Source organism: Phocoena phocoena, chromosome 12 (assembly GCF_963924675.1).
Source record: "Phocoena phocoena chromosome 12, mPhoPho1.1, whole genome shotgun sequence".
NCBI lineage: Eukaryota > Metazoa > Chordata > Mammalia > Artiodactyla > Phocoenidae > Phocoena > Phocoena phocoena.
Window position 1 is genome coordinate 82622316 of NC_089230.1, and position 72089 is coordinate 82694404.

Below are 72089 nucleotides of genomic sequence, written 5' to 3' on the forward strand. Positions count from 1 at the left end.
CGATCATAAATACTAACTCCTTAGCTGTATTTCTTTTCCCGTTGAAGGCAATAGTTATTTTAAGAATATAGAATGACTATGGGTTGGACACTGGGATCGCTTGCTTTTAAGAGCAAGCACAAGTTAGGGGAGACAGTTTCAGGAGAGCAGGGAGATTTAGCTGTGAGCCCTGGTGGTGGTGGGGTGTGTGTGTGACGGTGCTTCGCGGGGATAACGGGATGACCTAGAAGGAAACTGTGATGGGATGACTCCTTCTTCTGTGCCATTAAATCACTTGAACTCGTGTTAAGTAAAATTAAAATATCCGAAGGAAATAAAAGTGATACAGATTTGAGATGGCCACAAAGGAGTGAAAGAAAACTCACCTATTGGGTCAACTGTAGATTTTGTTATAATTCAGCAGACAAAATCCTTGCAAATCTTTCTTTGGTTGGCTCTCACCACCAACAGGTCTCCATCTGCCTACTCCAAAAATTTCACAGATCATCGTTCTAACTGCTTTCCTAGTTGATAGATTAATCACTGATCATTTACTAACCCATTATTACAATAGGTTCTACTTTTATTTGACTATCACATCATTTGGGGGACTTTTTATTTAAGTGCAATACTCATACAAAAAGCACATGTATCCTAAATGTACTACTTGATGGATTTTCACACAACGAACACAGCTGGGTAAGTAGAGCCCAGACAAAGATTCAGAACATTGCCAGCACCCCCAGAAGCCTTCTGTAGAGGAGGGTTAACAGTTATCCTGACTTCTAACAGCCCATATTAGTTTTGCCACTTGTTACATTTTATAGAAATGCAGTCATACGGTGTGTATTCTTTTGTGTGTCTGACTTTTTTCACTTGATATAACATTTGTGAGGTTCATCCATACCACGGCAAGTAGGGGTAGGTCTTTTGCTTTCATTGCCAAATGGCATGATATTAGGTGAATGTACCACAGTTTGTTTTTCCATTCTAACGTTAAGGCCATTTGAGTGCTTTCCATTTTGGAGCTACTAGGATAAGTACTACTATAAACACTCTAGTGCTGTAAAACCACAGTGAGGTACCACATAAAGCAATGTTTCTCGGGAAACAATATGTTTACATTTTCAATCTACTGATGCTTACTTGTTATTTGCTACACACTAGCCCATGTTCTCAGTACTGTATAAGTATTTATTTATTTTATGATGCTCTTGACCATCTTTTGAGGTTGCTACGATTATTATTCCAATTTAACTTCTGAGGAATTAAGATAGCGCAAGATTCTGGAAAACCAGAATTTGGATTCAGGCAGCCTGGCACTGAAGTCTGAGATGGACTTTTTAAAATACATCTAGTAAACATTAATAGATATTGAATAATGATTAGTTGCCCTCGTTTCTTGGCACCTGGGGAGACAATGGGGGTTAGACAATTAGAGTCCAGGGCATCTACCTTGAGTGAAACTCTGGGATATTTCCTAGTCATAGGAACTTTTTATCTTTCTTTCCTTGGCTCCTGTGTATTGGCCGAACTTTTTTCCTTTCCACAGAAACTGAGCTTCTAAGGAGGTTCTCTCTGCTACCCACCCAATGGTTTCACAGTTTCTCCCTGCATTCTCATAGGCGTTGGGAGATTCTGTGCCAGCAGAATTGGGAGGTCTACACGTTCTTCCTTCTTAGGACAGCCTACCCACAACTGTTTTCCCATCTCACGGCAAGATAAGAAGCGTAAATGTATATTCTCCCAGTATTTATAACTCTCTTATTCATATCACAAATTTACTTAGCACTTACTACGGGCCCAGAAAGTGCTAGGCCTTATGGTAAATATAAAATGGAATAAGACAGAATCAATGATCTTAAGAAGCATACAGTCTAAGAGAAGAAATAGGATTTCATTTTGAAAAGTATGGTATATGAAACATATGTGAAAAAGGGGTGATATTAGAAAGGTTTAACACCTATGAAGGTATGAACACTGGTCAATTAGGATGCATTTCAGGTGCAGACGAGGGCATGGCTGACCAGTTGGGTAGCCCCTGAATAGCTGCCTGACGTGTCTGAGGGATGGGACTGGACAGGAGGCTGTGGCCAGAGCAGGGAACACCTCGGATGCCAAGTGACGTGACTTGACTTTTTCTCTAAGCCCCATGGAGCCACAGAGCAGCCCTGCCCGCGCTTAAGCTACAACAGGGCTATGTTTAGGGCCTGTTTCTCAGCCCTTTAGCCTACTGGAGACCCAAAGCCACAGAATAAAGAGGATTGTTCTTTCCTATTCTTGTGACTTTATTTCTCAACAACCCATGACCTTAGAATTTTTCCACTCACTACAGCTTGCTCGAAGTCCACACAGAGCAGATCTGGTGAGCTGTGTTTGGACATTTGGAATATTGCAGAGTTGTCATCCCTCGAGAAGCCAACAGCCAGCTGAGTCTTTGACTTGTGTGTGCCAAAGAATAACAGGAATGAAAACAGCACAAACGGATGCACAAAGCAACTGGAATGTCCCTCAGCCAGCTTGCAGCTCTGACACTTGTTCTCCTTTTCACAATGTTTCCCACTTTTGAATCTGCTAAGTAAGCCAAGGAAGCAAAGGTTAAGCTGGGGGCTGGGCCAGTCCCAGTGGAGTGAAACAAGCAAAGGAATGGGGAGAGAGATCTCAAAGAGACACTTCTTTTGAATTAACCTCCGTAAGCATGTCCCCTTTAGCACTCTTATTTTTTCTTGAATGTGTCCTTTTGGGAAATGGTTTGCTAATTCTTCCCATATGAACTGAGCGCTGTTTCGTCCACCAAGGATTAGTTGCCTAAGCGCATCGGCTTGGTTTATAAAACAGGGTTGAAAATCTCTTGGATCTCTCTGCAGGAAGGATGGCATGGGAGGGACAAGTGTGACCACCGGTCTGAGACTCCTTTGGGTGTGACTTTGGGCTACACAATACGCCTGCTCTAAGGTCTTGGGAGGGTTTCTTACTGTCATTTTTCTCATCTGTAAAATGAAGATGATGATGTTAACTGCCTCGTGTGGAGTACTGAAGATTAGATGAGTTATAATATGTGTAGAAAAGAACTCGACATATAGTACGCACACAAAATGTGAGTTGTTTCTATTATAAGTATTAATATTCTGTGTTTTCCTATGTGTCTTTCTATTCCACAGTAAGAAAGTATAGCTACCCCTTCGTTAATGAAGCCTAGCTATCTATTACCACAAACTCCTAAAGATGCATGTATCTCTCCAAACCACAAATCACTAAAAGAAATACTAAAACTTTTAGAAATATAATAGAAACTCAGAGGTTTTTGCATACATTTTCCTCTGAAATGGTAGGTCTCTATAAAGCCCTCTTTCCAATTATCTGGACAAGCCAGGGTTCTCTGAATGAAAACAACTAATCAAAGATAAGATCATTAAAATACCTGCTAGCTTACTGGATGAAGATGTTTAATCGATATTATTGATTATTCGTAAAAGAGTAATTGTGAGGGTGTGTCATCCGGCTGAACAAGTAACCCTTTCCTCCTCACCACTCCTCAAAGTGTGCTTGCAAAGATGTGCTTTGCAGACAGAACCTTCCCAGAGGGAGCAGCAATGGTTAGGGACAGACTTTACAGTTATAAACACCCATTAAAGATGGGAAGTTCACACAGATGCTGGGAAATGGGAGAAACCATCTATCCAGAAATCATGTGACTTGGATTGCACTATCGATTTGGGGAGTGCCCTTCTGTTCAACTACAGCACAATTTCCTTGTTTTTTGCTTCAAGGTGGTCATCTGTAAGATATTACGTTTTCCTTACAGTGACTCTGAGACATTTAACCAGATGAAAAGCAAAATAAAACTGTGAAGTGCTTTGAGTTCCACAAAGCAATCAAGGACAGATACTAGAGAGTATCACCCATATCGACAGATGGCACTCTGTTAGTTTCAGTAAGATATTCAGGACCAGCTAATTGTTATTTTATGAGGAAGTAGGTCAGCAGGAAGCACTAAGCTACAAAAAAAAAAAAACAAACCACAACACCAACAAGAACAGCAAAAAATACTAGCATGTGTGTGATGGACAATTCTTTGAATTATTCGTTTTCATCACTGATTGCTTAATTGAGTCGTATAGGTTACAAAACTCCAAAGCACCCTCTGGAACTCAAGATATAGCAAGTCTTTCCAGCTTGGAAGAGTCTGTCTGAAATAGACAAAGGGCTCTGTTTTAAAGGGGAACCTGGCTAGGAGGACATAAGGAAGCTCTTCGCAGCTTCTCACCCAAATTTGTTTAAAATTAAAGAAAACAGTTGAAAATACAATGCAAGGAAATTAAGACTCTTGGGCAAACCTGTGCCAGGATCTGGGCGGGATTTCCAGGAACGTCAGACTACTGGGCAGAGAGAAGAGCCCTGAGAGCAGGGTGTGCTCGGTGTTTTAGTTGCTCACAGACAACAACTTTCCAGATGGGCAGAAAGTCAGGAATGGAGATTCAGGAAAAAAAGACTCCATCATAAGCCAATGGAATTGTCAGGTAGAACATAACAGTAATAATGGGGCTAAAAGGTGGTAATTAGCTTGTCTAACAGTAGAAAAATAGTGGTGCTAAGGTCTACTGACATACCATTTGCATAGAAAAAGTAGGCTATTTATTTAAGTGAGGGTAGAGACAAAAACTTCAAAACCTACAATAAATCGAAAATGGTGCAATTAAAGGAAAGGGGGAAAGGAACATAATTCTTAACTCCTATATTAAAAACAGACCCGTTGACGTTACTTAAACTACTTTAGAATGATGTTTGTCATCCTCTAAAGGATGTGAGAAAATATTTCCTGTGTGAAATAAGAGAGAAGGTTATGAAGAGAATGAAAGAAAAGAAAGTCAGATAAGATTATGAGACATGAGTGATAACCAAAAGACATACAATAAAACTAAAAATGCAGTTGTAACTCAGAAATTCCACTCCTGGGTGGGCACCTAAACCTGGAAACATTCTTACACAGGTGTGTGAGGGGTTGTAAATAGGGATGTTTATCATGTGGTAATTTATCATAGCAAAATCTCACAAAAACCCTAATGTCCATCAGGAAAATAAAGAATAAATAAATAATTTTTAAATATTTTAAATATTTAATAGTTGAATTAAATCCACAACAAAAGCAATAAGCCCCAGAATTTGCACCTTGTTAAATCAAATCAGAGATCTTAAGGACAAACTTGAGTAGTTTTCTCAGAAAGCGGAGGAAAATGAAGAAAAGATGAAAATTCTAAGAAATAAGTCTATAGTCATGGAAGACAGAGAACCAAAATGCAACCCAAGAGTTATAGGTAATCTCAAGAAAAAGAAAACTACTGGAATAGATGTGATCATAAAAATATTCCAGAGGGGGGAAAGAATCAATGAATAACTGCACTAAATGGTCTGAGTATTAAGATCAAAAGTGTTCACCATATTCAAGGCAAAAATTCATGAAAAACAAGAAATAGAACCACACTAAATTACGTTCTGGAAAAAAAAAACTTTGAATCAGTGATTAAGAAAGTTTATTTTAAGCATTCAGGAAGGAAAAGAATTAATGACTTCTAATAAAATTGAACCACATGCTACTTATAAGACTTGATTTTCCACAAACAAAATTATGGAAATCAATGCAGCAACATCTCTTAAGGGAAAAATTGTGAGAATAAAAGTTTCAAAAATTGTGTTCCCAGAGAATTTGACCTTCAGGTAGGAAGGAAACAGAGCTCAGAAACTGAATTATCCATGTGAAAAGGTTAAAGTTGTACTTCTATCAACCAAGAGATAAATCCTAACAAAGACCTCAAACAAAGGAAGTTAGGGCATCCATCAGACCCATTCAACAGAAAGGTAATCTCAAGAACTGTTGCTAATATTGTTACAGAACAGAAGGCAAACATATCAAGTATTTAGTGTAATTATCTAGGTCTATAATTACACATTATTGTAAGGGAAACACAAAAGTGAGGAAAGGTCAAAGATGAGAAGGAAAATGAGTGAAATTCCTCATTGTGTATGAAGGTAGTCAAAATCTATCTTGTCTTTTATTATCCTGATAATTAAAAATATGAGTAAAAGTACAATTTTGAAAAATCCAAAGGTAATCTTTATACAGAACAAATACTAGAGAATGTAAAAGCTTAGGACATAGCAATATTACTAAGAAAACATGAGAAAAGTCACCAATCAAGATAAAAGAAATGAGTAAACATATCAGTTACCATAATAATTTGAGTAGCTGAGAACTCTGTAATAGAAGGCAAAAACAATTCAGATCTAGTTTCAAAACCATGAATCACATGATACTTAAGAGAGAAACTCTGAAACAAACTGGCACAGACAAGTTAAAAGAATGTGCAAGTATACATCAGGCTTTCACAAAAGAAAACAGGAGACAATAATTTCAGAAAAGGCAAATGATATTAATGGTGACCAAAGGGTCATCACATATTAATAGAGATACGTATCTCAAGAAAACAATAATCATTCAATTTTATAAGTGGAATGAGATAATATCTCTACAGAGAGAGCAAGTATTTGAAATGTGGAAAGGAAACCGTGTCCTTATTTATGGGAGACTTCAACACATCTGTCTTAGCCCTTGATAAATAAATAAATATGCCATGTATATATATGTATATGTATGTGTGTATGTATAAACAGAACCCTTTTACTATCTCAGATTTATTATCTCACTGCTTTTGTGGGTCAGGATTCCAGGCCCATCTTAGCTGGGTCCTCTGCTCAGGGTCTCACAGGCTACATCCAAGGTGTTATTACTGGGGCTGGGGTCTCACTGGGGGCTCAGGGTCCTGTCCCCAGCTCATGTCTTTGTTGGCAGAATTCATTATCTTGCAACTGTAGAACTCATGGCAGCTTGCTTTTTTCAGGACAACAAAAGTGTGCTGTTGCTATCAATCTCAACTTCATTCATCTCTGATCTCTAGACCCTCTTTTAAAAGACTCACCTGATTAGGTCAGGTCTACTCAGGATAATCTCCTTTAAAAAAAAAAAATCTGGGGGCTTCCCTGGTGGCGCAGTGGTTGAGAGTCCGCCTGCCAATGCAGGGGACACGGGTTCATGCCCCGGGTCCGGGAAGATCCTACATGCCGCAGAGCGGCTAGGCCCGTGAGCCATGGCCGCTGAGCCTGCGCGTCCGGAGCCTGTGCTCCGCAACGGGAGAGGCCGCAACAGTGAGAGGCCCGCGTACCGCAAAAAAAAAAAAAAAAAAAAAAAAATCTACTTGTTTAAACTGAAAACAGAAACAAAAATAGTTCACCCATTTCTCCCACCTCCCACCCCTCACCTCTGGCAATCACCAATCTGTTCTTTGTATCTATGAGCCTGGTTTTATTTTAACATATATATTTTTTTTAGATTCCACATCCACATGTAGGATAAATCAACTGGTATTTGTCTTTCTCTGTCTGACATATTTCACTTAGCATAATGCCCTCGAGTTCCATCATGCTGTAGCAAAAGGCAAGATTTCATTCCTTTTTTATGACTGAATAATATTTCATTGTACAATGTATATATAGCTGTCCTTCAGTATTACCAGGGGACTGGTTCCAGGACACCCCACACCAAAATCCCCTGGATGCTCAAGTCGCATGTAAAGTGGCACAGTACAATAAATACAGTTGGCCCTCCATATCGTTGGATGCCCCTCAGACCCAACCAACCACGGATTGAAATTGGTTGAATCCAAGATGTCAGACTAATGGAATTGAGGGCAGACCTTATCCTACAATTTCTTTATTCATTTATCTACTGACGGACACTTAGGTTGTTTCCACATCTTGGCTATTGTAAATAATGCTGCAATGTACATAGGGGTGCATTTATCTTTTCAAATTAATGTTTTCATTTCCTTCAGATAAATACCCAGAAGTGGAATTGCTGGATCATTTGGATCATATGGTAGTTCTATTTTTCATTTTTTTGAGGAAACTCCATATGGTTTTCCATAGTGGCTACACCAATTTACGTTCCCACCAACAGTGAAGGAGTGTGCTTTTTCCTCCACATCCTCACCTACATTTTTATTTCTAGTCTTTTTGATAATAGCCATTGTAACAGGTGTGTGCTGATATCTCATAGTGGTTTCTATGTGCATTTCCCTGATGATTAGTGATGAGCATCTTTTCATGCACCTGTGGCCATCTGCATGTATTCCTCAGAAAACTGTCTATTCAGATCTTCTGTCCATTTTTTAACAATCAGGTTTATTTCTTGCTAAAAAAAGAAGAGAGAGAGAGAGAGAGACTCCTTTCCCCATTTTATATTCCTGACTTCTTTGTAATAAATTAATCGACTATATATGTGGGTTTATTTCTGGGTTATTTGTTCAGTTCCATTGATCTATGTGTCTGTTTTATGCCAATACCATACTGACTTAATTACTATAGCTTTGTAGTATAATTTGAAATCAGGGCACATAATGCCTCCAGCTTTTTCTTCTTCCTCAAGATTGGTTTGGCTATTTGGGGTCTTTTATGATTCCACGCAAATATTAGAATTGCTTGTTCTATTTCTGTAAAAAATGCCATTGGTATTTTGACAGGGATTTCACTGAATCTGTAGATTGCTTGGATAGTATAGACATTTTAAAAATATTAATTCTTCTTATCCATGAGCACAAAAAAATCTTTCCATTTCCTTATGTCTTCTTCAGTTTCTTTCATTAATGTCTTGTAGCTTTCAATGTACATGTCTTTCACCTCCTTGGTTAAATTTATTCCTATTTTCTTCTTTTTGATGAAATTCTAAATGGGACTGTTTACTTACTTTCTCTTTGTGATAGTTCATTATTCATGTATAATAATGCAAGAGATTTTTGCATATCGATTATGTATCCTGCAACTTTGCTGAATTCATATTAGTTCTAACAGTTTTTTAATGTAGTCTTTAAGGTTTTCTGTATATAATATCATGTCATCTGCATATAATTTGGATGTCTTTTATTTCTTTTTTGTACCTTTCTAATTTGGATGTCTTTTATTTCTTTTTTGTGCCTAATTGCTCTGGCTAAGACTTACAATACTATGGTGAATAAAAGTGGCAAGAGTGGACATCCTTCTCTTGTTCCTGATCTTAGTGGAAAATCTTTCACTTTTTCACTGTTGAATATAAGGTTAGCTGTGGGTTTCTCAACTATGGTCTTTATTACATAGAAGTACATTCCTCTTATATACGCTTTGTTGAGAGATTTTATCATAAATGGATGTTGGCTTTTGTCAAATGTTTTTCTGCATCTATTGAGATGATCATATTATTTTTATCCTTCATTTTGTTAATTGTTGTATCACACTGACTGATTTTCAGATGTTGAACCATCCTTGCATCCCTGGGATAAATCCCACTTGATTATGGTGTTTATCACAGTGTATGATACTGTTAAGGTATTGTTGAATTCCATTTATTAATAATTTGTTGAGGATTTTTGCATCTATGTTCATCAGGTATATTGGCCTGCAACTTTCTTTTCTTGTGTCTTCCTTGTCTATATTGGTATCAAGGTAATGCTGGCCTTGTAAAATGAGTTTGGAAGAGATCTCTCCTTTTTTATTTTTTGGAAGAACTTGAGAAGGACTGGTATTAATTCTTCTTGGAATGTTGATAGAATTCACCAGTAAAGCCATCTGGCCCTGGATTTTTGTTTGTTGGGAGGTGTTTGATAACTGATTCAATCTTCTTAGTAGTAACTGTCCTGTTCATATTTTCTATTTCATCATGATTCAGTCTTGGTAGGTTGTATGATTCTAGAAATTTATCCTAGAAACATAAGTAGGTTGTCCAATTTGTTAATATAATTGTTCATATTAGTCTCTTTTGATCCTTTGTGTTTCTGTGGTATCAGTTGTAATACCTCCTCTTTGATTTTTGATTGTATTAATTTCAGTTTTCTCTCTTATTTTCTCAGTGAGTCTAGATAAAGATTTGTCAATTTTATTTATCTTTCAAAGAACCAGCTTTAGTTTCATTGATCTTTTCTATTGTCTTTTTAGTCACATGTCATTTATTTCTGCTTTAATACTTGTTATTTCCTTCCTTCTCCTGACTTTGGGTTTTGTTTGTTCTTCTTTTCCTAGTTTTTTGAGGTGTAAAGTTAAGTTGTTTTTTAGAGAATCCTAAGAAGAGAAAAATATAAATATACATGTATATTATTTTCAAGACTAATATAACTTTAATAAAAATACAACAAATACTGCCACAAAGAAAATGTTCAATAGCCAGACAGATCAGAAATTATGGAGGCTACATTCTCTAACCACAATGCAATAAAACAATATATTTTTTAAAATATAAACATCAAAAACTCAAACACTTTGCAAGTTTCAAATGCCTTCCTAAAGTGCTATTTAGGAAAGAAAAACTAAAGGTAAATTTACAAACTGTTTAAAATAGTGAAAATATAACTATGCCTTATCAAACATTATAGAACGTGTCCAAAAGCAAATATGTGGTCTGAAGTACTTTATGTTCTAACTAAAACAAAAACAAATTAATAAACTTGAATGTAACTTCAATTCAAGAAATTAAAACAAAATGGTGTAAGAGATTAAACAAATGTATAAATTAATGCATGAGAAAATAGAAAAACAGTATATCTGTCATATAAACTACAGTACTGAACTCCTAAAGAACAAGAACGAACAACAATCTGAAAGTGATAACAAACCTAATCAAGAATAAAAGAATGTACAAATAAATAAAATCAGAAGGAAGAATATATAATATTTAAAGAACTTAAAACAGATCCAAGGATAATTTTAAAACATGATTTTAAAAGTATTAGCATAAATGAATTAGCTTAGTAAAGCTGAAAATCTTAATGATGAGAATTCAAAGGTAATGAAGGAAAATGGTTGTGAGCTGAACCTAAAAATACCACTATCTATTAAAGAATTGAAATTGAAAACGTGTTCAGCAACTACCTTCAAGGCAGCTGCAGAGTCAAGAGTTTTATCAATGGTTACTTTTCAACATTAGAAATAAATTACTCCTGCGATGTATAGTCTTCTTGTCCATACTAAAAAAAAAAGTAGGAGTAATGTTCTAACTCATTTTACAAAGCCAGGATGACCTTTATAGCAAAACCTAAAATGCTTAGTATAGATGCAAAAGTTTGATAAAAGATTAGCATACTTAATTCAGATTATATTTAAAAACTCTGAATATTTGAGGATTGTCCTAGGAATGTATGAATATAATTCCGAATGAATAGATCACATCAATAGGTTGCAAAATAAACATCGCAATAGATCTGGAAAATAATTTGATAAAATTTAATGAACTCCTTTGGGTTTTGAAACTTGCTTAATAAGGTCAGAATAAAGTGATAATTCATGGACATAATAAAGAATAATTATCTTTAACATACAGCCAACACCATATTTTATAACAACACACAGGTGGAATCATAAACAAGTCAAGAATATCTATTATTACCACCATCTTTCCAACTGTTCTAGAAATGATAGCCAAAACAAACAAAAAGCATAAACATAAGGCGTATTTGTCAATTTTAAAAAACTGGGGAACAGATACATTTATTTACAGGTAATATGATTACCTAAGTAATCTAAGGGAATCAGCTGAAAAAAGTATTGGCTCTAATAACATACTTCAGTAAAGTGATTAAATGCAAAATAAATATACAAGATCAATCATATTTCTCGTGTTAATAACATACAATCAAAATATAAAGAAAAATATCTTGTTCACAATAATAACCAAATATCATAATACACAACTACAAAAAATAATCTTAAAAAAAGAATTGTATAGGACCTGTAAAGTGAAAATTACAAGAGGGTATAAAAAGAATAAAAAGACTTTCATAATAGAAGAGCACACCTTGTGACTGAATGGGGAGAAAATAGGTTTAATGTAATCCATCAATATTCCAATAAACATTCTTGGAGTACCAGTTAGAAAGAGTATCTTTTCAAAGTAGTTCCAAAGTTTATCAGAAATGAGAGGGAGAAACTAAGAAAAAAGTTTAATGGAGAAAGTTTGTCCCACTAGATTGTAGTGGGATGTGAAAATAAGTATAACAATGGAATTAAGTATCAATAGACAGACAACCAGCCAACTCCAGTAGATTAAAAAAATAAAATAATGACAAGAATAAAAAAATCCTGTGTGAGATAAGGGTGACATCATAAGTTCGTGAAGAGGATTCACTGAGTGCGACAATTATTTAACAAACTGAAATAAAGTTAGGTTCTCACTTTGAACCATAAAACAAAATAAACTGTAGACTGATTAAATATTTTAATGTTAAAAACTGAAGACACACACAAATCTGGAAGAAAATGTGGGCACTTACCGGATCTCAGGATGGGGAAGTGTTTTCTAACTAGTAAAAGCACTGAAAAAAATCATATAAAAAGTAGTATACATTTGATTATGGAGACTAAAATTAGAAATTTCCCTACAATAAGAAAGATCGTCAAAAACTGAAATGAAGCCTCCATCATCATGAAAAAACTAAACATAATTTTAAAAGCACACAACTGGGAAAAATACTTGACACAAATGTATATCCAGAAGTTTAATATAGTTAATGTAGAAAGAGCTCATGTTAACCTTAAAAACTTAAAAAAATTGGCAAAGACTGTAAAGTATCTACTCCAGGAAAGAAAACAAAGAAGGAAGAGAGGGAGAGGGGAAGAAAAAGGGGGAAGGAAGAAAGGAAATATTAAACATGAGTGAAAAGATTACTCAATTTCAGATACTTTTATTTTAAAGGCTATTTTTTAGTTATCAAATAAGTGAAGGTTAATTGTAAAGTCTAGTATTGTTGAATGTGAGAATAGACATTGGAACAACTTTTCTGGAAAGTAATTTTGATGATCTAAATCAAGAAATAATGTCCTTAGATTTAATAGCTCTACTTTTAGCCATTTGTGTTACAAAAATAATTAGGGGGCTTCCCGGGTGGCGCAGTGGTTGAGAGTCTGCCTGCCGATGCGGGGGACATGGGTTCGTTCCCCAGTCCGGGAAGATCCCACATGCCGTGGAGCGGCTGGGCCCGTGAGCCATGGCCGCTGAGCCTGCGCGTCCGGAGCCTGTGCTCCGCAACTGGAGAGGCCACAGCAGTGAGAAGCCCGCGTACAGCAAAAAAGGAAAATAAATAACTAATTAATTAGGGAACTTTTGAGGGCCTTCATTGCTGAATTAACTTGTCTTTAGTTGAATTTGGTGTTAATCACGTGAGATGTCATAAAATATCCAACATCAGCTGTGAAGTGTGTCACAATTTGTTACTACTAGTATTGGAAGTACCAAAATGTAAACAGTAACTGATGAATTAGAGTCCAGTCATTATCTCTGCAATGTTTCTCTTGCTGGTATCACAATACACTGTATGAGTGGGAATTAAAGACAGAGCAATGCCAAATGCCTGGGAAATTGGTATAAACCAGAGCCTTTCTTAGTTATGGGCACATCAGAACTCACCTGTTTGTGTCATGGAGGAGAAAAAAGCAGAACCACTTACAGAATTGTGTTAGATGTGACCATTTAAAACACACAATAGAGGGCTTCCCAGGTGGTGCAGTGGTTAAGAATCCTCCTGCCAATGCAGGGGGCACAGGTTCGAGCCCTGTCCGGGAAGATCCCACATGCCACAGAGCAACTAAGCCCGTGCGCCACAACTACTGAGCCTGCACTCTAGAGCCCGTATGCCGCAACTACAGAAGCCTGCGAGCCACAACTACTGAGCCTATGCTCTAGAGCTCACGAGCCACAACTACTGAGCCCACGTACCACAGCTACTGAAGCCCACGCGCCTAGAGCCCGTGCTCCACAAGAGAAGCCACCGCAATGAGAGGCCCACGCACTGCAACGAAGAGTAGCCCCCACTTGCTGCAACTAGAGAAAGCCCACATGCAGCAACAAAGGCCCAACGCAGCCAAAAATTAATTAAATTTATTTTTAAAAAATAACTTAATTTAAAAAATAAAATACACGGTAGAGACACCATAACCTTGTCTGGAAAAAGTTTGGTGAGGTGTGTAACTGGTCAGTCTATGTTGGAAGCAGAGGCAGCCTTGGGCACAGTGACCTCCGTTTCACGGAAGAACCAGAAGGAAGTTGTCCTGTGTTAGAAGTGGTGCCTTCTGGGATATCTTTTCTTTTTACACTTTCCTGAATCCTCCAAATTTGAAATAGTGAGCAGGTATTATTTTTATGAGCAGGAAGAAATTATTGTTAACAAACAATATTATAAAATAAAGAAGTACGTTTACAAAGTAATCCTGTAATCCTCTTTCCCTCTGGATCCCTACACCAATTAAAATGTATAACACATATTTACAGAACAGGATTTATGCCTTTCTAATTAACCTCCTGGAATCAATTCTATCCCATACTAGAAAGAGAGCCTCTGACAGCATGAAGTAACTTGATCTTCAACATGTCTTCATCTAACCTGCCAAAGACAATTTTGTGGCTCTTGAAGCATAAACATTTAATTAAAAACTAAACCAAAATATAATCATGACATATCACTTCACTCTGTGTGAAAACATACCCTGTTCTTTGAGGAAAGGTGTAAGTAGTAAAGAACAGATGGGTACACTTTAGCTAACACTCTTCATTCTTATTTACAGGGAACCAAGTTAATGCCCTCTCTAGGGAGAAAAATAAAAAGCACACAGTGACCTTCACTGGACGTCATGCTCTAACCAGCTAAAAGCATATTTTTAAATGCCCTAAAAAAATGTTTCAGGGTTGTGGGGTTAGCACAGTACAAAGTGTGGCCACATTTCCTGTTATTGTTGTTGTTTTCTTAACCCAAGAATCTTCCTAGGAAAACACAAATCTCGCGTTGGGATGGCGGGGAGGAAGGCTTCTGCCCTGCATCCACGGATCTGGTCCCAGAACTGCCTTCCTAATAACTCATGGTTCTGAAGGGCACATAAAACATCGTCAGAAGTGCATTTTGTGTTTTCGTTTATTTCTTGGGAGAAGAGCGATCATTATTAATGTATGTTCTTGACATATCACTGGATTCCCATTCCCAACTGTTTTGAATTACTACCTAAAATATTCTTTTGAGGAATGTTTAAAAAAAAGAAAAAAAGAAAAAAAAAAAGTCTTTCTCAGCTAACTTGCTGGAACACATTTGTTTTCCCTGAGCTAGATCATTTCCATTCTGCTTTCTCAAACCCTGTAAAAAGCTACCTTAGGATCCTTAATTTTTAAATATTATATTATAACACAAAAATGAACTGGAAATATTTCTACTTTTGACTTTTAGGGAAGGAAAATATCACTTCTATTTTCCATTGCTTGAAAGAAAACATATAAACAAGGATTGTTTTCTTTTTTAACCTTTTTAAGTTGATGGTGCCATTTTGTTCCCATGTAAATAAAAAGGAGTCCAAAGCAGGATTTCTCAGTCTGTGCACTGGTGACATTTTGGGCTGATCTTTTATGGGGGGCGAGGGGGGTGTCCCGTGGGTACACTGTAGCAAGTAGAGCAGCATCCCGGACATTTAACCAGTAGATGGCAGTAACACATCCCCGAGTTGTAACCACTATAAATGTCTGCAGACATCGCCAAAGTCCCTTGGGGGGCAAAGTCTTCCCTGGTTGAGAATTCTGCTCTAAATTATATCACCCACAGAGAGCTGTATTACCTATCTTCTTTATATACCACAAAATCTTCAAAAAGTGAAAATTCCTGTCTTTCAAATGTTGGGACTACTTGCTACTCTGTATTTTGTTATCCTTAAATATTCTACCTAAAGTGAATAAGTAAGATTTTCCATATCCTTCAAAGCAAAGCAGCTGACCAGAAAACTGAAATTTAGATTTTAGAGGTAACTGTCACACTGAAAATTCATTTCACTTCTCTTTATATTATTTCCTTGTTTTGACTTGGTCATAAAAGTCATCTAAATAATGAATATTCAAACGGTTGATTCAAAAGTCCAAATAAAGAGATTTTTCAATAAGAAGATGATAATTTAAGAGAATTCATATAATCCATACTTTTTTATTCATAAACTTTATAACTAATGTAGCAGTGAAGTGAGTTTCTGTATCAGTGACATACCTTTTAAAGAGATTTTTAGGATTTTAATTGAAACATGTTTATTGGAAAGTTTTCAGAAAATACAGAGAAGTATGTATATCACTATAATCCTCCATAACAGGATCATGTAAGTGTTGATCATTCTAGATTGTATTTTATGCATATAAATATATCCTATACTGTATCCTTAACAGATTGCAATTTATATCCCCCTCTGTAAATTAAACACGATGTTTACTTGATGTTAAGGGCAAAATTTGCAATGATAAATATACTCAGCTTTCAAAGCACACAACGCTGGATTACCTGCTTTCAGCAATAATCTCGACGTGCTACAATTTTCCTTTTTGTTTCTCTACCCCATAGGCTTTAACAGTAGTAAGTCGGAAGTGGGCCCTCAAATACAATTAGAGCTTGTCTCTTTCTTTTTCATTCTATTCTATGTGTCATCTAGATACAGATGTCCAAAGCCCTGCCAATTTTTCTGAAAATTCTGGGGGAAGAAAAAGAGGGTCTCACATTTTCATGGTCACCTCTTATTTTCCTTTGCTCTACCGGGATCCATTGAAACAAAACAAACAAGTTATAACAAAGCTGTTTATGTGTTTAGAAGATGTCACAGAACATTTGCCCTTTAACCTTAGAAATCCCGTCCCTGGAAGACAGAAGGGACCTGGGTCCCCCAGTCTTGAAATCTTCAGGAACTCTTTCATCTTTTGTGGTCCCCAGTTCACACCATCTCCCTGGTTCTCTGCACCCTTTCTTTTCCCCCAGGAGCAAGGAAAATTCCCCTGTTTTCTACACAGGGCTCTTTACCCACAGCCCTGGCTTCCTGTGACCCTCCAGGTCTTGTGAGTGCTTGTGATTAATTAGGAGGCCTGGGCACTGGGGCCATGGACCCAACCTTATCTGTCTCTCCTCTCCATTCTCCATAAAGTGGGAGATGCCAAGAAGAACATTAGTGACTCTGATGGTATTGGACCCTTAAGGATTCGCTCTTTCATGGTCCCTCACATTAAAATTCTTTTGAATTAAAAATAAAAGAACATTGGTGACCCACATAATGGGCTGCATAGCATGTTCAAACAAATTGGCCTCTTCCACTCTCAAAACAATACAGGGAGAGAGATACAGCATCTATTGCTATTATCATCCTCTGTATAGGTCCAGAGGAATTAGTGGCCTCGTTGAGACCCATGGAAATAGCAGAGCTCAAAAAAATGTCTTTGAACCCAAGTACTACACCAAGCTGTCTTCTCCTCATCTGGAGGGAAAGTTATGAGGATTTAATGACATTACATATGTGAAGCTTCTTTCCAAATGGAAAAAAAAAATGAAAATTCAACCTTTACTTTCAGACAATTTTGTATTTCTTTTTAGACAACTTTGGAAAGTTGCCACCGACAAGACAATGCTTTGGTTAGAGTTCAGGTAGTTTCCACAAATATTCTCTCCAAATGACACAGCACATTATAAAATAAATGTTTACATATTAGAATTAAAAAGCATTACACTCTGACAGTAATTTTTACTCCCATCTTGATTCTTTAATGTTTTCTGAACTTGCTTTTTAGATTTATCCTGCTCGTTACCAACAGGCAGATGACCCAAATATTTGGTGATCCAAACATTTATCCAGCTTAGTCCCTCACACACACACACACATATTTTCTTCCTCTATGGTTTCTGGTAATGATTTTTTTTCTTGCCTTTGAATATGATTTACAATGCAGACTGCCAGTCCAGCAGATTGATTTCCTCTTATCCAAGATGAACTGATTCTAAGAGACCCCCCCTGGAGCATCTCACAATGGCTCTGATATCCTCCTTCACTGGCACAGAAAATTAGCAATGAATTATATCTGAAAACTCTGGAACCCCCCCCAAACTCAGAAACGTCAATTCCTCAATTATTCTATGTTCCAGATTTCGAATTCCTTCTGTAACTTTCCACGGAATCTTCTGCATAATTTTCATTCATTTCTCAAGCTACGGAGCTCACAATTGAACACATTTTCTATTGAGTCTTCCTGTGTGCTGAGTCAAATGGTTTCAAACGATGCAATTACTTCATCAAAAAACAAACAGGCATTTAACAAACTCCCTCCCGTACCCAGTCTGTGGGCTCTAGAGGCACAGTTGTTCTCAAACACACAAAAAGATAATCTGTTACATTATGAATCGCTTGTGAAGAAAACGTAGTATGATTTCATGATGTATCCATTATATTTGCTTTCTTAAAACTACCATATATTAATACATTCCTGATTAATGCTTGTATTTAAGCACCCTGGGGTCCTAAACCTGGTATTTATCCTACCCTAAGTACTTTACAACTGCGGTTTCCCAACATATATTGATTCCCTCCATTTATTTTTTAATAAATTTCATGCTAAGCTTTTTCTGCAACATTGAAAATTTTTATCAAAAGAAATGGTACAAATGAACTTATTTAGGAAACAGAAATAGAGTCACAGATGTAGAAAACAAACTTATGGGTACCAAAAGGGAGAGGGAGGGATAAATTAGGAGTTTGGGATAAACATATACACACTACTATGTATAAAATAATCAACCAGGGCCTGCTATTCAGCACAGGGAACTCTACTCAATACTCTGTAATGACCTATATAGGAAAAGAATCTAAAAAAGAGGGGATATATGTGTATGTATAACTGATTCATTTTGTTGTACACCTGGAACTAACACAATAGTGTAAATCAACTCTACTCGAATAAAAATTATTTTTTTAAAAAAGAAACACTATTCACACTTTAAAAAAAAAGATCAAATAAGATAATATTCCTCCTCACACCCAACCGCAACACCGCCCAAAAGAAGAAGTCTTTCAAGCATGTCTGCTTTTGGTAAATGGAATAATAACCTTATTTGAAAAAAATATGAAATTTAAAGAATGAAATAATGTATGTATTATTTGTCTTTTATGTCTTTCTATGTGTTTGACCCTTGGTTGTGTAAAATGAGATTTTAGTTCCTTTACTCTAGTCCTTTCCTCAATATCTGGATAATTCCATTCTTATTTTAAGTTTTGTTTCTTGTAATTTAGAAATATCTACTGACACTGCTGTTTCTCGTCCAGTAAATTTTAGTCAGTTTCTTGATACCCATCTGGGGAAAATAAGGCTGTTAAAGCATCTACCCATCTCCCCATCTCCCCACTTTTCTTCCCTTCTCTCATCTTCCATCTCCTGTCAGCGAGCTGTACGTTTATTTTGTCACGGTTGTAAAGTACACTTAATTATGCAAGTTAATAAAAGTGTTTTTATATTTAAGTCAGGCTGAGTTGAGTTTTCTTCACTGAGCGCCTCCTACGTGTCGACCTGCTGGCCATGAAAGAGGGTGCTACCATCGACTTTGTGTAAATCAGTCGATTTCAAAAGGATGTGTGTCCTTTAACCTGCAAGTTAGAGTTAATTAAAATATAGCTCATGAAACAAAACAAAGTGATAAGATGAAGTTCTGCAATGGTTGAATATTTTTGGAAAACAAGGGGCTGCCTTGTTTATTTTCTAAAAGAAACTACAAAAATTGAAGGAAATAGGTGTATACTAATCCTAGTGGAAAGGTTTGTTGCATTTGAAACGTATTCTAAGGGTTATTGTCTTAAGCATAAAGGCTACTGATGGGTAACACGGGAAGTGACCACGATTTGAGCATAATTTATAATATGCGTTTCAGTTTATATTTAAGTCAAATATTCTATTTTTTAATTAAACCCCTGATTTTGCAGAAAACATCCATAAATGTGTGCATCCTATAACTTTAACTTTTAAAACTAAGTGTAACAAATTTTTCCCGTCTTGTCCCGCTATATTTTTCTGCCTCTCTGAAAAAGGTTTTGAGATGTGATACCTGGTGAATCAGATTCTGCTTCCTCTGTGAAGGGACCACAGAACCTCTTTCTTGTCCTCACCACACGTTCTGCTTAAGTGAGGTCAGCTCATGAGACCCAGGGTTTATGTGTGGCTCAAAACATGTTATAATGCATTTATACTTCACCTCATTTCAGAAAGTAGTTTAGATAGCTTAAATAAAACACATACATATAAATATAAGCTATTAATGTATAGGGTGAAAAATAATAAACCAAGGCAAGGTAAATATTATGTTTATAAAAGAAAACCCACAATGAAGTAGGCCATAATACTTTCCTAAATTGAGCTGTAAATTTAGTTCAGAGCATCCTGATGGCTCAAATAAGAAGGAGGAGAAGTTAAAAAGATTTAATTCAGAGGAAAAAAAATCTCACCTAATACTAAACTCTAAAAAAAAATTTCCTTAGGGACTGCGGCCCAAGATAAAACGGGGAGGGAAGTCTAGTGTGCCCATCACCAGTGTTTTCTGGAATTTTCTCTCTGTTCCTCCATATGTTTATAAAAGATTCTTGCCGTAAATGTATCCCACAACAAGGAAACTTACCAGGGTCAGGTTCAAGAAATAAGAAAAATGGAAGTTTTGTAAAAAGGGAGTTAAAGGCATCTGATGTTGTGGTTCACAAAAGGATGGTGGTCCCCCCATCCGTGTCCAAAATAGAAAGGAAAATGAGCAAATTATTTTTCTATTCTCTCTCTATAGATGTTATTTCACCATTCCTAATAACAATATTTTCAAACCAGTTAATGGGATTCAGTGCATTGAAGAGAAGTCACGTGGGAATCTGATTTGTCCAAGACACACAGAAATTCAGAGGCAAATCAATGATCAGGATCCAGAAGACGGGAATCTGGTTATTTGTTATACTCATTGATGGAACGATATTAAGATGACAGTATCTTAAATGTGAAAATCCAGAGAAAATAATATTGTCATTGGTCATATTACCACTGATCATGAGATGCAATTTATAAAAGACCTAATGTCTGTGTATTAAAAAAATTATCTTTACAAATGTTACATGACCCCCCAAAGTCACAGCTTCTCTAGTAAACATTTAAATATGTTTTAAAACAGCTGTCTAAATCAGTGACAGCTCTCCTGTTCTATATTGGACAACTGACTGAGGAAAGTCTTCTAAACATTAGTGAATGAAATAATACCGTGGTAGAGTCATGAATATTATGTAGAGAATTGATAAAATACTCATCCCCTGTAATAGATTGCTATTACCAAATACTGGTTTTGAGTTACACTTACGATGTCAAGCCTATTGGATTCATATTCATCAATTCTTCCATGATTTTCAATCAGAAAATTAAATCTGTGCAGTTAATTCGTTGAAAATAACAACTGCTGGTTCAATTAAATTTAGCAAATTTCACATTGTAGTGTTACCATATGTACATTTGTTTGAAGTAATAATTAAACTTCTGTACTAGACTGCATATTTTGGAACAAAGTAAACAAATTACATTATGACACATGGAAATATCTCTAAAAATACACATTTGATTTCCTCTTTGAAAATTTAGCATTAAGTGAATCCCTAATAAATGCCTGAAAAGTTATTTGATTATATGGGTATAAATTTGACCCAGCCATTAACAACTTCCATGTATTGAATAAAATTATGCAAACTGGCAGTCATAGGATACATTAAAATTTTCTCCTAACACCTTCTCCATGAAAACAGAGAGAAGAAAGAAAGAAAGAATGAAAGAAAGAAAGAAAGGAAGGAAGGAAGGAAGGAAGGAAGGAAAGGAGGGAGGAAAAACCCTGGAAGTACTACTTTGCTCTACAATCAAGAGGCAGGAATTTCATTCACATCCAGTTTGAAGGAAAACTGATGGGTTTAAAAGAATAGATATATGTATAACTAACAGAATCACTTTGTTGTACACCCGAAACTAGCACAACATTTTTAATCGACTACACCCCAATATAAAATAAAAAGTTAAAAAACAACCTGTTGGGATCAAAAAATATTTCGGATTGAAAAAAATGTGTAAGAGGAAATATTAATAGACTGCTATTGGGCAAGTACCTTGACACTTGCTTGTAGAAAAGTAGAGAAGGAGACTAGCACATTTAAGGCTGCCATGCACTTGGTACAACATCCTACAGAAAACACACTGTTGACAAAATGCTACCTTGGTTGGATCTTGCAGCCTCTCCATGAGGCAGGCAGAGTCCAGAATATTGACCTTTCATAACAGAGTTAGTCATTAAGAGATTTGCTCAGGGTCAATCCAGAAGCTGAATCATCTGACAAATCTTAGCCTTGGGTCCATGCTATCCCTCGAAGCTAATAAGGTGTGGTAAGATACAATCATAAAAGCAAGATGGTAACATAAGCCATTCTTTACCGGTTTGATCCACCGCCCCCCCCCCCCTCTCTCTCTCTCTCTCTCTCTCTCTCGTCAACTATCTCTTTCTTCTTTTGGTTCATCGCACAGATCATCATTAAAAAAAGAAATGTGGTCACCAAAATAATTTATGCAGAAGGAACAGGTCACATCTGTACAAAAATGTTTAGATGCAAAGTTTATTGCCAGAAGAAATAAACTGAACATGACAGCTATTTGAAGTACAAATAAATGTGATTAGATTTTAACATTTGCAAATATGTGTTACCAGCACCGTTTTCATCATGTGTAGTACACTTTTAGTAAAGAGCTCAATAAAGTTTACAAACATTATATGACCAACAACAAATGGGCAATCTTATTCATAGCAAATAAACAACAGTACAGTGCCTATTATTTGCAAGGTTTTATGATTACCAGCTCCAGTCTTTTGTAACCCGTGGTTTACTCAGGTCCTCTTTCTCTGTGTTAATATTATATATATACACACATATAATATTCTACTCAGCCATATCATTTAACCTCCATTGAAGAGTGTGTGACTTTCGTACAGAAATAAAGCTCACAGTAAAGACGACTTGCATACAAAACTCCTATATTATTTTTCATTACAATTTTCTTTTAGAAAGGAAAAAGAGCTGGCAGTGCCATGAGCGCCTGCGTTTTGGAGCAGGATGGAAACTGACGCCCCGCTGCAGATCCCTGGCGTCCTGGCGATTTTATATTTTTATTTTTTAATTTTTTTAACATCTTTATTGGGGTATAATTGCTTTACAATGGTGTGTTAGTTTCTGCTTTATAACAAAGTGAATCAGTTATACATATACTTATGTTCCCATATCTCTTCCCGCTTGCGTCTCCCTCCCTCCCACCCTCCCTATCCCACCCCTCCAGGCGGTTAAGGACACAAACAAGAGCTCAGGACTGCGATGCAGCACCTCGAGCGCTGCCCAGAGGGCCCCTTAGAGCAAAGCCCTAAAGGGAAGGAAAGGCCTGAACTTGGACAGTCACCGGCTGCAGCGTGTTTGTGCAGCTTTCTCTCCTGCGTAAACTTTCGCCAGAAAATGAGTGTAAGTTCGGGGTGGGGAGTCAGATGACCTACAAGGAGGGGCGTCTAGCGTCCCCACTTTCGTCTACACCTTATATTACAGTACAGTCCTGTAGTCCCCCAACAGATCCGCGCTCGGCTGCTCCGCCTGACCAGACCCACTCGCTCCGGACGCGGTCCGATCCCGCAGCTGCGCTCGGAGCGCTAGGCTCCCGGGGATCAGGGCGGGTGTGTTGCCGGAGTCGCCTTCTATTGGCTCCCCTCCAGGGACGGGCCGCGCTTCCCGGCACCCGATTGGGCAAAACCGCCCACTCCAGGCCGCGCTCATTGGAGGGAACGGGATGGGGGCGGGGTAGGGGAGGGGTAGGGGCGGGGCGGGCCCGGGTCCTGACGGAGCGCGCCGGCGGCGGAGCCGAGCGGATCGGGCGCCCGACCCGGGCTGCTGCCGGCGCGGGCGGCGCGGGCTGCGCGGGCGGCTGAGGGCCGAGCGCCGCGGGGCCTGAGCGGGGCCGTGCCGGCGGGTCGGCGGCCGCCCTCGGGCAGTGCCGGCTCCCCCGGGGCGGCCGCTCCGGGACGGCGTCTGTCAGCGCTCCTCGTCCTCCTCGGCGGGGCCGCGCGCCCGGGCCCCGCGGCCCGTCAGCTGTCAGGGGGCGGCGGGCTGCGCGGGACACAAAGAGCGCGCGGGCTGCCGTTGCGGGACGACTGCGCCTCCCAGCCGCGCCCGCCCGCCAACCGGTCCCGACCCGACGGCCCCGCGGCCCCGCGCCCGCCCGGGAGCTCATCGTCCGCGGCCGCGGGGCCGGGAAAAGTTTGCGGCGCGTCCGCGGGGCCCCGACCAGCGGGGACTCCGGGGCGCGTCGTCGGCGGGAGCGCGGTGAGTTGGCTTCGGGCCGCCGGGGCCGGGAGGGGGCGAGGAGGGGGTGGGGGACGGGGGCCGCGCCCAGGGGATCGCGGGGCGGGGGTCCGGGGCCCGGGCGGAGTGGAAGGTGGCGCCCCCGCCCGGGAAGGACAGGCCCGACCCGGGACGAGCGACTTCGCACCCGCATCCCCCGCAGGGGCTGCAGCTGCGCGACCATCGCGCCCTCCCGATTACGAACCGGGCTCGGTTCGCGAGTCTGCCTGGGCCTCAGCGCGCGGGGCCAGATCACGAAGCGCCGGGCGGGGACCTTGAGGTGCGCCCGGAGCCACCCTTCAGCCCCCCGAGAAGGAACTTGTCAGCCGCATGTTTTCAGACGTCCATATGTGAAGGTCGCTCTCAGTGAAAAATCCATTACCCATCACTTCTATTTAAAGCGCCTTACGACTGGCCAGCTTGGCGGCACCACTAGAAGTTGTAGGGCCAGGCTGGGTACAGAGCCAGGCTCAAGATGAAGTGGCAGGTGCCCCAGCAGCCCCTTCATGCCCTCCGGACTCAGTTTAGGGGGAAACCAGGGCTTCGGTTATGCATGGGAGAGAGTAAACAGGACAGCTGCTTTTTGTTGTTTTCGTGTATTGCTTCTTCTTTCTGCTGAAAACTTCCTTGTGGGGTCCCAGGGGGAGCGAATTCTAGTTTCTGACATAGAAGGAAAAGAAATTGTCACTTACAACCAAAGTAAATCTTAAACTAATGTAAATCTTCCTTACAGGAACAGTAACACACAATGCAAGTACATCTTGATCTAATTTTAATGAAGGAGTGAAAATAGCTGCTGTGTTCAGTAGCACTGACGCCAAAACGGCTCACTTACATAATCGTCTTTGTTGGGATGTGTTAGTGGCATGTATAATTTTGATAAATGATTAATGTTAAAGGTTTGGTCTGGCAACGGTATTGAAATAACGTCTTGACCGGTTGTGTTGCAATACGGTGCAGTGTGAACTTTCGGTTATCTTGATAACCTGCATTTTTTCCATACAAAGTGAAATCAAACATTTTCCCTAACCAGAATTCTTTCCACTATGAAATGTAGACTTATCAGTACTGAATACAGGAGAAATTATTTTGTACTCTCAGTGATAAATCCCCCCAGTTTTCTTACCCTTCAAGCAGTGCCTTCTAGAGGCCAGGTGCTCTGCTGGGCATTTTTTCTGCTCATGGAGTTTATAATAACAAAAGTTGATTTTTTAAAAAATGTGAATGTATAAATGCCGATACTCAACAAATATTTGCTGAATAAAATACCAGGCACTCAGATAAAAGCAATTAAAAATTCTTCTTGCCCATCCTTAAAGAAAAGTATTACCGTGCTTTAGGGGAAAGAAAGAAGGTATCAAAGAAAGATCTGGCAGAAAGACTGAGCTTAATTCCGGTATGTAGCCCGAAAGTGTAGAGCTTAAAACAAGGATACAGATTTGGAAAGAGACAAAGAACATCGATAGGGTTTCTAGGAGAAAGATAGCAATATTGATGTAACATAATACATTTTATGACGTAGCTGTCTTTGAAGAACACAAACCTGTGAAAAAGTATGTTTCTTAAATAATCAGTAGCTGTTTGCCTTGTGACTGAATGTCTAAATGCCCTAATCGTGTCCTTAATATTTCACTTGAGTGCTGTTTGCTTTTTAAACTCATTTTTTAAATAGCATGAAGTAAACCTTTCAGGGCAGTTCAGTTGCATGAAGAAAAGTGTACCTTTTGAAATCACCTAAATCTGCAGTGAGAAAGTCATCTCCAGTCTTACACCAAATAGAAAGTAAGCACTGGCGATAGCATCTTGCTGAGAGGGTCTTCACTCCAGACAGGTGCCGTGTGTGTGTGTGTGTGTGTGTGTGTGTGTGTGTGTGTGTGTGTGTGTTGAGGTCCTTTGGGGACTGAATTGTGTGTGAGATACTCTGTTTTTCCTAAAGGGCCTGTGTGATAGTTTATTTGGTGACATTAGGAAAATAAGTCCCCAACATTTGTGAGTGTGGAAACTTCTGGAAAGCCTAGTGACCTTATTTAAAAGTGACCACTCCACCCAGAACCTCGCATTGCTATGTGAACAAGCTGTCTTTGTAGAACGTGTGTCCTCCTGAGAGCAGGTCTGTTGGTTGGGCAGCCCTGTAGGGGGTCAGGGCTGTGTATCAGAGATTGAGATCCTTAGACCCCCGTATCAGGACCTTCTGTAGTTCTAGCAAAACTTCAGACTCCCAGGCACCTTTCAACCCTTGAAGAGCCAGAATGTCTGTGAGCAGAACCTGGAATCTGTATTCTCAACTGGAACCTCCCAGAGAGAGTTTATCACACTAAATTTGAGGATTAGTGTTAGTTTTCTTGTCAGTGTTTAGTGGCAACTGTTGCTTTTCCCTAGGAACATTGAACCAGCCTCCCGGCTTGCTCCCTGCTCATCACTTCCCCTCCGGCCCTAGGCACGTTGGCTTCATCTCTCAGCGGGGCCCCGGGGCCACAGAGCCCCCAGGAACTGCTCCTGCGAGCAAACGCACTGCAAGCAGACTTAAGGGTGCCTTGGGACACAAGGCCCTAGACACCCCTCCCGCTGTGGGACCTCCCGCTCCTCCAGCCTGTGTGAGATCTGCGGGGGTCCCAGTCCCAGCTGCCTCTTCTTCAACTGTCCAGATAAGGTTTCAAGCAGATAATTGGGAAAGGACCCCAAGGGACAGGAGGCCTGGGAGAGATCAGCGCAAGAATGCCGAGTGGAAAGTGGTCCCCTGGACACAATGCCGCACTCACTGGGGAGACTTTAGTCCGGAGGCTGACACCCGGCAGGCACGGGTGTGCCTGAGCCCAGGCCCTTTGCCCTCTGTTGTCAAAACTTTTGTCTACAAGCCTGTATCATGGCTCCTGTAACTTCTGTATCCCTAAAATCCCTGGCACGGAAGCCAGGATTTTCACGTTTATTGAAGGAAAAGGGGAAGAGTTTAGGAGGAAGGTTCAAAGTGTAGGCGGAGTCCGGCACACCCGATTCAAATCCTGGCTTTGCCGTTTGCGACCTAGGTGACCCCGTGAGCTTCGGTTTCCTTACTTGAAAAATGAGGATAATGGTACTTGCCTCCTGGGAGTTGTTTGGGGAATTAGGTAAGATTATAAATTATGTAAGGCGCAAATTAGTGACAGTAATAACTGTCACTCAGTATCTACGCCACATGCGCACCTTTTAATTTATTATGGTAACTTTTCAGAACTCCTTTTTTTAGCCCTGGGGCGTCGCTGTAGGTGAGAGAGGAAGTCGGCACAGAGGAGTGGACACGGAAGGTCACCTGCTGGGTAGTCAGAGTGGGACCCAGGGTGGGACCAGGGAGGGTGATGTGCAGGCCCTGACGCCCGCTCACAGCCTGGCTGCTCCGGTGCTGTCTCTTCTCCTGCCCCCTTTTTGTACCACTTTACTGGGCACTTTATATGCTGCTTTGACTCAGTGAGGGAAAACATGGATCACGCGGCGGTCTGCCTCAAAATTGTAACCCTAGCCTCAGATTTTAGTATCAGGGATCCGCAGCCTACAGGGACGTCAGGGTGGAGGCTGTCCCCCACCTTGGGATCCAGCTTTTGGAATTATTGAAGGAAAAGATTTCTATCTCTGATCCCATAGGAGAAGATCCAGAACACAGCTCCAAGTTTGCCTTTGCAGAGAAGCGTATGCTGTCAAGCCACGGGGCCGTGATTAGAGAGGCTCTTGTCCCCTGACTTTTCAAAACATCTTTGCTTTCTAGAGCTTTTCGACTTTTCAAAGTGCTTTTTCTCACATCAGCTCACTAGTTCCTAACAACAGCCCTGTAAAATATTATGAATATTACTAGACCCGTAAGAGGCACTTCAGATCTTTCTCTCTTTCCACCTCCATTCCCTCTTGCAAACCTGTTGCTAGGTTAGCCTTTGCTGTCTTCGTGTCAGTTTTCTAACGTCGAAATCCTTTCATCACTTTGTCTGTCCCTCCTCCGCCTGTTCCTAAAACAAGGGTCTCCATCCTACTCTACATAGTGGCCTCGCTCACCAGGGTGCCTTAGCTCACCCTGCTTCCCTCCTTAGTGATGCCTCCTCTCCAACCCTCTGCATCCTACCCATCTTCAGGTCCCAGCTCCCCTGGGAGCCTTCCCAGATCATTAACATCTTAAACATTCCATCTTCCTCTGAATTCCGATGGTAGCCACAGCTGTTTGGTCAGTTATAACCTGATCTCAAAGTCCTAATGGAGAACAAGTCTATGATAGATCTGATACAGACAAGAAACACTGGACTAAAAGTAAGACTGGACTTGCAGTCTGGTAAGGAACCCTGGGAGCTTTATGGCTGCACGTTTCCTGAGCTGTGAATGTGGAGAGGTTTGGGCCGGATGATGTTGACGATCCCTGCTCATTCTGAGGTTCTGTGACAACTTGGCCTTCCTTACTACGGGCGTGGGATGGGGGCTCTTACTGAGTTCCTGGATGAAAATGTCAGGAATGGGCGCTGGATGCCTTCAGGCCTTGTTGTGTCCCACAGATGCTGAAGTGGGCAATTTTTGAATGCCAGGTAGCTTTTGGGGTAAGCTTTTTAACCACAAGCACTCAGGGAAGGTTAGCGGGCGAAGAATTCGCAGGATGGTATATTAGGGACGATAAAGGGTGACCTCGTGAATGACTTCCTCTGATGGAATAGATAGGATAAGCTGTTGGATATGCCTTAGTCTTAACATTTATTATTTACTTTGCGTTTCATCTTCATCGGATAGTGCTGTATAACAAACAGAGTTCGGTTTTCTTTTTAATCGTTTCGTAACTTGAAAAACATTAACATAGTCAAACTCTAGGATAGATGCTGGATGACTTTCTGTAGTACTCTGGCTGGTGACTTGTAAGTCTGCATGTATGTGCATATATGGCATGCACATTACCCTTAAATTAAGAAGGGTACCCCTAAGTTGTGAGGTCCTGTTATACACTGACCAGACTTAATCTTAGAGTATCTTTTTAAAGTGTGTTGACATTTAATTGACCTTTGAAAGTTCATTCTGTTAATCATACTCAAAGTGCTAAAGCTATGGTTGACTGCTCTGGTGTTTTTACGTTCAGTCGTGCTTAGCATATAAATTCTTCAGCATAATTGCCACTTATTTAGCAAGAGTTTCCTTTCTTCCCTGAGAATGTGAGTTGTGTTTTATTTTTGTATTTTTTTTTAATTTTGCTTCAGGCTTGAGAGTGTCAGAGGTTTGAATTGAAATGTTTTCCTGTCATTGGTTGTATGGGGTGTGACTTCGTAAGGTAGGAGTAATGGAAATTTCTTGCTTAGTCGGGGCATACTTTTCCTTCTGGCAGAAGTTAGAACTCTTCGAGGTAGAATGCTAAAATTTAGACATGCTTAACACTGCTACACTACATATTTTTAGCATAATAAACTGAAAATCTTTCAAGTCCATTTCTGTAGATTAAAACTATCAGTGCTAATACTTTTTATTAAACAAGGATTCAAAGGATTTATTTTTATAGCAAACTCTAATTATATTCCTCGAATTGCTCTGATTAGTATTTTGTTTTATTATAGATGATGTATTTGTTTAAAAAAAGTCAAATATATTTCTTTGCTAAAGCTTAATGTTTTATTACTATCACCAAGAGAACGTCAGCTGAAATGTTTAAACATTTCTGAGTATTAAATTTATGAAATCAATCTATGGAAATTTTTAATATTGTTAGCTGCCTTACAGGTTTCTAAATTAATATTTCTAATGATCATGGAAAGGTAGCTACACCTTTTGCTAAGTGTTGATAGAAAAATTAAATCATGGAATTGCCAATTTGGGGTAACTTACCTTTGAGACTGCAGACCATTTTTTCAAATATTTCTGTCTTAAAAGCAATTTTTAAATAGGGAAGATCAAATTAAAACCAGAGCTTTTATGTTCATGAGGTAATTATATACTTTTCAAATATGGAGCTCCATATTTGGAATGCATTTTGTTCCCTGTTTATAATAAGCTTTGGAGTCATTATAACATTTATTCAGTCACACATTACGAGCATGGGAGATACCCTGTTCCATGAAGCTGACCTTATTTCTCATCACTGTCTCCCCTTCCTTCCATGTTGCCCTATCTTTTTTTTTTTTCTGCCCTTTTCTGTCCTTAGTTTTACAACCTGCAGCTGTCCTTTTCATATCATTATAGCCCCATCTCCAAAAGAAAAAAGTCCTTTTCCCAGAAGCATTTAACTTCAAACTCTGTCATTTTCAAGAATATACAATGAAGCCTCTTAAACAATATTATCTAAATAATACATAAAGAGTGCAAATGACTGCAGTGCTGAGTGGTCAGATACGGGATATCCCAGGCTAAGTGTGAACTCTCACACTTCCGTTTTGGAATGTGTGGTTTCAACAGATTCAGTCCCTTCCTCGCTATCGGAGTGTCTCAGGGCCAGGCTGGCAGTGCTTTTACACAGAACATGAAGATAACGCCTGGTTCCTTGGGCCATCCCTCCTGGTAATCCTCCTGGCCTGGTGACCCATGGTGGCAAAATCAATATATTTGCTCTTCTTTTCTGTTTGAAGTCCGTTTTGTCATCGTGAAGAGCTTTCTGTCCTTTGAATCCAGATATATGTGTTCACGGATAATTTATTTTATTTTCATCTTATTTAACCATTCTTATGTCATACTTTGATGTGCCAAACCCTCTTCTAAATACTTTACAAGTACGAGTTTGTGTGGAGGCCTCTTAACCCTGCGCTTATTATGTGCAGTTACAGTCATTATCCTTTTACCCTTGAGAAAGCCAAGGCACAGAGTTTTGTTGTAGGGCCAGGCCTTGAGTTCAGGGTGACCCGTAAGTGTAGGCAGAGTGGATAACTTGACAGCAGTGCTAAGAATCAGCAGAAAGCTGTGGCAGAGTTGGGGGAAGATGAGTGTCCGTGGAAAGATCGGGCACTCAGCTGGGCCCGGCCTCACCGAGGAGCACGGCTTCCTTCCTCGACGTCCGTGTCTGCCTTGGGCTGTGGGCACAAAGGCCAGGCAGAGAGAGAAGCCACCCCAGGCCTGGGAAGGGGGAGTCCTGTCCAAACCATCCTCGCCGTGGGCCTTAGCCCGACCTCAGCCTGGGGGAGGCCAGGCTAGCTCCCGGGGATGCTCGCACGCTGTAGCACCTCTCTGCCCCACTCCTCCTAGCATTTCTGGGCCTCCAGCTTCTTTTCCCCCAGAGGCCTCAGCCACTTTCTCAGCTGGAAGTTTGGGTGTTACAGATACTGGTGGAGACGTTTTTTCCCCAGTCTTAACCCCGGCCCACTTCGTTCTCGCTCTTTGCCCTACTGTGTGTAGTACTTTGAAAACGTTATTCAGTGATGTGTGCGGGGGGGGGGGGGGGGGGGGGCGGGGGGGGGTCATATGACGTCCAGGGACTGGTGGTGAGCAAGGAAACTGCAGGACAAAGCTGTCTTTTCTGTAGGAACTGGGGATGGAAGAAGAGGAGAGAACAGCTAAAAGTGGGGAATGCAGAGGCAGGAGAGAGACAGGGAAAAGAACAGATGCATTGAGGGGAAAAAAGAGGGCGAAGAAACGAAGAAAAAGAATCACTGCTTTGCTTCATACCCACATCCCCCCTCCCCACCTTCACCAAAACAGAGGCAATTTCACTCCCTTTTGCCTGACCTGAGTTTTGCCAGGGAGTTAATCACAGTGGGAGTGGAAAATTTCTCCTTTTGCATTTAGAGACTTGGGTGTGCTGCTTTGAGATGCCACTGGGATCTAAGTAATATTTGTTTATACTGGATATTTTTTTCTGTAGCCTCTGTGGATGGGGCTTAGAATACAAACAATACTGTTAGCAGAACTGCAGGTACTCAATTGCTGTGTTTATTTTATTAGTTAAAAAACTGCTGGAGCCCTAAGAGTTCCGAGCATATTTTTAAAATACCAGAGGCAATTTTAAGAAGTGCTTTAGAAAGAAAAAGTAAGAAAAGTTAGGACTTTCAGGCTCTGGAATGCCAACCAATGTGGTAGTTTTTTTAAAAAATTCATGTTTTCAAAGACTAAATCAGCCTCATCAGTTATTTTTTTTTAAGTGGCTGTAAAGTACTCTTCTTGTATATAAATCCTCTTAATAGTTTAGGTAAAATCAAAGTGTGGCTCTTTTGTTCCATAGTATGTAAAACCGAGGTTAATTCTTTTGGGAATCTAGGATTTTTTGGATGCTGTTTAAATCATCTCTATTAACTTTACTTGGTCAGATCATAGGTCTGAAGGTATTTCCTATGGACTTCTGATTGTATTGGGACAGAATCATTGTAATTGTGACGCTTCCAGAAAATCCAAAGTGTATGGTTAATTTTACCCTTAAACTTTCTGATGCTTCGTTTCTGATACGTCCCCTGAAGTCTCTCTTTATCCTGCTCCTTGTAGAAAGGTACACTATTCAGTAGCATTTATGAAAAACACCTGGTTTAAATAAAAAATGTTGAGCTAATCTAAATGATAAAAGTATTGATTTGAAGAAATTATTTTTAAATAGTTATTCATTTCCCGGATAGAGGGTCCTGGTCTTAACAGGTTTAATTAGATCCCTCTCAGTAAGACAAACTAATTTTTGTTTTTGATCATTGCATGGCAGTAGCATAAATTCTTGAAATAACAAACATTGCAAGAATCACTAATGAATTACCCTTAGGAAGTAGAAGGGGGAGAAGGGAGCTTTTCTCTCTCATTTTTTCTTGTTTCATTTATCCATTTTTCCCCCACTTGTCCATCTTTCCTATAATCATGGAAATTTTTATCTTTCTCCACAGTTCATCAAATGTTCTCCATTTGTAAGTCCTAGATTACGGCCACACCAGGTTTTCTTAGAATTAGGAACCTGAGTCTCCGGAAGGTAATGGAAACCGTCGCACGCTTTCTCAGACTCTCTCTCCTCCCTAGAAGCAAGAGGGGCAAAGCAGTAGTTAGTGGTTAGTCACTGTTGCTTCTCTGGCTGTTTGGTTGACCTAAGCATTTGCACCTCCATACTTAATACTTACACCCACAAATGGAATTAGGGCCAGTCGCACTGTGTTTCCATCATCTGCTATCCCTTGTGGTTCAAATTTAGCACAAACCTGCTGTGAGTACGTATTAATTAGGTGAATGTAATAGGATGAAATTATAACATGAGCTTTTTAATAACTCTTCTTCTTTGAATTCAAGTGTGGTTTTTATCTTAGGAGTTTACAGCTATTTTGTTGAAAATCTAGAAAATCCTTCCATGAGCAGCTAAGCTGCTGTTAGCCCAGAACAGTGTAAGTCAAACATTAACTTGCAGTAAAACCCTGATGAAAGTGTCTTTGATTTTGAGATGCAGTGAGCTATGTCAGGTGAAGCTGCCCGTTCTCCATATGGAATGGTGAGGAGGCTGGACCCTGAATAGACATTTTTTGTCACTGTGTGCCACAGGTATAAGGTATATGAGCCTCTTTTCTTTTGTGACTTACAGCCCAGTTCTCAGGCCAGATAGTGTTGGAGACAATTAAGACCTTCCGTAGAAAGCTTCCTAAGTCAGCTGCTAACTGCTGTGTCTGTCAGTGTACTCTCGTCCATTTTGTAGTCTGCTATTTTAGCGTGTGGGGGTGTGGGAAGTGATGGTGGGTGAAGTCAGGGTTATTGGTGCTCATTTGTACTAAGAAAACTCACACTAGTTAAGGGAAGTCAGCTTCCATGATTTGTGTATGTTCAGTTTTTAAAACATCCTTCCGAGCCTCTCCAACTCCAGTCCCCACCCCTACCTCATAAATTCAAGCAATGAAGGAATTAGAGGCATAGGGTGTTAGAGCTAGAAGAGTTTTAGGGTCTGACTTACCCTCTCATTACAGTTGAGAAAATGAATATCCAGTGAGGTAAAACGCCATCGCGCAACTAATTTAAAGGCCCAGGTGGCGTTAGAGGTTTACCTCCGTTAATAACCACCGTTCTGATGAATCTGCCCTAACATGTTCACAATCAGAAGGCAGTAAGAAGGAAACCAACTAACATGTGGCTGGTACTCTCTCATACAGCTCTCAGTCACTTCTCAGAAGAGCTCTGCAAGCTGGAGAGCTAAACTACCATTAGTCTCCATCCACAGAGAAAATAGGCTGTGTGATGGGCAGAGGCCTGTCCAGGGCGGTCATCCAGCAAAAGGGCCCAGGGATCCCCGTCTTCCCACCTCGGCAAAAGCATCAGCTGGTCTCAAGACAGGTCCCCTAGACCACAGGACGGGGGATCCCATCTTCATTTTATTGCGGGCGCTAAACTTGGATCAGTCATTAACTTTTGTCTATTTCATCACTTTTAAAGGTGGAAAAGACACATTTTAAAGAGCTGGGAGCTCATAAACTTTTCAAAAGAGAGATCCTGGATCATTATGAATAAGGTGTGTTTTGAGAATCTCCTAATCAACATTTCAAACATTTAGCCAGAATATATTGATCACCTACCGTGTGTAAGGCACCCACAGGCCACTCCAGTAGCCTTAGCAGTGACTGACAGAGAATGACAGCCTTCAGGGCAGAGATGTACGCAATCTTCTCTCCCTTCAAAGATTTATCTAGACAGAAAACCGTTTTTGAAAAGCGTCTGGTACTGTCTACATTACTCTTGAGATGCAGGAGATACTAATTCCTATGTCTGAAATGGATCAATATTTTCTAAATATTTGTATTAAAAGTATTCACATTAAAGAAAACTTGTAAAATACAGAAAAGCAGAAGGAACAAAATCGTATGTGTGTATTCTGAATTTTTAACATGATAACATTTATATCATACGTATAGTTCTTTCTTGGCTTTTCCTTACCTTGCCGGGATAGCCAATGTTCTATATCATTGCATAGCTTTATAAATAAGTTTTAATGATTACGTAATCTAGTAGGTTTGATTTTTTAAAAAAAAACAAGGACTGGTTGGAATTCTGAATTCTGCCATGGGGTTATTACAGTGAGATTCATCTTAAATTCACCAAATGACCCTTTAGAAATAGATCTTCTGTTTCAGCAGGAATGGGACGGTGTTCCCAGGTGAGAGCTGCTCTTTGTGGGGTGTCTAAGGAGCAGGGGCCCCTGAAGGGGGGGCAGCTGGGCCAGCAGGCAGCCTGAGGGCTGCGGCCTGGGAACTGCTGACAGTGACCAGGGATGGGAGGAGTGGGACGGAAAGTCCCTGATGAGCCTGGAGGCTGGGATTCCCTGGGTCTCTGGAATCCCCCTCCCTAGTGAGGACGCAGCCCAAGTAGGAGAGGAGGGGCTCAGGCAGATGGGGGGCAGCGGGGTGCAGGGGAAGAACAGCCCAAAACTCTCTGATAAGCCTGGAGAGCCCCTGTCTGGGGAACCCTGGCCTGGACTGTAAATCACTATCATTTTTAAAGGAGAGTTTGGCAACACAACATTTTAAGTCAACTATACTCCAATAAAAATTAAAAAGAAAGAAAGAAGTGCCTTTTGAAAAAAAAAAAAAAAAACATTGTAAATCAACTATACTTCAATAAAAAATTAAAGAAAATTTTTTAATTTTTAAAAGAAAAAAATATCTGGAAAATAGATGCGCTCATTATTACTGGGGCCATAGATTTTAGGCCCTCTTAACTGACAGAAAATATATATATATATATGTGTATATATCGACCCATGAGTGTACACATTATCTATCGACCTAATAATATGTGTGTGTATCTCCACCTGTATTGATATTAAACTAAACATGGATTCATAAAAAAATGAATAAATAAAAGAGATTCTGGCAAATGCATAAATATATGATGAACAAATTAGTGACTAAACGAATTGTTTTCTCCTAAAGGATCTAGATATTTGTTTCTACTCTTAGACGTTTTCTTCATTTATTAATTTTTTGCACCCAATTTACAATGAAAACAATTTTTATTGAATAATAATTAACTAGCTCATATTTATTCCAACCCACACCCTCCCCGACTCCACAAATGATTCAGAAGAGCTTACAATAAGCAAAACATCAGAATGGGAGAATGAGTGATAGATGTGATTCCAGCTCTCCAAGCCTGGTGTCCCTGCGTGTGTAATGATGATGACAGTAAATGCTTCATCACACCAGGGCAGGGTTAAAACGAGGTTGTGCGTAGACATTGCTCGCAATACAACAAAAAGGTTGTGTTAAAGTTAAGGGTGTGGGAATTCCCTGGTGGTCCAGTGGTTAGGACTCCATGCTTTCACTGCTGAGGGTTCAGATTCGATCCCTGGTCAGGGAACTAAGGTCCTGCAAGCCATGCAGCCAAAAAAAAAAAAAATTAAGGCTATAAACTTGAGAACGCGTGGTTTATCTAGCTTAATTCTTAGAGAATGTTAACTGAACAAAAAATATTTATATTAATTTCTGGAGTAGAAGAGACTTTACTCTTTATAACTCTATAAGCTCTCTACTATTCCAGGCAATGCTTTTCTTCCTAGAATTTGAGTTTCTTAATTTTCCATGTGGGTACAATCCATGGGAAATTGTTCCCAGTCGATTCCTACAGCCTTCAGCCATTTTCAAGAGGCAAGAACCTGGCAGGTCTGTGTTCCTATTAATTACAAAAAGAAAATAGCAAGGGAAAGTTCATCATTGCAGTTTATTAGCAAGAAATATAATGAGCATTAGAAGCCTTTGAATTAGCCTAGAAACAGTGTGGACTACTAAATATAAAGTATAAATAGAAGATGAAGATGAATTTTAAAGGGCAGAATTTTGTTGGTACATTTATTTTACTTCCATTTCAGATTAGTTCTATGTATGCTTTCTACAAAAGGAAGCGGAGACCACTTGTGTTTCTTGTCTTTAGATGGGTTTTCTGAAGGAAGGGATGGGGCCAATGCCAGTACTGTTGATGCTGTTGTCTGGGCCCCTGGCCCCCAGAGAGATGGTGGGTGAAAGGATGCAGTGCAGAGCCTGGACGCTGGGTTCTGTGCTGACATGGAATGCTCCTTTTTCCGAGAGTACCACTGCAAACTCTCAGGGACCAGACTGGTGGAGGTGGACAGACCTGGGGAGAAAGGGGAAGCCAGGGGAGAAGCATCATTCTACAATGGAGTAGGCCACCCACATTGCACCTCTGCATTTCCATGGCCAAAGGAGAGTCCTAGTATCAAGCAGTCAGTCAACAAATAAAGCAATGATAACATCTGCCACCTGCTGATAAGTGCCTGAAATCTCACCATCGAGGTTGGGCCGTTTAATTTAAATACTCTTCGGGATATATGTATATGTAGAGCTGACTCACTTTGTTATAAAGCAGAAACGAACACACCATTGTAAAGCAATTATACTCCAATAAAGATGTTAAATAAATAAATAAATACTCTGATTCAAAATCCAGAGAATTAGGTTTAGGAGGTGAGGGAGCTTGAGTGGCTGTACCATTTTAAGCTGTTCTTATTTATGCATAGCTTAAGAAAATCATGATGGTAGAGTCAATAAGAGGATTTAAGACTGAATGGTATAGGGTAGCTAAGAAAAAACTGTAAATTTTATCTGGGGCCAGTGCTGTACTGTCCACCATCGGAAGAAATTAATGCTTCAAGTAGATAAAACTAATGTGAAGAGATTATAAAATGTGACCAAGGTATAGACACCCAGAGCTGCACGTTTGGGTGGGGAAACTTTTAGGAGCTTTGTCTTCCTGATTCCAATGGTTTTGAATTAAGTAGTTTTCTGTGAGTATTTCCAGGTTATAGAAGACAAATGAGGGTCTGTCGTACTGGATGCAATTGAATCTTACTCCACCATATTTGTTATTAATTCATGATTTTTGGGTGGATTTATCGGTCACAGTTCTCAGGTAGTGGCAAGATATTTTAGTCTTGAGTAAATTTACTTAGTTCCGTCCTTCTAGATCAGTGGTTCTCTGCCAGGAAGGTACAGCAGAATCACTTTATAGCTTTTGCCAAATGCACTCAGCGACCTCCCCACCTGAATAAGAACTGCAGAGTGTTTGGGGCAAGAAGCAGGCCCGGTACATGGGGTTAGAAGAATCTGTCCTGATAAGCCTGTTACCACCCTCTCATTTTAAGAACTGTTGTTCCAAGTGGAACCGATGTTGCTTAATACCAGAAAACAAGGAAATAGTTTAAACTAAATAACTTTGAGTCTCACTTAAACTGGCAAAATTGTTCAGCACTTTGTTGGGATAAATCTGCTTTACCTTTCACATAGATTTCCTCGAGCTGGTACCTCGCTAAAAAGGAAGCCTGTATATACAGGCAGTGAAGTGCTCTATCAATGCCTGTTAAATGCCCTTCCATTTACAACTCCTTGTAACTAAGATCTTGTGATCTTTCGTGCTTTATTTGGAGGATTTTTTTTAATGTTTATTCGTAGAGCTCTGAGCAAAGGCTGGATTTTCACAGCCGTGTCAAGGTTTACTATCTCTTTCATCGTTCACTGAATTGTTACGTGAGGTGGTTTGCCTAGTTTGTGCTGGTCATTCTTAATTTACAGCCATTATTGAAAAGTGGTAAGATTCCAAGGCAAGTAGGGGCTCTGTCACTTGGAGAAAAATTTATGGGAGTAAAAATATTCTTTTTGTAAACAGTTACTGCTCTACAATGTCTTCACAGGGTGTAAGGCTTGGTATTCATCTGTTTTAATTAAAGAGTATCCTGCCTGTCTATTTGTGACCAGCTCATAAGAAGGGGGTGTCTTGGTGAGAAGTTCACAAGGTTGGAAGCTGTAGCTGCGTTTGCTGAACCGACTCAAGCCCTAGTCAGCAGTGGTATATGAATGCCAAGTACTAAGAATTTCTGGAATGTAGAATCGCACAGCACTGATAAAGTTTGCTTTGTTCCCCTATGTGACTTGACCCATTGAGAAAATGTGGTTCCCTAGGAAGTTTTAATAGTTCAAAGTCCTTAGTTAATAAAGCAAAAGGCCACAACATAATTCAGCTTGTTTTCACCTGCTGCCTCAAAGATTAACTTTCTTAACCTTAATGGGATAGAGTTACCCTTTGCTTTGAAGAAGTCGTTTATGGAGCTCTTCACGTTTGTTCGTTTCAGTAAACATGACACTGTTTGTGTGGATTTTGTTTTTGTTTGGGGTTTGGTATCACAAACTAAGACTTCTGCAACTTAAGAACCTTCTGGTAACATCATCTAAAAACAAATCTCGGGGAAAGGCACACCCACTTCTTTGTATCAACTTAATGTTTCACTAAGCGCGGAAGGGTTTTGAATTACTTCAGGAAAGCAGTGACTGATAGAGCTTACCCTTCAGTTTTCCTCATTTATTTTCATAAGAGAATGGGAGTGGAATTCAAAACATTCAGATCTGGAGTTAATGTACGTCACCCTGTCAGCAAGTGATAGGTTCTGTGTTTTTCCAGTGGGAAACTTTGACCCACAAACTGATATATGCCTGTTACAGACCTTGCTATTCCTTCTATTTCTCTCCTGATGCTTACTCTTTCAAAAACCAGCCGACTGTACAAGTTGTCTCTGGGAGCAGATTTCAGAGCAAAAGTGATATATGAAAGCAGGGTGTAAGTCTTTTTTTTTTTTTTTGGTCAGAAGTTATAGTGTTTGAAATAAACCTTTTATATTTTCATTGAGAGTCTAAGGTCACTTAAATGTAGTATTTAATGTTAAAGGTGCACCTTATCTTGTTAGCATAATTTAACTTGTATGTTTGGTCACTTCACTCAAAGAAGGATTTTAATTACATCACGCATGTCAAATAACCCTGCTATCGCCTGTGTGTTCCTTGTCTCTAACAGTGACGGATGAACGCCATTGGCATATGTTGTCCTAGATTATCACAGGATTTTATAGGAATCTGGAAGCTGAATAACAGACATGCATGAAGCTTTTTTGGGCTTTGAACTGGAGACATTCCCTAGAATGTTTCTGGTTTGGGGTGATAACTTTAGTGATGTGCAGAACTGTGTCCCGTCCGTCTTAGGAACCCTCCAGGTAACCGGACAGCCAGAAGGAGTGTCCCTGTGACAGTGAGCGGCTGTAAACATCCTCGACTGGAAGCTGTGAGTCTGCAGACGGGCTTTCAGTCGGATGTTTGCAGCCGCTGACTGCCCTCTTGCGTCTGGAGCCGCCTGGCCGCCTTAGGGGCAGAGGCCGCCTTGACTCCACTGGACACCTTGCTCTCCCTGGGATGCATGGTCCAAAGCTTGCGTGAGAAGGGAGTTCACATTCCCTAGCACCTCCCCTGTTAGTTCACATTCCACCCTCCCCCGCTTGCCTCAGTAACTTTTAAACCATCTCTGCATTTTCGGCAGGGCAGGAGGAGAGGTGTTCTGTGTGGGTAGAGATTTTGCAATATCAAAAGAAAAAAAATAGAAAGAAAAAGTCAAAGTATTCCCGAGAGAAGTGAGGGAATGTATTATAGTATTTTTGTTCTTAGAAAAAAAAGTGTACCAGGGCAGTATTTCCACAGATCATTCTCAAAAGGGATTTGCTTTGTCCTGCTGTTTATATGTACCTCTAATTTCAAATTAAGTGTTTTTTACAGACATTTGCATATATTTCTATCAATAAATCTAAGTTACTTGAAAAGAAAAAAAGTAAAGGCCAGAGTGAAGTGTTAATTCACTTTCACATTATTTGGATTAAACCTCTTTTATATTTCATAGGTTCAGCCTTTAAGCAATAAAGTAGTTTTCATTTTAACCAAGTACCTAAAATAAACTAACATTAACTGAACTAACTCTTGAGAAATCTGTTTGTTCTTGTTTTAACTGATGAGAATAGTATTTTAGGCATTTGTTGATGCTGTCTCCGTTCAATTGAACTGTTAACTTTGCTTTATGTAATAGCATACATCTCTTAAAACTAATACATGAATCAAATTCTATCCTAAATATAGGAAGGCAGCCTAAGATGTTTACAAGATTCCTGTTGTGGATCTCTGTGAAGGACCTAATTTCTAACTTGTCCTTTTTGTAAACCTGTATTTGTCTCATGGCAGATTTGTTTAATATGAGACATTTAAATTGTAGAAAGGAGACACTTTAAGCGGAGATGAAGGTGGCATACTTTGCCATCTAGAATGTAGTATCTTCCCCACACACAGTATTGTCGTCCATGTAGAAGTTATAGTTTCTGTTCCCTGTTCAGCACCTGCTGATGTTGTCGATAAGAGTTGTTATTGAAACAGTGGGACTGTACCACTACTTAAAATGTGGCCAAACTACAGTTGAACATTCTGATTAACTGGGATGGAGAGAGATCTATATAGAAATGCCTTAAATTTTCCACATACGTAAAGCCTTTAAGAGAAAAAACCCCATCAGTCACACTGGCCACGAGAGGTCAGAAGATTAGATGGCCGCTGAGCTGGGGCAGGAGGGTGGGGCTTCTGTCTGCTGGGCCCTGGGGTGTGGAATTGAGAATGTGACCTGTTCTTTAATAGGTAAACTTGCAACACTTCGGGCAAATACCTCAGCCCTGTCTCAGGGAGCTATTCCCCAGGGAGCTGACCGCAGGTCTGGAGGAGGGGTGAACCCTCCCCTGGCTCTTTGACCTTCACTCCCTTTAGGCTCCCCTCCCACGTTAGTTCACATTCCACCCTCCCCCCCTTGCCTCACTGCCCTCTATAAATTTTCCATTTCCCACTTCTATTTGGTTATTTTCTTCATTTAAGTAATTACTTGTTTGAATATTTTACTGTGTAAAAATTACAACCTTCTTACATACTCTTAAACCAACTACAGACCTCCAGAAAACCTTCTGGGTAACTCTGAAATTAGTGCCCATTATTCATTATGTCATGTGCTCCCGATTTCCATAGTAACAATCTGAAATACTATGTTAAGATAGTATAAAAAGTGTGCTATTTATATTTGGAGTAAGATCTAGATACAATTTGTTTTAATTTCACAAAAATATCCAACTTTAAAAATTTACAGTATTACACACTACTATGTGTAAAATAGATAACTAATGAGAACCCACTGTATAGCACAGGGAACTCCAACTCAGTGCTCTGCGGTGACCTAAATGGGAAGGAAATCCAAAAAAGAGGGGATATATGTATACGTATAGCTGATTCACTTTGCTGTACAGCAGAAACTAACACAACATTGTAAAGCTACTATACTCCAATAAAAATTAATAAAACAAACGTACACATTTAAAAATAATTTACAGTATTACACTTCTACAACTACAAAGTTATTGTGCATGTAAGATAATTTTTTTAAATTCCGTGTTCATAACAGCACAATAAAATATCATATATGATCTAGAAAATAAAATTCTGGAACTGGACCACAGTAGGTCAGTTACAGAGATTAAAACACTGTCGAAATATGTGCTAGATAAATGTAACCTGTGTTGCTGTGACGGTTGTAATGCTGAAAAACAAAACAAAACAAAAAAACACCACACTGAGCAATCACCACAACTATTTTATGTTTAGTTTTTAGTTATGATGATTTGCCAGAATAAAAGTTGGAACATCCCTGAAAGGGAGATTTCTAATGAAAGTGTATGAGGTTCTAAAAGTGGCAGTGGTGACTCATTTAAATGATACTTATTTTTCCTGACCTTAAAACTCTGATTTGAACCCACGCCCCATTTTGTAGTGATGCTATCTGTAAATGCTACACATGCGGAACCATTCCTCTGCTAAAGAATAAAACCAGGGGCAAGGACTCTGGTGACAAGGGAACCTGCTCAGAAGGCCGTCCCGTGCGGGGGATCGGCACTCGGCCTCTGAAACCCAATTCTGCCCAGACACATTGCCATCAGAATTGCCTTGTTTTCTCTCACTAAAGTTGTAGCTAAATTACCACTGGAGGAAAAAAAGAATCTTTCTTGAGTGGTGTCAGTTTGAGGTGGCTTAAAAATAATGATGCAGCCATACCAGTTGTTTTCCTGTATCAGAAGAGAAACCAAAAATGAATAATTTCTCTTAATATTTGAAGTGACTTATTGAAATCATAAAGATGGTTCTTAGTGAACTGTCTTAGAGTCTCACTTCAGTGATGCAGAAGACTTTCTTCATCTGGTCCTTTTCAGAATGAGGACTCTAAATAGATCAGGAAGGTGAACTTGATCGTGTGCACTGTGGTTGTCTGTGCACAAACTAAGCTGTTAGATCATTCAAGAGACTGGGGTTTTTCTGATTATTGGTTTTCCCTTTCTCTCTTACTCCTCTTAATGGCAAGAAGCCAGTAAATAAAATGAAAAAAATCTCATCCTCTGGATGTGCTTATTATTAAAAATAATAGTCAATGAATTAAAAAGTCTTTAATAGACTTCTTCAGTTTTACGCAAACAAATACCTCTCACTGATGTGCACTTTCAATCTTCAGCGTGAATGTGGAGAAGTTAATGTGGCTGAGGGGTACTCAGTCTGCCTTTCCTAACTGGTGTATCTAATTATTATATAAAGTTGATGATGCAGTACTTTGAGAGTAGAGGCTTTTTAGACTTTTTTTTTTTTTTTTTTTTTTTGCGGTACGCGGGCCCCTCACTGTTGTGGCCTCTCCCGTTGCGGAGCACAAGTTCCGGACGTGCAGGCTCAGCGGCCATGGCTCACGGGCCCAGCCGCTCCGCGGCACGTTTGATCTTCCCGGACCAGGGCACGAACCCGTGTCCCCTGCATCGGCAGGCGGACTCTCAACCACTGCGCCACCAGGGAAGCCCCGAGAGTAGAGACTTTTTAATGTAAATTAAAACCAAGTAGATTGGGGATTCATCAGCACAAACACTAAATGTGAACTTACTGTCCCCAATTCAGGGCCCTACGTGGTTGGAGAAATTAATGAACTCCTTCAAGTACCCTAACAACTCTGAGTAAAATCAGAATCTCTCCCCAGCTCCCATTTCAAAAACGACAGCGTGAGCGCTCAGGATATGCGATACCTTACTGGAAAGTGTGTTGGAAAACGTTAAAGGTTATACCGTGTGATAATGTGTCATAAGCTCGTTAGTGGCAGTGTGCTTCCTTGCAGGGACTGAACTACCATTTCCGCATTTTGGATTCAGTGTTTTTAGCTAAAGAGTTAAACTCTTGAAAAGAGCAAATGCTTATACCAGTGAAGGAAAACGTGTGTAAAAGCTAAAGAGATGCCTGCAGTTAAGTATGTAAATAAATGTCTCAACGCCATGAAAGAGTGGCACTTGCAGTCAAGATTCCCGCGGTAGAAATACATTGATTTGCGGCATGTGTGATGTTGATGAGTAGAAACATTATGGCCCTGTTGACATGAAGATTTGCACTGAGTGTAAGCATGCTGCCAGATGAGCCAGAGAATTGCTAGAAGTTGCAAGTTCAGAAATTCAGCTTCGAGTATTCATGCTTTGCACAAAACAGATCTTTCTAAGTGCATATTAAGGAAGTGATTTTGCTAAATTCCTTACTGATTAATGATCTTGTTAGATTAAAATGATCTTTGGAACTACAGTCTTTCAACTATGGAGTGCCCATCTGGAAAATTTAATTTTGAAAGTTACTCTTTTTCATGTACTCTCAGGGGTCTCCTTGGCCATGTCAGATATATAGTTGTCCTTTTCCAGTCCTCATTCTACTCTCTTACCACAGTAAGTAAGTAAATATTTCACTTAAAATAAGTTGTGAGAGTCAGATATTGAATAAGAAATTAGGAACTCTGCACACTGTTTGTTCAGAATAAAGTTCAGCAGTATCTTGACCTAATCCTCTAATCTTTCTACTCTTTTTTTTTTTTAACATCTTTATGGAGTATAATTGCTTTACAATGGTGTGTTAGTTTCTGCTTTATAACAAAGTGAATCAGCTATACGTATACATATATCCCCATATCCCCTCTCTCTTGCGTCTCCCTCCCTCCCACCCTCCCTATCCCACCCCTCTAGGTGGTCACAAAGCACCAAGCTGATCTCCCTGTGCTATGTGGCTGCTTCCCACTAGCTGTCTGTTTTCTGCGCTGATGCGATTGACTCCTTGTAACTTGCTCCTAAATCTCTGAGTAATTAAAAATAAATCGTCATGAGTTATTAGAAATTCTAAAAATCTAAGGTTGTTTTAATAGTATAAATTGGATTTGTCAAAATGTAATTTACTGAAATATAACTGATCTCTTTTTTGGTATAGAAAAGAATCTATTGATATTGTTGGTACGAGTTTACTTCTCATTGAATGTGTGTGATGTGCTAATAGCTAATTAAAGCCGACTTTGAAAGCTCACTCAGTTTCCCAGCTGGGATAGCACCAGGAGTAGTGCTGGGAGAAGTTAGGCTTAGGGTCATGCTTAGGGTTGGAGAACCAGCTCCAGGGGCTGGTGAGTAGTCCTATCCCCTGAATCTGGACATGGTAGCTCACTCTTCCTGAAGGAAACATAAAAGCCCTTGAGGTGACTTACACCCAGCACTGCTGATTATTTTTAGGTTAGGGAGGCCTAGGAGAATACCAGTGAGTACAGAAGGATTGTTTTCTCATGAAGAATGATCTATATCTGAGATTAAGATATTACTAAAGGGCTACAGTGCATAAGTGCTGTACCACCCCCTTTTGGAGGCTCTTCTAAAGGAGGCTTCATGGTTTGGTTCATGCCCCCTCTTCTGCTGTCCCCCAGCTTTCTAACCTCCAGCCACACTGACTTTTAATTCTTCAAACAACTTTGCTCTATTCCTTTGCACCCCGAAGCCTTTAAAGGCCTTAGCCCTTCCCTCTACATAGACTGAGTACTCTCACTTTACCCACATCTACCCCCCAAAAACATACGGCCACGCACACACACATACACACTCACACTCTACTTTAGGTTTCATGCTTAATGAATGTCATTTCCTCAGAGGAAGGCTTATTCTTCCCGTTTCTTCATGCTGTGGGCTCCTTCTTTGTCCTGAGATGGAAATCTTGAGAGGCAGCCCATCATGTGAAATTCTGGGTGGAAAAGAATTCCAGGCAGAGGGAACAGCAAGGGCAAATGAGCAGAAGTTGGATCAGGCAAAAATTAGGAAGTGTTCTGGTTCAGAGCAAGCAGAACAGAGTCAGAGACGTAAAAAAGGGGTGGGCAATGTAGGCCCATTAGATCATAGTGACAAGTTTGAATTTTACTGATAAACATTGGATTAGTACTTGCTATCATGAAAAGGTCTCTGAATTTTAAATTTAGTTTAATTAGATGATAAGACTTCAGTCATAGTGACTCTAGCAGAATGTGGGTAACCTCTTTTTTAAGATGAATAACAGCTCATTTCAATAAATATTGAAGGCCTCCTACTGTAAAGAATAGTGAACTTAGGGGCTGAAGGATACAAACTTGAAAAAGACTTGCTCCCTGTGATTTCTAGTAAGGGTGGGATATGAGATGTCATGTGGACCAGAGATGCAGGATTACCCAAATCCCACCTGAGACCAGCCACCCCTCCCTGCAAAGTCTTGTAGGAAACACAGGTGGCCCTTGAACAACACGCGTTTGAACTGCATATGTCCACTTATACACAGATTTTTTCCAAATATATTAGAGAGTTTTTTTGGAGATTTGCAAAAATTTGAAAAAACAGATGAACAACATAGCCTAGAAATATCAATACAAATTAAGAAAAAGTTAGATATATCATGAATTTGTAAAATATATGTAGATACTTGTCTATTTTAACCTTTAGTACCATAAAATATACGTGAATTTATTATAAAAAGTTAAAATTTACCAAAACTTAGGCACTTGCAGACCGTACATGGCACCATTTGCGCACATGTAAATGTAAACAGTGTAAACAAATGTACAGAGGCAGTATTAAATCATAATGGCATAAAATTAATTTCGTGGCCACCTCCTATTGCTATTGCCTGAGCTCAGGTGTGGGAAGTTTCTGCTTAAAGTGCCATGTGACACTAATCATCTCCGCATGAGCAGCCTGTCTCTTCAGTAAACGGCGTATCGAAATAAAAAGTGATCTCTCGCGGTTCTCGCGTATCTTCCATCATGTTAGTGCAACACCATAAACCTTGAATAACACCGTGGGACCCACTAGTGATGCTGGAAGTACCCCCAATACCCAGAGAAAATTCATGACGTTACGAGAAACAGTTGAACTGCTTGCTGTGTACCATAGATTGAGGTCTGCAGCTGTGGTTGCCGCCACTTCAAGATAAATGAATCCAGCAAAGGGACCAGTGTAAGAAAAAAAAAGGAAATTCATGAAGTTGTCAATGCAGCTATACCAGCAGGTGCGAAAACCTTGCATTTTGGGGGGAAAACCTTTTCTATCATGTATTGAAAAGGCAGCTCTTATGTGGGTAGAGGATTGCTATAAGAAAGGCATATCTGTAGACTCTAATAAGATTCAAAAAATGCAAAGTCATTATATGACAACTTAAAGCAAAAGGAAGGTGAAGGAGCTAAAGCCGGAGAATTCAATGCCAGCAAAGGATGGTTTGATAACTTTAGAAAGAAGTTTGGCTTTGACAGTGTCAGGAGAACAGGAGAAGCAGCTTCTGCCGACCAAGAGGAAGCAGACAAGCTCCCAGACACATAAGAAAGTAATTGAGGAGAAAGGACATCTGCCTGACAGTTTTTTAATGCAGACAGAAGTGCCCTATTCTGGAAAAGAAGTGTCATAAAGGACATTTATCAGTAAGGAAGAGAAGCAAGCACCAGGATTTAAGGCTGGACAGGATAGCCTAACTCTACTGTCCTGTGCAAATGCAGTCAGGTTTGTGGTCAGGACTGCCCTCATCTATAAAGCTGCTAACTCCAGAGCCTTAAAAGGAAAAGATAAACACCAGCTGCTAGCCTTTTGGTTGGACATCAAGAGGGCCTAGACGAGAACACTTTTTCTGGATTGGTTCCATCGATGCTTTGTCCGTGAAGTCAGGAAGTACCTTGCCAGTAAGGGACTGCCTTTTAAAGTTCTTTTGATCTTGGGCAATGCCCCTGGCCACCCAGAACCCCATGAGTTCAACACTGAAGGTGTCAAAGTGGTCTACTTGCCCCCAAAACACATCTCTAATTCAGCCTCTAGATCAAGGGGTCATAAGGACCTTTAAGGCTCGTTGCACATGGTACTCTATGGAAAGGATTGTCAACACAACACTATGCAAGAGAATCCCGATACGACATCATGAAAGTCTGGAAGGATCACACCACTGAAGATGCCATCCTTATTATAGAAAAAGCCATCAAGCCCGAAACAATACATTCGTGCTGGAGAAAACCGTCCAGATGTTGAGCATGACTTCACAGGATTTACAACAGAGCCAATGAAGGAAATCATAAAAGAGATTGTGGATATGGCAAAAAGGTGGAGGTTGAAGGGTTTCAAGGTATGGACCTCGGAGGAATTCAAGAGCTCTTAGACACCACGCCCAAGAAATTAACAGAACCTGACCCTATGGAGATGAGTGCTTCCAACCACTGCCAGAGCATGAGGAAGAAGCAAAACAAGCTGACATCATATGATCTGGCAGAAGGGTTCTGATCATTCAAGACTGCCTTTGACTTCTTTTACAAAGTAGGTCTCCTATGATACGGGCGCTGAAAGAAAAGCAGACAGTGGGGGAAGGATTGGTACTGTTTAGAAACATTGTTAGAGAAATATAAAGCAAAAGGGTCAGAAATGATGATGTGTTTATGTGAAGTTACTCCAAGTGCGCCTGCCTCTCGTGCCTTCCCTTCCCTTCCTCCCACTCTGCCACCCCTGAGACAGCAGGACCAGCCCCTCCTCTCCCAACCCCTCCTCAGCCCACTCAACATGAAGACAACACGGATGAAGACCTCTATGATGACCCACCTCCACTTAACGAGCAGTAAATCATCATCATGCCACACAGTTGAGAAACTTACCTGTGGTATGTGTGTGCGTGCCGTCGTGTGAAAGTCTAAGAAGTGTACGGCAAGAACTGTGTAGACATTTTTGTGTCATCATCACCATTATCGATCGTGTAGCACATCGCGTGCAAGACTTGTACGGAAGTGGATAGCCTATCCTTACATAGGCGAGTGATATTTAATATAAAATTAATAATGTGTTAGTTTTCTCACTGCTTTATAATTCTGCTCTCAAAGAATTACTATACAGTGTGCCTCTCTCAGAATTAGAAGAATTATGTATCATTTTCAAAAAAAAAGTTTCCAATTCTGTATTAGGAATATGACTATAATACTGTACGCCGTAAAATTTTCAATAACCATTCGTTAGGGTATAAGCTAAGCTACCATGAAGCAATCGTATCGATTACAGGAGGCTACCATAAAGCAATCTTACTGCTGCTTCTTTGTTATCAATGCATGAATCTTTATACCTGTAAATAAATATGAATTTATTTTTCACATTATCTTTTCATTTTTGCTGTCTGGTGTTAGTAATACATATAACATCTGCAGTGTTTTGTATCATATAAGACAGTATTGATATTGGTATTGACAGATGATTCATCTTGTAAACAGATAATGTAAATTTACAGTATCGATAAATACAGTACAGCACTGTAAATGTATTTTCTTTTATGATTTTCTTAATAGCATTTTCTTTTCTCTAAGCTTACTTAATTGTAAGAATACAGTATATAACACATGTAACATACAAAATGGGTGTTAATTGTTTATGTTATAGGTAAGGCTATTAGCAGTTAAGTTTGGGGGGAAGTCAAACTTCCATGTGGATTTTTGACGGCATGGAGCCCCTAACCCCCGCATTGTTCAACTATGCATGCTAATTAAAGGGAAAGCAAACAGAATAATGTCACTAAGTAGAGCGTTCCCTCCAACCCCCGTAGAGAATGTTAAGGAGCCAGGCTGCACTAAGGAGTCATTTATTTCACACGCCTTCAGCCTACAGCCCCAGGTGGGATATATGAGGGATCCTGAAGAAGACAGTATCTGACAACATGGAAGAGAAATAAATATAGGGACCTCTCCCAGAGCACCCCTTACCCCTTACTCTTGGGAGGAAGGACATCCAGAAGAAAGTTTGTCCGATGGGGCAGACTATGGCCCTTTCTTCGTGCACCTTCAGCTGAGCCCGGTGCCCGCCATCCCGCCTCTGCCCGTGTGTCTGGGCGGGGCCACAGCAGCATCCCGCTCTGCCCGTGTGTCTGGGCGGGGCCACAGCAGCATCCCGCTCTACCTGTGTGTCTGGACGGGGCCACAGCAGCATCCCATTCTGCCTGCGTGTCTGGGCGGGGCCACAGCAGCATGCCACCTCTGCCTGCATGTCTGGGCAGGGCAGGGCCGCGGAAGAGGGAGGAGGGAGAGAAGGGGTTCAAGCAGGCACCCTACTGCCCCTAGATGCCAATACGTGCCCTCCAACAATGTCTATTCAGGTGGAGTTGACAACATACATGTAAAATACATTAACAGTGGCGCGTGATGTCCTAAGTAGCTGCAGGAACAATGAACTACGGGCTGGCATTTGTTTATTGTGTGCTTTGTGCCAGGCGTGTTCTAGTCAGTTTAACCCTGGCAGGAGCCCCATGAGGTCGGCGCTGCCGTAAGTTTGCAGGTGAGGAAACTGAGGCACAGCAGGGCTCAGGGACCTGCTCAAGGTCACTCAGGAAGCGGCGGGAACCGAAAGTAAGAATAAAAAGTGCTGACCGTCACCGAAGAAAGAACAGCCGGGTGAAGCTGGAAGGATTGCGGAAGGCGCCTGAGCTGTGCTCGCCTCACACGGAGGACGAGGAGTAAGGCGCTGCGTGTCTGGGGACAGGCCCCGAGTCAGGAGGGTACAGGGCCGCAGGCCGCCGCCTCCCCGGCCTCCACGTGTCCCAGGGGCTCGGGGACCCGCCGTCAGAAGCCGCGCTGGGACGTGGTGGAGGTCCTGAAATGGGGACCAAGGGTATCTCTGTAAGCGTATAGCAAGCTCCGCTTGTAAATAGTGCTGAATTATAGGATGAAGTTATTATGCAGAAATGTTTTGTTTCCCTTGAAAGCGAGAAAACAAGGGCCGGCTCCCGCTGCATCTCTAAATAGGCTGCTGTTTCTCTTTCTTTTTGTCGTTGGGAAGAATCATTCCTGCCGGCGTGGCTAACGAGCTTCCGCAGCTGTTGAATGCAATTATACATTCTGTTCCACGAGGCCGTCGTGCGGCCATTGTCTCGGGGGGCTCGGTGTGTGCTCCGGCCCCGGGATGCTTGGACGGCACAGCGGCCCGAGCTGGTCTTGGTCCACGAGGCTCTGAGGTCTGGGTCAGGTGGGCCTGCAGGAGGAGAGGCTGCTTGGGCACAGGGGGCCGGAGAAGGGCGCTGTTTTTCTACATCACAGCTGCCCTCTTCAGCAAGGACTGAGGAATGCTAGAGGAGAACCGGCCACCGTTTTCTAAAAAGGGTCTTCTATTAAAGAAAAATTATTATCCGACCGATACTACCCAGACACTAAGTTTCAGTCCTCCAGGTGCGGCCGTTGAGCAAGTCCGCAGCCGGCCAAGGCTGAGGGAGCCGCGTCCGCCCGGTTCCTCGCCTCCTCCACGCCTGTCGGCACCGGAGCTCCCTGGTCCGGTCTGTTCAGTAGAACTTGGAAGATTTTTGAATCTCTCAATCTCCTATTGCTCTAAATTCAGGCCTTCACTGCCAGTGTCCCTCAGCTGTTTCCCCGCGGTGATCCCTTGCCTCCTGTGCACTCCCCAAAAATACCAGCTCCCCTGGTGCCGCCAGGAAGGCACTCCTCGTCCTGGGGGCGCCAGGCTCCCTCTGGCTCTGAGGTGCAGACTGCTGGCGCTCCTGGGCTCTGCTCAGCAGGGACCTGTCCCGGCGGGGGTGGGACTGCTTACAGCCTGGCACTTCGGTGCAGAGGAAGTAACTCAGCTTGGGACTGAGGGCCAGAGTCTCTCATGACCAGGGAGTTATGAAAACCTGTGCTTCTTCATGAACGGCCCTCTTCCCAAAGGCCTAATCCTCTCTCCTCCTCCACCGAAAGAATACGTGGATTTCTTTCCAAACATTTCCATCATGTATTTGCCATAGGAAAAAAAAAAAAAATCTTCTGGGCAGTATCTGACTACCTGCCACATGAAAAACGAGGTCCGTGGTTTCTGGGTTACCACAGATAATGAATGCAGAGTTCATCCTGGTGAAGTGTTAACCAATCAAATGACGTTTAAGAGTCAAACATAAGAGAGCTCACAAATAAGCACGGGAAAGAAACAGATATTTGTGCCGGTAGATGAACGCAGACACATGGGTAGCTGCGTGTTCTTAGACTCTCCATTTCTTTCCATCCCCTCTTCCCTTATGGACCTTCCACTGGTGGCCAGTTGTTATTCATAAATTTGAGCTGTTTGCATAATAGGAGTTGCAGTAATCTAATTATACTATCCTGATCACCAGTTACATTCATCTGCTCCTAGTACTATAGCAGTATATACACACTCTGTAACCTCTTCGCTTTTGCATCTCTTCACCTTTGAAAAAGAAAGTTAATCTCAATGAACAGTGCCGAGGAAAATATTCTTGAAGAGTAAAAACAGTGTTTAATAAAAAGAGGGCTTTCCAAGTCCTGGTCTCTGTTTATATTACTAAGGAGATGTTAAAAATATAGTCTGGAGAGACTATCTTATAGTCTATAACTGGAGCATAGCTATCTGCTGACACATAGGCCACTTCTGAAATACTGCTTCACACCCACTTTCAAATAATCTGATGCCGTCTCAGCCAAATTAATCTCTGACTAACAGGAGTCCTTTCTGGATTTACATATAGTCTCAGAGATACATAATAAATGGTATATATCGAAGACAGCTGCCGTGAGAGTGTTTATGCAGCTTGGCTAGAAACAGTCGCTCTCTTAACATGCTGGGTGTTTTACATGAAGACCGTCCCTGGCATTGTGCAGCCCCGCGAGAACGCTGGCCCGCTGACTAAACAAATATGATTGCCAAGGTGAATTATTAAATTCCAACCGGCCTCACTTGCTAGAGAATTGCTCTCCTCTTTCTCCCACACAGCTTCCTACTTTTTATTAGATGAACCCTTTTCAGCTCTTGCAAATAATTGCTATCTCTTGCTAGTCATTGCTACAGCAGTTTCCCACTGTTTATATTTTAAAACCAGCACTTGGATGAGTCCCGCTGAAGTAGAACAAATAAATATGTGTGTGCATCTGTGCAAAGATTTATCTAAAATTGCATTATGAAAAGTCCTAGTGAACTCTGGGTCCCACTGTTGCGCCCTGGATCCCTTCTGAGACGATCCCGCCATCGGGCTACTGTTACTTGACTACACATGGGTGACTTCAGCCCAGCATTTCCTTTGGAGGCCTATCTGGGACACTCCCTTCCAATAGAGGAAGTGGGCTGATGAGGGCCAGTGTTCTCATTCCAGATCCTTCACATCTCTGAAAAGCTGCATCCTTTGTAGAAAATAGATCTGTACGTGTGCCAGAGTGGAACCCTGATGTTCATGGGGGGGGGGGGGGAGGTTACAGATTCCTTGTCTGTTTCAGCAGTAATCCTCCCATTTGGCAGGAGTCCGAGAGGAAGTATTTAACAATGGGATTTTATAAAATTCAATGTAGTAAAGAACGGTTTTAGATTTGAATGGATCTAAGGACGTGTTCTTTCTTTCCCCCTGATAAGTGGAGGGTATTTAAGGGTAACAGTATCTCTGGATTTGCTGGGAGGATTTGGCTCTTCTATTGGACTTCGTAGAATGATAATTTTTCCATGTTATCATTTCCATGAAAGGTAATCCTCGGAAGAAAAAGCTGTAGTCTCTTACCTCCATACTGATCTTAAACATTTTGCTTAAGGGGAATTAGTGAGGAAATAACAGTCTCTCAGGAAGGTTTAAAACTGTGATTTCGTTCAACATCCAGAGCTCTTCGAATGTCTCCAACGATATGCCAGAAACTGTGAAGTGATTTTCTTTCACACACTCACCACAAGACCTGGTGTTTTTTAAAGCCTTAGACACAAAGAGCTTTATGCTAAAAATAAAAATTGCACAAAGCAGAGGAAAAGATGTTCTTGTCATCGTTCCCTGTTTGCTTCTAACCACGTGAAGTCTCCAGGGGGAGCTTGCTGGATTCAGATGAGCTCCAGTGGTGGGTTAGCAGCCACAGTAGAAAGTTAGAGGCCGTCCGCTGAGGAAGAAAGACCCGCCATGTGTACAGCTCTAGGATACAAGGATGGCTTAGGTCTTCATCAGCCAGTGACCCTTGCCACCGTAACACAGAACAATAGCTACCCAGGAGTGTTTATGTCTGCTGAGAAAAGGAAGGGCAAAACAATACCACCCATGTACTTTTCAATTTATTGTATGGTCTATTTAGACTGTTAATTTCTAGTCTTTTAAAAGAAAGCAATTTGAAGAAGATTTGCTTGGTACAGAAACATCATAACATCACAGACTCTTCCTCTTGGCAGGGGCATTAAGTCCGTTGGCCCACATCCCTACCAATGGCAGCTTGAGTCAAGGACCTCATTATTGGCATCCTCTTTTGCACACATAAAGTTTATCTATCCACTCGATAGATGTATATTGAGCCCTTCCCACACAGAGATATGGCAGGGAACAATGCAGCCTCTTATTTCAAGGAGTTGGCTATTTAAAAGAAGATAAAAACATGGCAAGCAGTGATTGCACGAGAGAACCTATGGTAAAAGGCCTGTTGAGAGTTTTAGGAGACGGCGTGCACAGAGAAGTTCTATTTAGCTTACGGTGAGAATCAGGAAACAGTTCCAAAAAAATTGAACACATTGAAGGACAAATGGACCCTGGGCAAGTGGACCAGTGGAGCAGACACACCAGAAAGGTAAAGAGCTTGTACAGAGGATGGAGGTGTGGAGAGCAGAGCCTGCTCAGGAAGAGCAGCTGGTGGGTCGGGCTGCCCGAGGAGGTGAGAGAGCAGGACCACAGACAGAATCGACGGACGGGACACTTAAAGGGGGCAGAGGAAGATGCTGGAAAGGGGCGGGAGAGGAGGAGGGAACCTCGGCTGGAGGTGTGAGGGGCAGAGGGTTCCAGGAGGGGGAGTCCACGGCATCAGCGCTGCAAAGGGATGAAGGAGCCAGCCTGGAACAGGGGAGCCGTCTCTCTGTGGAGAAGGAAGGACTGGTGGCCATTAGAACAGATTTGAGCTGGGGAGCAGTCACGTGGGGGCAGAATGTACGGCATGAAATAGGAAGTGAGGTGGGTAAGTCACGCCTGCGAGGGATGAAAATAGGGAAGAGGGGGTGGTCTGGAAAAGCTGCCGTGAGCACAGAAAAAGCTGACGCTCTGTGTGCCTCTGAGGGGCCAGCTGAGAGCAGAGGCCACGCGCTCCCTGGAGAGGCAGGAACCCGCTTGGTGGTGTGACGTTTTCCAGCCTTAAGTGAAAAGTCTACACGTAGGCACTAAGGAGGGAGAATATTGTGCGCTGCGACCCCACTGGGTGTGTGGTGCACTGTCGCTGTGAAGCGTATGTGCAACTTTGGGGTATTCTGGTGAATTATATGCTTGACTTATGGAAAAGCAGCTGTTTCTCCCTCTCCTCCTATGAGCACTCCAGAGTCTTTGGTTAGGCCTTGACCTCAAAGTCCTCAGAGCCCACGGATCTGGCCTGGCTCGTAGAGAGTTTGGGGTGGGAGTCATCGTTTCCCTGATTTCTCGTGCATATTCCCCTCTCTTCTCTAGCATCGTGGATTGACCTGTGTACTTCAGCGCTTAACTATATACGGTAGTATCTGATTTATTTAACCCCATTCAGGAGCGAGCTGATCCTCCTAACTGAAGTTTCCAGATAAGTGAATTACATCCCATTTAAAACTAAACAAAAAAGGCAATTTCTATGGTGTATTCCTATGACTTGGTCTCTACAGAGAGTAATGGACCTTACTTGCAGCAGGTTCAGGATGACTTTGGGCCATGGTTCTAAACAGCAAGGGACTATGCCTTTCAAGTGACCTCATGCCTCCAATTTTTTGTTTTGTTTTGTTTTGTTTTCTCTGTCTGCCCATCCAGTAATCCTATCAAAAAGGGAGGAAATAAAAATCAACACCCGTTTCATGTAAATACCTGCCTGCCTTCTCTCCCTCCCGGATCCTTCTCAGAGAGGATGAAAGATAACTTTGTCTAAGACAGAGGATTTCAGATGTCAGTTTATTCATTTAATAAATATTTATTAAGCAGTTACTCTGAACCGAACCCTGTGCTAAGAGATTAGGATACAGCTGTGAACAAGCCAGACATCGTCCTGTCTCCCCAGAAATGTCCATTACTGCCCGGCTGCCCTCAGAGGGGCTGAAGGGTGGAGCTGGAGTGCAGAACATCTGTGGTAAGTGGTCGACAGACCAGAGCCAGGCACCAGCGTGTGCAGAAGCAGAAGCTTTTCAAGTTACTGATATTGTAACATAAAATATCTAGATGGACTGGGAAACGAGTTGAACCGTGCAACAACATAAAACCTAAGGAGCTGAAACGTGGAGCAACTTGTTTTCTAAAAGCATCTGGGGTTAATAGATTTTCCATGCTGGTAATTCAAGTGCATACGAGCGATGGCACTCACACACACTGGTTAACACGCTAGACAAATGGCACTGCCATCTGAAGCCAGTGTCTTTGAACTTAAAACTGCCGTATAAGAATTTTGATTCTTTTACCATGGGGCAGGGTGGGGCAGGGGGGCGGTGAAGCCCTAGCAGAACAATGAATCAATTTTTTGCTACATTGCCTGAGTCTAATGTTCTTCGGAGAGTTTTCAGAGAATTACTTATGCAATACCCATCTCTCCCGCCGTTGGTCCCGAGGGCTCAGTGTCATCGTTTTCTGAAAGTCGTCCTTTGTTTAGGTGTGCACTACACCTGGGCTGACTCTTACACAGACTTCTAAGTTAACCATACCCCATGCACCCACCTCAAAAGGACTGTAGGTGGAGAAACAAGAGATAATCAGCCCAAGACCCCTGTTTAACCCTAACTCGGTTCCTTTTCCCCTTTTCCAGGGCAGCTTATCCCTGGGTCTGAAGTTAAGTAGCCTCACTATAAAAGGCTGAGAAAAACCAATATCCATTCCTCCTTTGCAGTGCACTTCTCACAGGAGCCCACCCAGATGCCCGGCTATCCTTCCACCTGGGATCCTATAGGCCAGGGTGTTTGTGATCCACACCAGAAGCTACATGCGAGGCCTTTCCAGTTGGCCAAAGAGCAAAAGATTTCCTTTTCTCACTATCGCTGTTTTCTTCCCTCTTTCTTTAAATATTTTCCTGCGGGCCTCTTAACTTCCCAGGCTTCTTTCACACCCCTGTTTCTCTGTACAGCAGCTTCCTGTACAAATGTGTATCACACGCAGATGTGGAAACTTGCCTAAGTGAAATTAGGCAGACAGGTGGCGCCAGAGATACACGTGACTCACTCCCTTGCTTCATTTAGTTTCCTGTTCAAATGGCACTTCAGTAAGAAGGGCCTTGCCTGACCCCTACCTCCGCCTTAAATAGTTATCCCACGCAACTGATCACTTAAGCTGCTATGCATTCCCTTGAAGCATCTATCACGCCTGTCAAATTACAGGTTAATTTCTTAATTGGTTTTATTTGTCTCTTCGTGCACACTGAGATCAGGGACTCACTGATGATTCATCCCTATGGTTTAGAACAGTGCCTGGTACATAGTAAACCCTTCCAGTTTTTAGAATTAAGTACCTATTTTGACAATTCAGAACCTTGAGGTTTATCTTAATGAGGGAGCTTCTGTGATCGTCATCTTTGTTTTAAAGCTTAGGCTACTGAAGCTCAGAGCTTGCCCAAGGTCGCATAAGTGGTAAGTGGAACCAAGATCCACACCCGCATCTGCTGACTCTGTTTATTCAGGTGACTCTATAAAATGCCTCCGAATAGAGATAAATTAATTTTATAAATATTTATTGGTATGTCTTTATAGAGAAAGCATAATGAACATAAAGGGCCATGCATTAAACTTTATCACAAGCAACGGCTTATCAGAATGAATGAGGCCAGTATATCAATGACAGTTCATCTGAAGGTTGCATATCAATCAAGGGCCCCGGTTTTTCTCCGTGAAGTTTTAACATGGAATGTTGAGGAAAAAGACATGGCCCATTCGATTTTCCTTTTCATTTCTTTTGCCCAATTCTAAAGTGACCGCTCATTCCTCAAGATTAACCTGGTGTTGCTTTATTTTCCTCCCTTTTGGAGAGAGGAGAGGTGGTGGGGAAACACATCTTTCAAGTTTATAAATTAGCCTCCTTTCATCCCCACAGATGGCTCTTGCTTCCCCCAGAGACACTCGGGCATTGGTGGTTAAGCAAATAGATTTGGAGCCAAGTCAGACTTCTGTTGAGGCATTTGAACGCATTCTTGCTTCCCTTGCAAACTCCTCAGGCTCAGCTGAGTTGGAAAGGAAGTGTACAGTTCTCAGATGAATTTTCGGGTAACGGGATTTCATCGTTGTTCAAAGATTTTCTTGATGGGCAGGAAATAGGGTGCACGAGGCTGGTAGTTTTGATTTTGCAAAGGTAACAAGATAACATATTCTTTTATCGTAAGGCTTTTTATCCTAAGTTTATTTTTTTAATCTGAAACGTACTTTCAATTTTAACATAATGGGGAAAAAAGCTATGATAAATTTAATCTTTGTGTATAAACACAATTAGAAGCACATAAAGATTAAGTACTCAGTGTGACAAAGCCCCCAAATATCTCAATACTAATTAGCCTTAAAAATTTCAGCACATTTTCCTTTTCACTCAATTCTACTGGGTTCTGTTTTCTATCAAAAGAAAACATTCTGTCATGTTAATATACAATAGCAGCAAAAAGCTGCACAAGGATACCACCCTCAGTGCTGCTGAAAAGAAATAATTTTCAAAAGTTTTCTTAAAATATAAGGAGTCCCTTTTTCAGATTTTGCTGAATGTAATCAGCCACCCGGAAAGTTCTTATATTTTGCCCACTATTTTAAAAGTAGAGTCAATTATTGTGTGGTGAACAAACATCTTTTATTTGAAGTACCTAAAAAGAGCATTACGTTATTTACCCAAGTTTCACCATTGGGAGACAAAGGTGCTCTCGTGTCCTTCTCTGTCTCCTTAAAAATTGTTGAAGCATTGAGAAAACAGTAACCAAAAAGTCCTCAAGGAAAAAGGATTCATTATTCACACCCAACTATTTTAGGTTTTGCCTTTAGTTATTACCTTGTAGTGCCTGCCCTTTTTTTTTTCCTCAATAAACCATGAGGCATTGCCTTATTACAGAGTAGTGTAATAACAGCTGTTCGTAACTGTGTTCCAGAGTCTCTAAGCCAACCACCATAGCACCTTTTGCTTTCTGATATCTCAATACTTAACAAACAGAACAATAAAGGTATCTTTCTATGTCTTTTCCCTTCTTACATCACGAGCTGGCTTTTTACATCCATGGCCCTGGCACCTAGCACAGTGCCTAGTTCATGGTAGCCACTTGTAATTACTTGTACAGTAAATGGCTTAACCAAATGGCTAGCAATGTGGATAGACAGATAGATAGATAGATAGATAGATAGATAGATAGATAGATAGATAAAAACAAAGACAAGTATTGCTTGCCTGCCCATTTTTATACAGATGAAAATCGTGGCTTTTAAAAAATATTATATTGTACTGAGATATTTAATCACTTACACGACTATACTATGTTGATATCACATTGTACCAAATTACTGTTTGAATTGTTTTCATTTTGACAACTAATATTCTCATACACTTTTTGGTTCTGTCACTTTATTTTCTCATGATAAATTCCCTTAAGCAACAGCACCAAGGCAAAGGACCTTTTTTTTTTTAGCTACATGTGAGTATAACGGATTTGCTGCAGCCATGCCTATACTGTGTATGTTTGAATGTTGCTAATTTAGTAGTTGCAAAATGCTAACTCAGAAAATTAATTTACTTGAATTTTTTAATCACAAAAAGAAGTGATCTCTCTATTTTATTATTTGTATTTATTCTTTGGGGAGTTACATGCTCATCAATAATTTCATTATTGCATAATGGAACACTGATAGGCAAGGAATGATAAAGACATTGCATAATCCCCAGATAATTAACTCGAAATGTTATATAGCACCCCATGTAGTTGTAAGAGACTATAAAGCCTCCAGATATATCTGAGTCTCACGTACTTTTCTAATATCAAAAGATATTCATATAAAGCTTTTAGAACCAGAGTGTACTTCCGTTCTTTCACACTTTCTCTGTTTATGGTGTGCATGTTTACATAGATGCTGAAAGAAGTAAACCTGAGCATAAATCTGAACTCCTGTGTGATTTTGAGCAAGTTTAATCCTCAATTTCCCCATCCATCTGGGTTTATTTACAGCAGTAATGTAATTAACATGTAGCACAGGGCTTGGAACATGGAAAGCATTCAAACATATTAGCTTTCATTATTAAAGTCTCATCAATCATGTTAACTCAGAACCGTTATAACATGTGGCTTATCCAGGTAATTTAATGGAATTAATTTTAATAAACGCATTTTCTTGTTTGACCTATTTGGGGAATTCATAGTAGTCAGTGTTAACAGTAACTGACAGCGTTATAGCTGGAAACATGTTGTACCAGCTCTGTTTCCTGAAGCAAATCCAAGTGAACAAAAGCGTGTTGTGATCGTGCTGTGCATGTGAAACCTGGAGGAGTGTAGTGCAGTAAACATGAGAGCTGCCCATGAAGACTCTATAACCTAAAAGGCAGCACAGCGACACAGAGACGGTCGCTGTATCCTTCACAAATCGACAATGGATAAATTGTAGGAGACTCTACTTAATAAGAAACAATCTATCATAATGGAAGATAAACGAACAGATTAAAGCTTACTCAAGAGAAAATGTAGGATCCACCGTGGACCACAGGTTGAACAGCTATCAGGAGCTCAGGCATCCTCCTGTCGAGTGGGAGCATGAGCTGTGAAGTCACACAGACCCAGGGCTGAACTTCTCCATCCCTCACTAGCTCCGTGACTCTGCAAAACCTCACTGAATCTCAGAAGGAAAAAGAAAAAGAAAAAAAGGTGTTTCATTTAAGTTCACGATTTGTTACTCAGTAGGCACTTAGTACATACTTCTTTGCTTCTTATCTCCCTCTATTATTCACAAAAGTAAACGAAATACATACCGATCATAAAACAGTTGAAAACTGGCAGTAACTCCTCCAACATCATCATCTAGCAGAATATAAGAGAACTGGAGTTATGAAATTTGGAAGCTCGTTTAAGAGAAATGACTTCTTCTTTTTTAATATGAGCATTTAAAGCTATAATTTCCCTCTAAGCATGTCTTCACTGCATCCCACACATTGTGATGTTGCATTTTCATTTTCATTCAGTTCAAAATACTTTATATCCCTTATCACTACTTTTATGACTTGAGGGTTATTTACACATATGTTGTTTAATGTAATACAATTTTTGAGAATTTTGTAGATATCTTGGTTACTATTTTTAATTTAGTTTATTTGTCGTCAGAGAACATGTCCTATATAAATTCAGTCCTTTTAACTATATCGAGACTTGTTCTGTGGTTCAACATACAGTCTGTTTTGATTGATGTTCTGAGAATGTGAGAGCTGCTCTATAAATACGTATTAAACCAATTTGGTTCAGACTGTTGTACAACTCTGTCATTACTGAGTTTCTGTCTACTCATTCAGTTACTGAAAGAAGAATATTTAAGTCATCAACTTAACTATATTTGTACTTTTCTCTCTCTCCTTTGAAGTCTGACAGTTTTTTGCTTCATGTATTTTGAGTTCTATTATTGGATACATATGTGTTTATAATTGTTACAAATCCCTGCTGTATTGACTCTTTTATCATTATGAAATGTCTTTGACTTTGGTAATACTTCTTGCCTTAAATTTTATTTTGTCTGACCCTAATATAGCCACTGAAGCTTGCTTATGCATATTGTATACCTTTTCCAACCTTTTACTTTCAACCTATTTGTATTTTTATATTTAAAGTGTTGCAGGTAGCATATGGTTGAGTCTAGCTTTTTTATAACAGCTTGGCCCCAAAACATCCGCCCTTTGGTTAGAGTATTTAGTCCATTTACATTTAATCTAATTAGTGATGTAGTCGAATTTAGGTCTGCCCTTTGCTGTTTGCTTTCTGTTTGTCTCATGTATTTCATGTTCCTTTTCTGCCTTCTTTGTGTTGAATATTTCATAGTATAGTATATTTTAATTATGTTGGCTTTTTATAGCGATATTCCTTTGCATCATTCTTCTAATGATTACTACAGGGATTACAATATGCTTCTTTAATTTATCACAATCAACTTAAAATTATTATTGATTAACTTTGGAGACATATATATGGAGACTAGATATAGAGATATAGGTACAGATATAGATATCTTGCAACTCTCTAGCTCCATTTACCTTCCCTCCAACCTTGGTGCTATCACTGCAATATACGTATTACATCTACACACAGGCACACCTCGAAGATACTGCAGCTTCGGTTCCAGACCACTGCAATAAAGCAAATGTTGCAATAAAGCAAGTCACATGAATATTTTGGTTTCGCAGTGCATATAAAAGTTACGTTTACACTATACTGTAGTCTGTTAAGTGTGCAACAGCATTATGTCTAAAAACAAGGTACATAACTTCATTTAAAAATATTTTATTGCTAAAAAGTGCTAACCATCATCTGAGCCCTCAGCGAGTTGTACTCTTTTTTGCAATAGTAACATCAAAGATCACTGATCACAGATCACCATAACAAATATAATAATAATGAAAAAGTTTGAAATATTGAGAGAATTGCCAAAATGTGACAGGGAGACAAGAAGTGAGCCAATGCTGTTGAAAGATGGCACCAATAGACTTGCTCCACAAAGGAGTGCACAAACCTTCAATTTGTGTAAAAAAACAAATAAAAGCAGTATCTGCAAAGCACCATATAGTGAAGTACAATGAAACAAAACGCCTGTACTTTAAAACCCAAAATACAGTGTAATTAGTTTTGTTTTAAGCGGTCATATATCTTTAAGAAGAGATGAAAAATATAAAAATGATGTTTAAATCCCTGGGTAGTCGTTAAAATAAATTATGTCTCTAAAATAAAATAATTCATCATTTTAATTTTATTAGTTATGAGAATTTTCAATTGTTATTTTTTACTACTTTGAGATGCGTACCCGATATCAAGCCGAGAACAAGAAAAGTGCTGGGCAGTCAGCTGGACTCATTGCTCCCTGAATAAATCTGTCTCAGTCAAATGACAGATCACCACAGTCATGACTTCAAGATTGCCTCTCAAAAGGAAAAACTGAAAATATTAAATCCTTGACCTCCAAAGGTCTACTTACTGCATTTTAAATCATTTAGCATTCATTGTCGCTATTTATAATTTTTTAAAACTTGAAGCTTGCGGTAATCCATTTATTTAGAGTTCAGTAACTGTAGTTTAGTAACTATGACAATATAAATTATGGACATGGAAAGCCTTGTAAGATGGTATCTGTTGGTTTGTAATGTATACATTTCTTTCCAAATGAAGAGAAACGACCAGCAGAACTTTAGGTTATAGTGACACCTGGTGGTACTGTTTTTTTTCTTTAAGAACATTTTCTGATTCTGTCTAGAATTTTTATTAAGTAATCATTTTATCAGCTAGGATGTGCCGTAAGAGGCCCTTCCCTTCCTGACCCACATCCCTTTCCATGGCATGGTCCTTGGGCCAGAAGCCCTACTGGTAAGCGCAGCCAGCAGCCTTCACGTTTCCACCTTGGGCTTGAGAAAGACATCTCATTACGGTGGGATGAATAGACACTGTTAATGCTAAAACTGGGAATAGTATGACTAACAACATGTTATGAAATGCTTCTGAGGATGTGTAGGTACTGAGAACGCACCTGGCATACCCATGCAGTACATACCATATTACTGTATCATTTTATAGAGGGGATTCTGCAGAATACCCAAGGTCACAAAGTTAACCAGCTTGATTAAGTCTCTGGAGAAGCCAGAGCTTCAGTTTTGACTGAATACTAGTTCTAATTTTGAGAAAGAATTTTAATTGTAATTTAAAAGTATATATATTGTATGAGTACCTTCTGTTTTTAAGAAATTAAATTATTTCCGATAAGGTTGAAGTCTTTGCTACCCAGCCCAAGTCCCCTCCTTCTTTCCCCAGAAATAACTACCACTCTCAGTTTGGTGTGTAGCTTTCCAGAACCATCACACACATACACACACACACACACATACACACACTTTATATTTAATATAGAGATAGATGGTTACTTTCTTGTGTGTTTGGTACATAAAAGAGAGTATTTGGCCAAAGTGAAGGGACTAGCCTCATCAAAATATGAATTTGTGCCACTAAGTATTATTATTATAAGTTGAACCTCTGTAGCACTGATAGTTATTTCTGAAGTTAGATGTCTCTAGTACATAGTCAAGATTTAACTAGAATATTGGCTGGAGCACCATCGGGTCTCCTAACGAACGTCCCAGTGTGGAGACACTGCCTGAATGCGGTTGCCAGTGTGACACTCCCACCACCATGGCTGGACCCAAAATGAACAAACTTTTATTTCTGTGTTATTGAATTGAACCCATGATTGTTTATGGAGGCCAAGATCGTCAGAATGATCTGTCGTTTGTACCCTTGCTCACGGAATATATGGAGAGAGGACTCCCATAATTGTCTTTAATTTTTGTTGTTTGAATCCAGCTTTTTTACCACTCTCATTGAAAATCTACATGTATACTTTTTTAAAGGTTTTTTTTTATTTTGACAATGTTTTCTAATTAAAAAAAACCTTGAAATTTGAGTAATTAAAAAGAAACTAATTAGGATGATAGGCAGTAAAAGTATTAATCCATCCACATTCTCTTTTTTCCCCTTCCAGGCACAATAACTTAAATGAAATAGTAAGTGTAAATGAAAAAAAGAAAAAATTAGAGGAGTCAAGAGCCCAAAGAATTTGTCAGGAAAGCCTGACTGAGTAGGTTACATCCCGCTGACCGAGCTCCTAACTCTCTGAGTTTAGTCAGTATTCTACGCAAAGATGACGTGAACTTCTGGCTATCCCCTCACACTATGGAATTTACTAGATTTTAGGTTTAAACAGGTGATTCGAGCTACAACGAGAACTTGAGACAGAATCACCCAGATTCGAAGTACAGCACTTTGGGGGTCAAGGAGGAGAGCTATTTCCACAGGATAGACATAAGAACGCTAATTAAACAGCGAGTGGACTTCTCAGAACAAATGATTTGAAAATGTGGAATGTTTGAGTTGGATAAATCTCCATGAATTTTGTGAACATACTCTGTACTTATATCTATTTCAAAGTCACATTGTTGTTGATTATCCATGTATTGTAACCCTGTAATGAGGCATTCTATGCTTAGAGTTTTCCTTTAGGATCTGGGGTAAATACAAACTAAGGTAAGAACCTTTCAAGTTACTCCTATAAATGAAGGAGTGCGTATTGTCACATTTGCATTGTGATTTTTGCAGAGTCGTTCTCTGGAAATTTCCATACAGCTCATTATTTGTTGACAGTATGTTTGTCAGACCGTGGGAGGTTTGGATTTTGTTTTCAACTGCGGGGGAAGGGTGTGACAGTGCCTGTTAAATGTTCATCTCACACAATGGGCAAAATGAAAGCGAATGAATGGCAGGTTACATGGCAAATGTGTGGCCCAGGAGAGAGAAGGCAGTGGGTGGCAAGCAGCTTATGGAGACACGCCTGTAGAATAAGATGCAAAGCTGGCACGCTCACCAGGGAATCTGTAGCAGCTTTACAATGTGGCCATGGCAGGAGATCTGGAGCCTGACTAAACAGTAGTAACACCCATGATGGGGCAAGAAAAGCCTGCCTACAACAGACACGTGAAGCTTCCAGAGTGGTACCGGTGGTTTTTCTCCAGTCAGTCAGTCGTGGGTACTATAAAGCTGCTATATTTTAACTTAAAAATGAGACTTGGAGAAAGCTACTGTGTATCCTAAAAGATGTATGTACTATTGCAGAATTTATTTTTTTAATCAGATAACAGATTAAAATATTTTTAATACAAAATGTGCCAAATACCATCAGATCTAATGTACACTTGAGATAACTATATTCTTACCTATATTTTTTTTTTTTTTTTTTTTTTTTTTAAACCTGACAACACTTTATTTCTTATTTTTTCTTTTTGGTTGCACTGTGTCTTCATTGCTGTGCACGGGCTTCAGTAGTTGTGGCATGCAGTCTCAGTAGTTGTGGCACATGGGCCTAGTTGCTCCGCAGCATGTGGGATCCTCCCGGACCAGGGATCGAACCCGCGTCCCCTGCATTGGCAGGCGGATTCTCAGCCACTGGACCACCAGGGAAGTCCCTCTTACCTATATTTTTAATAAATATTTACTTTTGGTCACTTTAAGCAAATTACTACATTATCAGAGATTGGTTTTATGTAACTAAAATGCATATTAAATCAGAAAGCCTACTTGAACAAAAAAAGTAGATTTCATGTTATAACAGGAACTTCTTGGACTTGTCTTTGAATGGTTAAAATCATCATTTTATGTAACTAAAAAATCATCATTTTATGTAACTAAAATTACTTTAATCACTGTATTTAGCCAGGGTGTGGTTCTTTCCAGTTAGAACATTTTAAACTCTTTAAGTGATTAGTCAATAGCTAGACTCAACTATTAGGGCCATTTATTTCCTTTCTTACTCGTCCATTTATAAACTGTTTACATGCACTTCTGCTCTGCACTTATTTTGTACCCTGATTTTCCTTCATTTGGAATCCAGCACAAAAAAAACAGGTGAATCACGCATTCCTCCTGAAAAGTTAACTTTCTAAAAGATTTCATTGTCATTTAAGGAAAGATTGCTTGTGATGCAGTAACTTCTGTTCTTAGCCATGAGTTCCTTGGAAAAGTAAAACAGCCTAACCTTGAATTACAGTCGGCCCTCGGTATCCGCGGGTTCCCCATGCGCGGATTCCAAACCGCTGTTGGTTGAATCCGCAGATGTGGAACCTGCCGACACAGAGGGCAGACTGTACTTCACCATTTTTATAAGAGACTTGAGCATCCGTAGATTTTGGTACTTGAGGGGGTCCTGGAACCAATCCCGGGGGACCATTTGGGAGTTTCAAAACAAAATTTCAGGAACTGGTAAATGCTTATTTAAATACTTAAAACCTAAATAATTATCCCCAAAGTATTAACGAATTGCCAGATGGCACATGGCATTATACATTCACGCAGTGCTTCATTCACCAAACATTTACTGGGAACCTCCCATCGTGCCAAACTCTGGCTACATGGTTTTGAAATTTTTTAATGAAGTGGCGTGAAACATGGTGTTTAATCCAGAGACAGACAGGTAAGCAACTACAGTACTTGCGATAAAGTGTAAGCTCTGTGGTAGAGGCTTATGCAGGGTCCCCGGGTGGTCGGAGGGGAGCCGGACCTTGCTCCCCAGGCTGGGGGCGCCGGGGCAGCCCTTCGGGGTGGCCGTGACCCGGAGGCTGCAGAGGGCGCGGACCCTCGCCAGCTAGAGGGTCTGTCGGCAAAGTGCAGAACCCGCAGAATAAAGAACAGCCTGTCTGGGTTAGACCTTCAGAATGCCTCCATCCCTTCGGTCAGATGGAATTAAACAGGCCTTGGACGTGGCTTCCTAACCTCCCAGCCCAGATCCACCAAGGCGCTTGGTTGGAAGGCTTCCCAGCCCTTTCCTTCACGCCTCGCTTCACCTGCTTCGTGTTCCTCCTCTCCCGGAGGAGAAGCCTTGTCCCCCGGGGCCTTGTGGCCCACGACTCCCGCCTCCGCTCAGCCAGCCCCTCCGGGAGCTCTGCTCTTTCCCTCTTTCTCAGCTCTCAGATCTGCTTGCTACGTGTCCTCACCGCTGCCCCGCTGAGTTAGGCTCCCAAGCGCTCCTGCACCTGGCTGCAGGCATCCTTTCCCTCGTCTTCTTTCCCCGCAGCCTCGCAGCTGAAGTCCCCTCCCAAGGGCAGGCGTGGCCGTGCCACTTGCCTCCCTAGTTTGGAAATGATGACCGAACGTCTTCGCGGGGCGTTTGGGGACCCGCGGCATCCTCCTTCTGCCCCAGCCCCTGGCCTCACCTCCCTTCACCCTTATCCACATTTGGCCCCCAACTCTGCTGAATTCTTGAAGGTCCCCGTTGTGTGGCTGTTCTTGAGGTACACTTGCAGCCCCCCCATCTCCTTCCCTGCCCACCCCGTCCAAACCCCCATTGGCCCCATCTCCACTTGGCTAAATTTGTTCCATCTTTAAGACTCAGCCCAGGTGTCAGCCAACTGGGAAGTGTCTTTTGACCGACCGCGGCACCTGTCACACTTAACGACAATGGTTTACGTGTCCTGAAGACCAGGCTGTGTCTTTCTCGAGGTCAGGGATGACCCCGTTCATTTCTCACCACTCAGAATTTAAAACATTGCTGATTTATGGTAGGCACTGACACGTGTTTGTTGAATGAATGAATGAACAGTGTCCAGTAAGAGTTTGATATCCGATGCCACTTTGGTTTACGGTGTGGTGTTCTATCACCGAGGGTTGTTTTGTAATGTATAGTATTGATGACTTTCACACAAGCATTTTGTGCACCATAGATCTATCTAGCAAATGAAGTCCAAGAACCATTTGGATAAATCTTTCTTCGGAAAGAACTTTAGGTATCAAGTAACTCCACTCTTGTATATGCCTCTAATTACAGATTTGCTTCCTTCAAAATATTAGATTTTTTAAGTTTCAGCATTATGTTAGCAATTTCCCATACACCATTTTTATGCATATAACTTGCATCCAATCATATTTACTTTTTGCTCATTTGACTGAATTTATGGATAGGTAAAGTAACTAACTTTCCGTAGTTAAACTGACAGGTGGTCTTCTGTCTGCAAGTCCATTGTTCTGTTATATGCGGGAGTGAGTGGAAACAAAGTTGCAAGGCTCAGAGAGTGAGCCGCTGGATTCTACACCCAGAAAGGAAACGTGCAGCCATTTAAGGGGTGAGTGAGTCTTTTGAGGCCATTTTGGAAAATCCTAGAATATTGAAAATCCCATGTTTACAGAACCCATGAGTGTGCAAAGGCCAAAGCTGCACACCTCAGGAGAATCCACACCTCAGGAGAATTCCATGCAGAGCAGGACGAGGACACCAGTCCTCAGAGAACGATAATTTAGTCCCAAGAATGTTTTCGGGTCCTTTCCCGTGACACTTTATGGTATCTTGAAATGATGCTGGGTTTCCCAAGGCTTGCACTGCTGCCCACCAGCCCCGCCCCAGAGAGCACTGAGGGACAGATACTGTAAACACCCTACACTCTCAGCTGTGGACAGTGAGAAAGCTGGGAGAAGGCTGTTTACTCTCTCTGCCTTGGAAATCAACTAGAGAGAAGCGGGCTGGGAGTATTTTTATAAAGCGGGCTGGGAGTATTTTTATATGTGTCTTGTAATTGATCCTACCCACTACTTATTTATGAGGTCACCCCTAAAAAGAAAGAAGTAAATTGACTGAATCATGCTAACAAATATAAAATAATTTGTAAGATTTATCTTTGACATCATCTGGGGGAAAGAAAAACCAAGATTACCATAAACGCGAGAAGTGAAGTTTCTGCTAAAGTTACTTAGGTGGCTGAGGCTACATTATGTCAGTTGCTGTAGCCTGGTCTGAAAAAGCAACAAAACATTAAATGCCTGCACATTGAACCAGAACAGCATTTCTACACTGAGTTTAGCTTTTTTTTTTTTTTTTTTTTTTTTTTTTTGCGGTACGCGGGCCTCTCACTATTGTGGCCTCTCCCGTTGCGGAGCACAGGCTCCGGACGCGCAGGCTCAGCGGCCATGGCTCACGGGCCCAGCCGCTCCGCGGCACGTGGGATCTTCCCGGACCCGGGCACGAACCCGTGTCCCCTGCATCGGCAGGCGGACTCTCAACCACCGCGCCACCAGGGAAGCCCTACACTGAGTTTAGCTTTTATTGAAGCAGAAGTTCTGGAGTCCTGGGACTTGCTATTTTGTCAAGGATCAGATGCAGCTCGGAGCCCCAGTTTGGCTTAAAGAGTGATAATGATGAACAGTATGAATAGGGCCTGCTATTTAAGGCCAGAATATAGTTACACATTCTGAGCAAAGACTGGATTGTGGGAGAGGCAGGTGGGCTGCAAAACGAGAATTTTAAGAGACATCTACAGAACTGACTCCTAGGTTCAGCCTTCACCAGAAAACCCATACCTCTTATATTCCTTGTTGTCTGTAAATAGTTTAAAGCAAAGATTTATTGAACAGCTAGTCTAGAATTTGACTTAACCCAACTTTGTGTCCCTCTTTTATCAATATTAGATGAGTTTTCTTTGTAAGGAGCACATTTAAATAAGAAGGTATATTCTAATAGAGCAAGCCCCTAAAAGGGTAAAATAATTAACTTAATGCCTGCTTTGCTATTACACAAATCTAGACACAGTTACTTGCATATATTGTCCTGGTGTGTCAACAGTGCCGGTTGTTTAAGCTAAAAGATACTCTACTGCTTTAAAGGTATTAGAGGAATTTTTAATTCCACCTTCTTGCTGAGTGCGGACTCTTAAGACAATAGGAAGAATTGTTTCATGTAAGTGTAACCACAAATATGTATGAATACGATTGCTTTAGCATGTGATGTCAAGGAAGTGTCTGCACAAGCTGGCCTTGCAGCAGTGGATGGCACAGCTGAAGTGCTAGCAGCACCAGCTCCAGCCTGGGCGAGTCATCAACCTTTTCAGGCCTTGCCTCCAGGCCCCGGGAAGCCCTCTGAGACAATGTTCTCCAGTCTTCTCAAAAAAATAGTTATCGTGAAGGTTCGAAATTGTGCTTTCTGCCAGGAGGTGCCGATCACATGAGTAAATGCAAAAACAGCTCAAAGTAGGAAGAGAATGACCTATGTGCTTTTCCATAGCTTTTTAGTTATTCTGCGTAAATATTCAGGATGTCGCTTGATTTTTGACTTTCAGTCATGAATGTAGCTGTTCCAAAGCTTATTGAAATACGTGCTGATATTCATTCCATCATCCAAGAAGTGTTTATTGAGCACCTACTCTGTGCCAGCTCCAGACACTGAGGATAAATCAGTGAACAGAGACAAAATCTTACCACATGGACCCACAAATAAATATGTATAATGTATCAGGCTATAAACATCTTGTTTATTCTGTACGTCTAAAATATCTAATTTTATTCAATGGTATCATTCATTGCCTTTTTCGGGTTTCAAAACTAAATGAATTTAAATATCCTGGAACATTTATTTCACTGTCTATGAAAAACATCTAGATACAAATCTACATAATATTGTTTGCTTTTGCATTATTCTTCCAAGTATATTCTCATTGTTCCTGGTCTGTTTTGTGACATGAATAAGTCGTATTAATTAACATGCTTGAGAGGTCATGTTATATATGTATATATATTTACTGAGAAGATATTGCCAAGCAGTTATATAACTAAAAGGCTAAAGGTATCTGTGTTTATATGCATGTTTGTATGTGTATTTATTAAGTATCTTATATATATTCAAATTATCATTGTATATAGTACAAGTAAATTTTATTAATTCGAACTTTACTCTTTGCAAGTTTACAGTTCTCCAGGTACTGATAAGGATGATTTATCTTTATATTACATTTGTATGTTTATTGTTTGATAAGCAAATGTTATAAATACCTTTTTAGAAACTATTTTTAAATGTAAACATCCATTTATATTTGAAAAAAATATAAGCTTTAACTGATCATTCTTTGAAAGCTTGTGTCATAAAAACTCAACAGAAATAAAAGTCGAATATGTGTATTATTTGTTTATGGATCCATGGTCTCTTTGTCCCTATTTGTTTAAATTAGTAAGTCTTTATAATATAAATGTTTATGCCTAGTGGTGATCTGTTTCTATAAAACTCAGGCTTAGATTTCTCTGGATTTAAATAGAGTTCTCCTCACCTCTTCATTTTAAAAGTGCAGAGAGCGAGACAGTGGCTTTTGGGTGTTATT